Source organism: Pempheris klunzingeri, chromosome 10 (genome assembly GCF_042242105.1).
Source record: "Pempheris klunzingeri isolate RE-2024b chromosome 10, fPemKlu1.hap1, whole genome shotgun sequence".
In the NCBI taxonomy this organism is placed as follows: domain Eukaryota; kingdom Metazoa; phylum Chordata; class Actinopteri; order Acropomatiformes; family Pempheridae; genus Pempheris; species Pempheris klunzingeri.
In genome coordinates, this window is record NC_092021.1 from 8,492,586 (window position 1) to 8,564,674 (window position 72,089).

General features: G+C 41.4%; 1 protein-coding gene across 1 annotated transcript; it reads right to left on the reverse strand.

Moving 5' to 3' along the window:
- Positions 1-15,852: 15,852 nt before the first annotated feature.
- Positions 15,853-52,902, reverse strand: col18a1a (collagen type XVIII alpha 1 chain a). The gene is made up of 41 exons (XM_070838242.1): positions 52,478-52,902; positions 42,953-43,494; positions 40,461-40,544; positions 39,378-39,449; positions 34,864-34,942; positions 32,337-32,467; positions 31,288-31,314; positions 30,951-31,154; positions 30,640-30,666; positions 30,418-30,480; positions 30,235-30,312; positions 30,055-30,105; positions 29,690-29,812; positions 29,485-29,547; positions 28,674-28,718; positions 27,745-27,876; positions 27,557-27,628; positions 27,216-27,242; positions 26,361-26,459; positions 25,399-25,434; positions 25,155-25,244; positions 25,016-25,048; positions 24,218-24,253; positions 23,182-23,241; positions 22,996-23,073; positions 22,705-22,740; positions 22,536-22,589; positions 22,284-22,355; positions 21,929-21,997; positions 21,667-21,697; positions 21,243-21,296; positions 21,082-21,116; positions 20,855-20,986; positions 20,545-20,695; positions 20,235-20,299; positions 19,889-20,017; positions 19,067-19,099; positions 18,632-18,952; positions 17,930-18,127; positions 17,439-17,554; positions 15,853-17,250 (listed from the first exon to the last, which is right to left on the reverse strand). Exons 1-41 carry the CDS (start codon positions 52,815-52,817, stop codon positions 17,037-17,039), a joined length of 4,302 nt encoding a protein of 1,433 aa, XP_070694343.1. The 5' UTR covers positions 52,818-52,902; the 3' UTR covers positions 15,853-17,036.
- Positions 52,903-72,089: the final 19,187 nt, after the last annotated feature.

The following is a 72,089-nucleotide window of genomic DNA, read 5'->3' on the forward strand; positions in this document are numbered from 1 at the left end:
TCCCTGTAGTCCACAGTGTAGGGCAATACGCAGCCTGGCGACTGCTAGCCAGCTCCATACAAGAAGTTGCAAGCGAGGACCCTACGCTGGGTGGATTATGTCTAAATAAAGCCTCGGCAGTGTATGAATCACTGTGTCACTGATCCCCTCTGCTTCCCAGACAACAGGTTTGCCTTCTGCAAGCTGTCACTGGCTTTCCACTCTTTCAAATGAAGAATAAAAGAGAGAGAGGGAGAAACTGAGACTGTGTGAGGGAGGGAGGGGAGTTGACGTTCATCACTCGAGTGCCGTGGCTTAGCCTAAGAGGCTTGAATAATCAGTATGTTAAGCTGTCAGAGTGTGCGCTCGCACCTACCACGCGCTTACAAACTCCTGGGCGCTTTTTAATCAAGCAAAAACGCTGAGAGGCAGTGGCGAGTGCCAAGAGCCCAGGCTAAGAGATGAGCTTTAGAATATCTGTTACACTTTCTCCTGACATCACCAGACGTGCATTTTCACTGTAAGCTGCAGACACGTCTGTTTTTTTTTTTTTTTTCTTTTCTTTAAAGAGGACACAGTAAATTTTCGGCACACCTTTATTTGATGTGAATCATCATATTCGGTGTAACTGAAACATCGATTTCATATTCACTGTGAATAAAAGTGGAATCTGTATTGTTTTGGTAGCATCCAGGCTACTGTGCATTCGTGTTGTCATGACCCACTGCACTATATGTGACACCCTCCTGTCAGCAGCAGTAGCCGCATTGCTGATTATAAACATTGATTATGAAATCAAAGCCGTCAGCTTCTCGTCCTGCCTTGCCTTGGCATGAATAAAGAAATTTATCACCATTTGCCCTAAGCCAATACATTATCAAGTATCACTTATTCCATTCAAAACAAGCTTGAAAGTGCTGTCGAAAAGTTGATTGACAAGTTCCCCCAAACGGAGCTTTATGTGCTATTGGACAGTTTGAGAACACGATTCTTATAATCAGAAGCTAGCTTATAAATGCACTGCTGAGTTCCAGTTGATTCTCAGCAGTTAAATGTGTTTGAAGTGCAAAATAATTCTGGCTTGTATGTGTGATGGAAATCAGCTGCGAGAGAAACACACATTTTGGTGGTTTACTGTAGTCATGGAGCATCACAATGATCCACAACTAATGGATGCATTTCCTTGAAATTTTGCACGCTAGCATGCTAAACTAAGATGGTGAACACTGATTAGCTGCTCGTTATGTAGCATTATCATTGTGACCATGTGTTGATGTTAGCCTACACCCTCACGGGGATGCTAGCATGGCTTAAGGGGCCAGTACACTCACACTGCCCTCCCTGCTACACCTTTCTGATGTCGGATTGGGCTGGCTGTATCTGACCATGTGGTGACTGATCAGCTGTTTGAAATGAGTCTGTGTTTGAAGATCTCTGTTTTCAGTCGTAATACAACTATATCTTTCTTGTGTCGTGTGAACCACAGAGTACAACATTATGAAAGTGCACTGTTTTCTCCATATTTAAACAATATCACATCTTCGCAGTCTTTACGATGGCTGGCATCTCACTTTCAAAAAAAGAAAAGACAACATCTGGGGTACCCAGACAATCCCCGTCCTCTGGCCTAAAGGACAGGGACATTGAAGGCTACAGTAAGAGGAAGCCCATAGTACTCATAGGTATGCAAAGTACTCATACCATTCATCATTTAGTCCTGGTTATGAAGGTCATGCCAGAAGAACAATGGCAATAGATGGATAAATTAACAGTTCAATTACCTACATCACATATGCATGCATAGTATATACCAGCAGGATGCATATAAAGGTCAAACAAACCAATAACAAACATTGTCGCACACAGAATTGAGTCTCTGCACGGACGTGTTTGATCAGACATCCTGTGTGCGCAGGTGGGTACAGGATTTAAAAAAAAAACAAATCAGGTGCAGACTTTTAAATAATTAATTACATCACATGTTGCAGAAACAACTAAGCAGGCTCCTTCTCAGTCAAAACTGGATTACAGCGTAAAGCATCACTTGAATTCCATTGTTGAATGTTTGTCACATGAAAAGGTTTAAAGCTAAAATAAGAAAAACAATTCTGAAAAATTAAGCTTAACTGACAGTCGAATATTTAACTATTTAATACTGTACTATATTTAATACTTAACCCGTACCATCCGAGGTCAAGGCTAATTTTCCGCATCTGCTCGAGCACCACCTGAACTCTGTCAGATTTTCTCTCCATCGTGTCCTGATTCTGCCTGTGACACATCTTTCATTCAATCCTTCTCTTGTGAGAAAACTAATTTCACTTGGGCTCCATCAGCACATATTTCAAACATCATGCTGTTTTCACAGATCTCATGGGGCTGTCACCTCTTTCCTGTTGTTTTAATCAAGAAATAAACTGCTCTGCACAAAGTCGACTGTGCTCTCCAGTAGGAAAAATGATGCAGGCAGTAACGTGGACCTGAATTTGAACTTTTGACTTCAGATTTCACTGTAGCATCTTAAACCAAAACACTATCACAGTTTGGCAATGGACCCAAAAGACAAATGCTTCAACACATGTCAGATTGGATCCCAGCCAGAGTCATAAATGAGCACATTCAAGGTCTAATCTAATAAAGAAAAGACAACACAAGGCTAATTCTGCCTCAACACTCCTCTATGGTTATGCACATACTTCTTTGATCGCTACAGCTCTCAACTCCAAGCCAACACTAACATTTTCTTGTCGCTTCACCACTTGAGCTGGTTTTCCAAACCCCCCCTGTATTAGCGAGTATAAAAATAGCACTAACACAGGGGGCAGAGGGTCTATTTATGACCATAGTTCACCACCCGGAGTGATGCTTGGAAAGCAGCAGGGAAGGCTAAAGCTCTGTTCCTGTTCCACCTTTTCCCTTCTTAACCCCCAGCCTCTTCCATTTTCTGCCTCCCAGCTCGTCATCCTCTCTGATTGATCTCGCAACCCCTCGCTAGCTTAAATTACATCAGCCAGCGGCTTTGCACAGAGACAAAGAGGCCCTCAGGTTTCACAGATCATAATTCTCTCCAATGGCTCTAACTTTTAAGAAGATGCTATGTTCAATTTCAGCCTCCAGCAATGCCTCACACCCCCCCGACCCTCGTGTTCTGTTATGAATTATGACACAGGGTAGATTGTTTTTTAGGTTTACAGCCCAGCTCAGTGACAGTGAACTGCTTACCAATTAAGTGAGTGTGAAGAAGGGAGTGAGAGGTGAAAAACAGTCAACGGCCGCAGAAGTGCCCAATGGATTGTTTGTATAGTTTCTCATGTCAGCGTCTGATCAGCTGTGTGCTGATCCCATGTCTGATTTCTGTGCATAACTGTCATGTTGTCTGCTAAAGCACACTTCAAAACCTTCAACAGCCGCTGACTTAAACTACAAAAAATGACCTACTGTTTTCAGGTCCATGAAAAAGGAAATGCACATTAGTGAAGAAGAGTTCGATCATGGTGACTGAAAAACAACACAACATTTGCAGTTTCAACAAGTGCAGGCAGTGAGCTACAGTAGAATCCACACTAAAGTCAAAAAGAAAAAAAAACAGGTTGCACTAGTGGTAAATCTGCTCAAGGTGGATTTATGACATAGTTTAGAAATAGAAAAATGATAGGGAACAAACAACAGTACTTTCTAGTTTTTTTTCTTAGGTGACACAACCTACATTATGTGGACAGGTTTTAAAATGACCTTATTTGCTTTAATGCTTAACACTCATGTCACAATAAACTGCTGTGCTTGTTGAAGGTCGGTGGGCCTCTGAGCCTTTGACCTTAAACAGCCAGGGCTCCTTTTAGTTTCTTTTCTGTCACATAAGCTCAATGAGCCTTATATGCTGATCTCGGAATCAGCTGGCCTGTATAGGTAATGAGGTGATCACATTTCACATGTCAAAGGAATATGATATGACACATTATTTAGGAAGATCAGACCATGTCTGGATCTGTCTAAATTTACAAACCAAACACTGTATCTAAAACATAGGTGGAGATAAAGAGACACAAAATAATCACTTTCTTGGGGTGGCAAAATTTCCTGGAGCCCTTCTATTCACAAACCAAGGTCATGCATTACTTACTGCATGCTCCCAAGTAGTTTTTTGATGCCCCATAATCATAAATTCATAGATTCTTCAGATTCTGGCTTTAAGTACATGGTGTGTTAAACAATGTGAGTTGATGTACTTATAACTTATTATTCGTGTTCATACTAAAAGAACTGAGGGGGGATAAAACTAAATGTAGAGACAGACAGTAGCTCAAACCAGACCAGTGTTTTCAGTTATTAGGGGGTACATGACCAATTACATACAGAAAAACACGACTATGAAAATGCACAAAATATGATTGATATGAAATGTATTAAAGAAGTATTATAAATGTTAGCCAAAAAAGTCCAGCCTCTGATAGAGACTGATAATCAAGAAAGATCTTATAAAATGCAGAATTGGATGGTGGATCACACCCTGGAAAGGCAAACTGAACAAAGAAATTATCTTTAAAACAATTCAAAAGCTTAGAAAAATATAAGTACATTTTGTTGTATGTAATTGTTCACCAAATTTACACTTGACCCAGCACAATACTGCATGCTCTGCAGAAAAAGAGGCTTAGAATGACTCCTTTCCAGTCAAACAAGGCACACATGCACAAAGGCAGGCACACATAATGACACACGCAGGCTTGTGTTCACATTCACACACTCTCACTCTCACCCCCCACTTGATCAATTCTCAGATTGCTGTAAATATTTTATATAAAAATAATCGAACCTATTGGTGCACAAATAGTGTTATTCATACAGTTGTTCTCCAAAGTGCTTATATTCTAAAAGACATTGTATGCTACAGGTTATTTAATATCACTTCTGTTCACAGCGTGCTCGTAATATTTCTTTTATTCTCACTTTGCAGCATCATAGTCTTTGGATAGGTAAACAAATGTGACACTAATAGGTGTACACTAATAATATTACAAATTTGAATTCATAGACAGCATGAAGCTTTAATTTAGCCCATTTAGATGCTGTCCATGTAATTGTTATTGGAGAAGAAAGTAGATATCAGTGTTCAGCTAATTTTCTGTTATATTGCCTCTAAAGTCGGCACACAACCGACCAAAGCAGTGATTCCTGTACAGCCTTTATGCCTGCATCCCTTTGCCCTCTGTCATTCTGTGACAGCTACCAAGACGGCAGCCAGTCAGTGTCAGTGGCCTTTTTCACACTGAGCCAGTCCCTACCCCGGCAACTCCCGGCACATTCTGTGCCCCGAGCCAGGCCAGCGGGACATCCGGAAAGGCTCGAAAGGGCCAAGGCACAAAGGGGCAGCTGCTTGCAGAGCATTGGCTTTACATAGAGGAAAGCAGGGCTCAGTGAATATACTGCATACATGTGATCCATCTTTTCCTAGTGTGGTTGTTCCAAATTAGTGGTGGAAACAGGAACACACTGAAAATGAATTTGGAGGAAGAAGTTCATTGAGAATATATGTATTAATATATAATTACTCAGGATTAATTATGCACAAGTAGCCCGTGATCAACCAGTGAGTCGTGTGCCATCTTTCCTCAAAACAATTATTTGGAAAACAAAAGCTTGTCTTCCCACATTTCATACGCTGCCACTTCAACACTTGATTTGTGTGTTTTGCTCAAATCAATTCCCAAACCTTCACAACACCTAGTGCCCTAAACTGACATCTGTGGCATTGTGTGACGTGAAAGTGTAAAACTGCTCTGACATGGCGAGCTACACTCATTGTCTGCATTAACTGCATGCAGCTCGATTTTAAGCTTAAAGCGGTGGCTTATGAAGGCATGCAAGTGCACAAGCATGAGGAGTGAGCAAACACATCACCGGGGCTCATAAATATCTCATTCTACAAGGGATTTTACATAGGCATTCTTATGAGAGCTTACACAGAAAGAGTTGATGTGCGGTAAGTGCATTAAACATGGCTGCATAAGAGCTGCTGGGCTGATGTGGTGAGGAAATGACTAGTAGGTTTGGAAAGCAGGGCCAATTTATTTTCTCTCATCGTTCTTTAGCTCACACACTGTTATATCTAAGTTGTTAATTCTTGACTAAACTGGACTATGGTTACTTATGATGGTTTAGAAAATGTGTTACAAACGGAAATGAATAACTGATTAAGCATTAGTTTGAAGGAACCCCCCTCAAAATCTCTATTTTTCCTTTGAGGTTATGTGACATCTATACAGCTGAGTGCAACGTAGAAAAAAAGAGACAGAACTCAATCTGCCAAGTTAGCTATCATTGTTTTTTTTTCTTCCACTCCCATTTGTAGTTTTGTTCAATATACCTTATAATGTTGCATCCAGCCTGGATTACATTGAGGTTTAAAGGCCTCCTATCAACATGCTTTTTATTATGACACGTGAAAATCAGAGAGGGTTAAAATAGGAGGGATGAGCAGTTGTGACTTTGCTTTACCAACTGGCCTGGAGCCAGCTGAACAACTGAGGGGCAGTGCAGAAAAACACCAAACACTCTTCATGAAGTGAAGACAGCCCATTTGCATGTCCTAATAAAGTAACAATCCAACACCTGAGTGAATGAACGTGTGAATGCTGCCAACAACATCGTAAATATACTCTTCACTGACATATTTATGGTCAGAAACATCATAAATATGCAAAATCCGTTCGGAATAAAATTTTAAGTGTCAAGGATTTCAGTTTTTTTGTTTTTTTTTGTTTCACTCAGTTGCTCCACACAAACTATCACAATAAAAGCCTTCCAGTGAAAGCTGCTCTCCCTTGAGGCAGCCCTGATGGGAAAACCCTCATTCCCCAGAGGCTTTGCCACAGATGCTCTTTTTGGTCTAAATGAGAAAATGATCATTTCAGAAAGAAAGGTCAAACTGACTAATAGAGAAATCCAGTTTTTCTTTTTTCAGTCACAGGCAGGCTTACTGTGATTGCATAATGAAAATAGTATAAACATGTAGTATAAACATTATGACGTGTTTGTTTTTAAATTGGATCATTTGAGGACTTTGACAGAATAAAATGAACACTCGCAGCTTTGCTGATCATTTTTGGAATTCATGTGCTATTTACAAATGTAAATAATCAGATAAAATAATGTGCGATTAAAAACCAGATTTCCGTCCACATTTGCTCCTCGGTCATGTTTAAACACCCACCTCCTCACAAAAACTCTCCAAAGAAACAAAACGCCACATCAGGAGAAGCATTTCCTCAGCTGTTGACATTGTTGTAAAGTCCAATTTTCAGATATGATAGAGTGGCTTTAAAATCTCCGGGCTGCAGGTATTGATGTCTAAACCACTTTAGCAGTATCTCTGTCTCCCTCACAAACACACACATGCACACACACACTCTCTCCACTTCCCCTTCCTGGTAAAGTACAGGATGTGCGGATGGAGAACTAAGCAGTTTTTTTTTTCCCTCCTCTGCTGTTGCCAGGAATGCTTTATGGGCCATGTTAATATTGGAGTTCTCCTGCTGGATAGATTGCTTGATTCAATCAAGCAAGTCACTGCCTTGTAAAGTCATTACACTTTGTGCAATGTCATGCGTTCTGGAGCCAGTGGACAGTCCTGTGTTCTGTCCCGGCATTAGGGAAGTGGCCTAGCAGAAGCACGTGTGCCTGGCACGTCACCGCCTATAAATAGCCATCACCAACTAACACAAACACCTTTCAAAAATCAATTAGAGATGCATTTTCCATAACCAAAATACAGCACGCTATCTTCGTCAACTTGTGCTCCGGGCAGACTTAAAAATAAAAGACTTGACTCACTTTCCCACTGAATTTGCACACGCTGAGAGCCGGCGGGTGTGAGATTGCAAAAGACATGAGGAGAGAAGATGAAGAGATTGTGGGGAAGAGAGGGAGGGGGGGGGAAGTTGATATCAGGGCAGACTATCAGAGGAAGAAGAAAAAATACAGTGACCTCACTGATATCATCTCCTGCAACTGTGTCACTTTTCTGAGAGGGACAGAAGCGCTGCAGGGAAAACTTGAAACATCCATGCAGGAAAGCCAGAGAGGCCAGAGAGAGCAGAGACAAGTGAGTGTAAAGAAAACAAGAAGAGGAAGAGGGAGAGGAGAGGAGAGGAGAGGAGAGGAGAGGGGAGTACTTTTCAAAGCCTCAGTGCTGGCTGAAATAAGCAGAGTCTTACCTGCTCAGAGGTTATGGTTGGTGGGATGGAGAAGTGAGGAGAGTCAAAGGGTCCCGGGGTGGTCTGGGTGGTGGGGGGGTCTCGGTCTGGCTCGAAGCAGGGCTGGAGGGTGGTCCAGGAGAGGGGAGGAAGGATGGAGTGACAGGGAGCAGGGAGACGGGGAGGCTAAAGGGGGGAGAAGAAACGCTGCTTGCCTGTCCCTCCCTTACTCTCTCTCTCTTTATCTCTTTTCTCCCTCCAACATACACACACACACACACACACTCACGCTCGGAGGTAGACACCAAAACCCCGAGTCACTCAGATAATAGGCAGAGAAAGAGTCTTTACATTTACACGCTCTGCCACAGGGGGAGGGTGGGGTGAGCTCTCCTCCCTCTCTCCTGAAGGCAGCCAATGGGAGGCTGCACAGAGGTGTCCAGGCAGCCAATGAGAGTGGGAGCAGCCGGTGCCTTGCCCTAGCCAATAAGTGCAATAGCTCATATCCAGTTGAAATAATTACAATATGGAAGGAGTCATGAAAAGCTTCCCTTTTGAAGGACAGACCAAGCGCTGCGCTCCAGCCAGCGTGTGTGATTTAGGGCTGCCACAGACATTAGTGTGATTAGATTCTGGGCCAGTTAACCCAGCACAATATCACTGCTTACTCCTCTGCAGACCTGGCAACAAAAAAAAAAAATCCTCCTGCCAGACAGAAAGAGGCTTTGGTCAGCTGGAGTTTGGGAATTACTCATGTACAGTCAAACAAGTGACACATGCACAAAGGCAGGCACACATAATGACACACGCAGGCATGTGTTCACATTCACAGGCTCTCACACACACACACACACACACACACACACACCCCCACATGATCAATTCCCTTCTGCCACGCACCGTGCAGCATTCTCCCACAGCGCTCATCAACAACACAGAGCAGAGACTAAGAGCAAAGTGGGAAATTTTCAGCAGGCGTTGTTGCTTGTATGTTCACCGAGGAGCGCACTTCACTTTCACAAGTCTTATTTTAATTTCCCTGCGCTCAATCGATGGCTCTGGCAAGTGCCCAGCTTGATAAATGATCAATGGTGAACTGTCAGCTTACGAAATGAAAGGCACATCACCATTCCACTGCTCATTCTGCACGGGGAAGTGAAGGAAACACCGTGTATAATGTTACATCAAAAACAGAGCAAAGAAACGGTACTTTTCCGTTGTTCCTTTTGTCAGCAAGCACAGCTCGGCGACTTGCTGAAAGGTAGATTTTCTGAGGGATGGAGGGAATTCTCAGGGGCAGCCAGCTGTGGGGGGATGCAGCGTTTTTTTATATATTGCTGTGAAACTCTGGCTTTTCTGCATGATGTTCACACGCTTTAACAATAACTTGGTTTCAAGGGTCTCCAAGGAAAAGTATCCAACCATTTCTAAACTGCTGTTCATGGTGGTTTGGGGGGGGGGAGCTTTTCCCAGCATGCATTGGACAAGAGGCAGGAGTACACCCTGGCTTTCTGTCACAGGGCTAAGACACTTGGACAAATAAAAGGACACTCGCATTCGCGCCTAGCTGGGCACTTGAGTGTTTCATCCAACCTGCACACAAACAGACTAATGGCGACAGTAAGCCAGTGGGTCTCCAGGGATCACCAGTAGTTAGTGGTAGAGTGGGAAAGATCACTTCACAAGGTTTAATCTGAATTGGTCTGAGTGCCAGCGAAATCTGACCTTGAAGACGTGAACATATGTGACTTAACATTCATATGTCTGTCAAACGCAGGTCTCTATTACATAAATGTTTGATTTGTTGATGTTTATTTTTTTCCTTTATAAGAAATGAACAGCTACAGCTACTAATGACCTTCGTCTTTTATTTATATGCCAGTTATTTTCTTGATAGATTGTTTGGACTATTACGTATTGGATAAAAAATGTGGAAAAATATTCTTCATGATTTCCTAAACCAAGGTTAAATCAAACAACAGCTTGATTTGGCTCAATTTCCCTAAACAAATACTCTCAAGTGAGATGCTGGTACCAGGGTCTTTTGTTCAAAATATTAGCATTAATAATCAAAATAGCTTCCAATTATTTGTTTGTCTCCCAACTAACCAATCAATCCACAAATTGTTTCAGTTCTAATCAAATGACACATTTATCACAGTACTCCTAAAGCAGAGTAGTGCATTTTATCTGTACATATTCAACTTTGTGCTGCTGCAGCCTTTTAAGAAATAAATCTGATGCCATTTAATACAGTTTATCTTACATCACAGTGACTGAGGCACCTATTTTTGAGGCATTCCTTGCATGCAATAGTTTGTTCCCACAGCTTGGGCTTGAAAGGTGATCAGATAAAATGTGTCATTTCTCCATCACGGTAAAAGAGTTCATGTGTAGAGTGTACAGATTATCGCATTACTCCCTTTTGAATGTTCCTTTGCAAGGGCCCCTGAAAATCAATGAGGCTGTCAATACCCGAGTGCACAACGCAACATGGTCGGAGATGCACAGCACGGGTCTGGCATCAAACTGTCAGTTTAGTCGAGAGTAAAAATCCAGAAGTTTATCTTTTGTCTGAAATCAACATTGCCAGACAGAAATCTGTTGTCAGTTTTGACAATGGGCCATAATGGTGCTCTGCTGGTATAATGGCATCTAAGATGGGTATGATTCCTAATCAGCAAAATAATTTCACAGACATTTCTAACGTTTGACATTATTATTTTCCCCCTTCCTTGCACGCACGAGTGTATCCCGACCACACGGTCATTGTGCGCGATCACGTGAATGCGCCGACACCGCGCATTACTACATCTCTGGACAAATCCAATCAGTATGGAACCTACGTTAGAGCAATCTATAGCCATAACAGGACAGAGGGGTCACAGTCTGCACAGGCAACGTTGTCATTTACAGTGGCATAGATTTACAGAACAGGGCTGGTACGAGCCCTGTTCGCGTGTGAGTGGGAGAGGAAGGGACATAAAAAATTCATTAGAAGATGGAAAGAGATGTCACATTGAATATGTAGCCAGCTGCAGTGATGACCATGGGTAGTGAGCTGTGTGAGGTTGGTGAGGCAGCTGTGAACTGCCACTGCAGACCCGACCTGGGGGATTTTAAACCATCACTGAGGTCTTATCTGTTGATATCTATCAAGCTTCTGTTTTTGCACCTCCTTCTTGATATTTGTTTGGAGTGGTTATTGTGGCAGCTTATCATTAAAAAAAGTCTGATAAATACTGGCTTTATTCATTGATTAAACAATAGACACTAGCAATATCCAAGGACCTGATACTTTTTTGTCTGAGAGAGTTGACTAAATTTTTCCTCACTGACATTTTAATCCAGAAAAATGCATAAAATATGCATCAAACCAAATCTACAGGCACATTAAATAAATTGCATCAATTATGGGAAAGGCAATCACAGTACTAAATGTAATAGTAATAGTTGCCTTTTGGCCGGTGTGATAAATATCATGTCACTGAAAACTGATCGACAGGAATTGGCTTTCCTTTGACTTTAGAGTATACCTCCGATATACCTCTCACATGCAGAGGTAGTAAAAGGCGTTGCAGCGACTCTCTGTGCAAAGGAGAGAGCAGGTATGAAGAAGTGGTCAAAGCCTATCTTTACAATGCCAGGAATATCCACTCTAGATAACATCCTCCTCATCAAATATTTAAAGACGGGAGGAAAAAAAATAGACTTAAATGCCAGAAGTATCACAAGGGGATTTAAAGACTGGGAGATTGTTACTCATTATCCATCTAAATGTCAGTGAAATGTGAATACCTTGCAGTAGGCCTTAAGTACTTCCGACACTACACAAATGTTGCTTTAGGCCTCCTTATTACCCTTTAAGTTGATGGGGAAACATGTTGGTCTAGTTAGAGGCAGAATGTATTAAAATGGTGGAACGTGAAGACATTTACCAATGATTTACGGCAAGCAGTCTTTTGGCACACACGTTCTTTCCTGTTTATATGCAGAGGTTTGATTTAAACTGAAATAAGGTTGCTCTTCTCTTGGGTCTGTAACTATGCCTTGAAGCGCGGTTGTTAAGATATTGTTAGGTTTGGGTTAATGTGACAGCGAGTCACCAGCGTTGAATAAACACAGACCAGAGCTCTGACAACTGTGGCTTTTCGCCTCCGCCCCGAATGTAATTAAGTCGCCCAATATCTGGTTGTCACCTTGTTGTATCATTACCGTAGCTGGATCACTTCACTGTACTTAGTTATTACTTAGCACCCACTAAATATAGCTTTCCTCAGGCAGCCAGTGTGATAGCACAAGCAGAGCCAGCTGTGGGTTAATACATACCAACCTCCCCCCACCCACTCTAACCTCACTCAGTCAAGGAGAATTAAATGGATAACACGCCACTCAGTAAGTTGTGTTCTCTCCTGAAGATTTACTTAACCGTGGACATTGAGGAATTGGACTGGGGGTTATGATGCTAGTTTATTTTCCTTTCAACCAGGGACATTGAGCCCCCCCAGTCCATTAATATAAGCCATAGCTTTCGTCAGGCTGCTCAGAGGGTTGAGATGCTTAAGAGGCAGATTTGATTAAATCGAGTGGGAAATGACTGTATTTGCTGATTATTTTTAGGGAATGCTCACTTTTTTCAGTGTGTGGGGGGGGGGCGCATGGATAAATTCCGGCCTCTGTTGTGTCAGCTCCGCTTCACTCTCAAATGATATGCCGCTCAAGATGATGCCTTCAGGCTCCCAATACTTAATACCAACTTCGGCATGAGTTTATTGAAATGTGAAAGTTGAAGGGATACCCAGCAAAAGTTTTTACAACGATCGCTGTCCTCTACTTTGAAGTACAGACTTAAATAGTAAACAGAACCAGGAAATTATAGAGCACAACAAATTGAACTGTTTCAAAAGCGAGCTACTGCAGAATTACTGACACATTTAGAGGCTGTAAGCACATTGTCGGACTGAATAATGCGCTCTATGTTCGTGCTGGGTGCAGCACATAATGATCTGATAAATAGTGAATGATAATAACAGACTAAGCGAAGCACGTTAAAACCGTGGTTAAACATGTATAGGCATGCCTGCTCACGCTCTAGCAGGGTAAAGAAATGTGCATCTACTGTTTTCACTAAATAGGTGGTGAGTATCACACTCTAATTATATATTCTATATATATATATATATATATATATATATTCAGGACAGGATACACTGACTTTTCATCCAATTAGCACGTCAAAATTTTCACTTCTCTTGTTAGAGACTGACCTTGATCTCCTGACTTTTCCCCTACTGGTACTGAAATGTCTCACAACCATTAGATGGATTGTAGTCAATTTATGTGTGGTTCTGTGTTCACCATGCAGGCCAACATGCAAAAATGTGCTAAACGTCTGCATGTTATTATTGTTGTGTTTGATGAAACTCGGCGGTCTGATTAATTTTTCAAACTACTTTACATGTGATATGTGTGTTTAATTGTTTTAGGATTTTCGGTGAAAATGAAACCACTTGTATAGCAGTACGTTCTGGAGTCTGTGCAGAGCAAATTTTATTTTGTGTTTATTTTTATGTGTGTATCCCGTTACAGATAGACTCGCTAAAACTTCATAATTCGCACTGCTGCTCTCTGTATTTCCTTCTGTCTTCAGAACAACTTTTTTTTTTTGAGTTTGCAACCCCAAACTTACCTGTACCTGTTTTGGGTTTTTTTTGGATTTCATATTCAGTGTTTACCTTACTCTATTTTTGTCCTTTGGCTGTGTTAAAATAATAGAACAGGAAAACCATGCAGTGCAGTTGCTATAATTCATTCATGTCAAAATGCATATTTGACATATGAACAGTCCCATGGTGAATGTGCTATCAGGCAAAAGACTTAATTAATATAGAGGTTTGCTTTTCTTGCCAACTGCTTTCATATCTTCTACAGAAAATACAATATTAGCTTTAAAGCATACATTCATCATAAAACGAACGCAGCTTTTTACTGCTGATACAACTTTGTGCAAAAGTATAACTTATAAAACAAGCCAGTAACTAAATAGCCAAAGATTATATTTTATATCAACAACACACGTCCATATAAAATCTCTCAGACACATGTAGGATGGAGAGATTTCACTTTCAGCTTGAGCCACTCCAAACCTAGAAGATCCACTACTTTCTGATAGCTGTGATCTCCACGTGGCCAGCAGTTACCACACCGGCAGTCTCACAGAGTAACATGGAGGTGGAGCCCTCTGGAGCTCACTAATTGACACAGTATAGCTCGTTTGTTTGCCAGCCGGTCGTCTGGAAACCTCACTGTGAAAAGACTCCAGGAGGCATTGTAAACTACAAGACGTCAGTTTTTTTGTGTGACTTAAACAAATGAGATACAACATGTTACGTAGTGAGCTACAGAGGTGCTGGTAGGTAGATTTTGTTGCTCCTGAACTGAACCAAAATGTCAAACGGTTCCCTTAAAGATGCACAAAACATGAAAAAGCTTTAAATACCTGGGCCGAGGGGCCAGGACTGAGCCTCGGCCTATCAAGAAAAGGTGGCTCGGCAGGTCAGTGAGGTGCCAGTCCTGCCTCAGTGCCTCAGTTTCTGAGCCAGGAAATGCCCTGTAAGTGGACCATTACTTTACATTACAGCAATTTCAGACCTCTACTCAGACAGATCAGAGCCTTGCATGGCAATCTCCATTGCCATCAATTGTAAAGCACTTTGTCCTTGAGGGTTAAAAAGCGCTATATAAGTGCAGTCCATTTCCCACATGTGTTACTTAACTAGCTGTGGCATATTGACACCATTACTGTATCTGCAGGTACATGAATGTTTTGGGCTGCATATTGAGGGCTCAATGAGATACTGTCCACTATAACCACCTGCATGTGAGAAACTCTCTTATGGTGGGAAATGATTTTAAAGTAACTAGCAAATTAGGCCAACTCTGTATAATTCAAATTAATCTTCTTAATCAAATATCTTCTTGAAACGCCTCCTAACTTTAAAGAAGAGATTTAAGGGGATTTCATAAGCCACCGCCAATGACTGGTGACCTAATTCAGCTCTCTTTTAAAATCCACTTTACTTGTAGACCTACAGCAAATGTATTCATGATTGCCTGGTAATTTCGTTTATGAAAAAATGTCAATCTTGACATGTTCAGACAACTTAGGACTGTTGTATTTGCGTGCTAATTAGTTAACAATGCAGCCCATCTGCCTACAATGATTTTACATAACTCCTAAACAAGAGACATTGATAGTTATGCTTTTTTTTTTAAACATACTCATACACTTAGCCATTACCACTATTATGGTGGTACTATTGCATAAGGTCACCCAATCAACTCGATGAACAGTTCGATATTTATAACAAATACTCAATTCTGTTGTCATTTCATGGTGACATTGAGCTGAATTAACTTAAAGGTGCAGATTAAGTGTGAGGTAAATAGATGATGTATGACCAACATGTGTTGAGCCTCTCATTGCCACGGGAGACACTGATTTGTGGTGGAGTCAGCGCACCAGCGACATCTCATCGTGTTAGGACATAAAACTGCTGGTCAGGGCTGCTGAGTGAAACATGTCAAGGTCAGGGAGCCATCAGAGATGTTGACAAGAGTCTTCCATTTGGTTCAGCAAAGAAAGGAATTCAGCGCACAGCACGTCACATTATTGTTGTAGTTGAAAAAGACTTTTATTCAGTGCCAGGGAGAAACAGTACAGCACAATTTATTATAAAAATGAATGGATATCCACAGGTTCAGTCAAGACATTACGGCCAGGTTAGTTTCTGAAATTCAATGCGTGGCTACTGCAAAATCCATCTCCTTGACATACTGGCTTTCCTGTCCCTAACATCCGTGACAGCAATCACTCCAACGCAGATTAGCAGCAAACTAATCATTTCCAGCTTACTCACTGATAGGTTTTTATAAAGTGGGAAAATAATCATTCGAGATTCAAAAGGCTCAATTTCAACTGGAAGGAATCATGCCCTTTGGATGTGGGATTATTCATTACAGTAGTGTGTGAGTCCAACAAGGTCATTTAAATTTAGTGTGAAGTAAAAGCATCTGAATGCACTTGAGCAAAAACCACCGTAACATTTACATATTTATAGAATAACGCATACAAAAGATGTGGTTCACTATATGAGCTTATTTTATAAAGCAGTCCTGGTGGTGTGATAAGGCACAGTTACTCATCAGAACTTCTTTTGAAAAGAAACGTTCTGTGCTGTGTAGAACATAAATGAGGGTATTAAGCATTTTTTTATTTTTCCAAATCATTTTTTTTTTTTTTGTCCTTACATAACTTCATTTAAAAATAAATATCTATTATCTTCTTTAAATTTAAAATAGTCTTTGAAAGTTTGCCGTACCCAGTCATAACCCACAACTCTAAAATGAAACTGGAAAAAATGTGGAAATGATCAATACCTAAAATACAAAAAAAAAAAAAAAATAACAGGATGGATATAGCATTTTTATAAACAGTTCAAAAGGTAAAACATTGATAACGCCAAAAAATCACAAACAACAGACATGTAATATACAGAATTTAAAAAAAAAAAAGGATACAATTTGAGAACGCATTTAGCTTCCCCACTCTCCTTCCACCCCTTGGAGAAAATATGTGCCAATGCCCCCGAGAAAAAGGACCAACACCCCCTCTGTTCGACCCATCTCTTTGGCGTTTATGGAGGGGAGGAGCCGACGAGGCAAAGCGTCTCTGCCAGGAAACAGCCACAGGGCCAGTTCATTGGACGCCACATGTTCACAAGGCGTGTCATTGGGGAATCAAAACTGTGTTTAACTAGGCCCAGAACAAAAAAAAAAAAAAAAAAAAAGGAGGATGGACGGGATTTATTTTTTGGAGTGTGATGTGAAGGCGTTCTCAATGCAGAGGACGATGTAGGAACCGGAGCAGCCACTGGAGGTTTGCTGCAGGAGGTGGCCGCTCTGTAGCGATGATGCCAGACCAGACACAGCGCGGTCGCCCGCCCGCCATGTTTCGCAGTAGTGATCTGTTTGCCGGTGGCCTTTGTTGCTTGATCCATGCCAGACCATTTTCTCTGGCCTGGAGGAAAACAAAGACGACCACAAATGTAAGAAATGATGCTGTATGGAGCATGTGCCCACAACAAATATACAAAATGTAACTGGAAGTTATCAAAGGGAACAAAGGCTATTAATAACCGAACAGCTACATGTGTGCACAGGATGCTGTATATTATGCGAGATTATTTACAGTCAATGAAGACTCACCATGCACTGTCCCTGAGGATGTCTCTACCATCGAACGAGTAGATTGGTACATTCTCTCTCATTCTGCTCACATTGTCACTGAAGATAGACTCCCAACTGCTGAACAACACTTGGTCCTACAAGGAAGAGAATATGATGCCTTAAATTTAACTTCTCTTGCATAATGTGTTCTTCATAAAGCAGCGTGATACAGAAAACACTGTAGTAAAGCACAACCATTAAGGCAGAACTCAAATGAATGACATTGATGCAAACTGTTCCAAGAAACCTTTAAAAGCATTCAGAGCGACAGTTGAACTTGAGTGAGAATTGCACATAGCACATCCATACAGCCATAGGGTCTGCATGATGTCAAATTTGCAGTCTGTCCATGCCTGTGAAGCATGTTTATAATGCACCCAGTGTATTGTAAACAGAGCCGCGTCCGCTGTATGTTTTGGAGGCGATCCGGCTCTTTAGCAATATCGCCACGTCCCTGTTTGCAATCTCACCTTGAGGTTCAGGATGGGGAGGCTGTCCCTGTCCGACCTGCGGACGATGGTGTAGAGGTCTTGAAGCTTGGAGGACAGGAAGGCTCTGAAAGTCCCCTTGAGGCCTATAGCTCGGGCCTGCTGGAAGCACAGGAAGTCTGCCCCACGAATTCCGCGCATGTTACCAGTCTGAGGGGTGTTCAAGGCGATCAGGTGCAGCTGATGAGGAAGATACAGGATCGTGTTAGTGCTGCTGCCTTTGCTTGCTCTTGTTGCACATCGGTATAGGGTAAATTATTTTATTATTCATTTATTTTTAATATTTAAATATTCAGTTGGGACAAAACATGAATAATTAACATGAGACACAATTGAATAGTCTAAACAAAGCTGCCCTTCCAACCATCTCTTCATCTGTTTCTACAGTCTTTTATCCATTCTTCCCATGTTATTCCCAGAACCAGTCAACACATTTGTCTGTTTTTGCTAAAAGAAATTAATCTGAAAGAACAAAAGAAGCACTAACTGGATGTAACAGAAGTGGAAAACAAAGCAGGTGCTTCTTACACAACAATGACAACACAAGGGGGAACAGATAGGTGCATTATCTCACGAACATCACTCACTCACCGAATGATAAGTTTTTAGGGTCAGTGTTTAAACCACATTAACCTGCATTAATATAACATAGTACATGAGCTCTCCTGGTTCTGCTCTACTCACTCCTGATGCTGATGTGTCGCTGCGGCCTGCAGGCTGTGGTACAGGTTCGCTGGGTCGTCGCTGTGGAGTGACGGGGTATCTGATCTCAGTATGATGGGTGGCTAACCGTCCGTCTGTCTGACCTGTGTGTCTCGGGTCTGGGAATCTGGGATCATATTGTGGGGGGTATCTGGGGTCTACAGGTGGGTGTGGTGGAGGCTCAATGGGTCGTATGGCAGAGCCACTCTGGGAGTAATGGCCAGCTCCATTGTTGTGGGACTGGTCCTGGGACTGGGGGTACAGGATCACTGGTGGAGGCTGGACCTCTGCTACCTCGTTCTCCTTTTTAATGAAAATGAAAGAGGTTGAAAAATTATAAAATAGTCAGCCAGTGTCAAAAGGCAGAATGTGTTCAGTCTATTTTCTGTTTTTTTTTAACTATTTTCCGTAACTTACCAGATCTCTGAAGAAGGGATTGTACTCTCCAAGCTGAGAGGGAAAAAAAGCTGTTTAGTGACTGCTAACATTTCATAATAAGTAGTGCATATAGCCTATGTTAAAAGGTTCTCTATATCTCAGCAACACAGACCAAAACAAATGTGCAACTCCCCTACCCCCTCCCCATGCTGCCACTGCTGCGGCTCCCCAGCCAGGTCTCTCACTTGTCCCTGTTCGCTTTGGACACAACAGCTGACTGACAGCCTCTCATGGACAGGCTCTGACTGTTTTTTTTGGCTTGGTGTCATTGTGCTACGGGTTCGCTCACTGAACGATTCCTTATCGAAAACGATTTTAACTCACGCGGTGAGCATGACTTCATTCTCTGCTCAGGTGGCCATTACTACACTGTATCTACCTACCTGTATGAGATTTAGAGCTTTTACAAACCTTTTGATATCTGTAAAAGTATTTTTCAGTTGAACAATGAATTGTAATAACTAAATTTAAAGCAGTTACCATAATAAGTTATTTCAGATAATTGCATAACATTTATTGCTGCAGTTTACTGCTTTGTCTTTTTATAGTATTTCTGTGAAAATCCATTGTTTGCCTCTTGATGTATTGTTTGATAGCTACTAATTTTATGAACCAGGCATGTGGCAGTAGCTGTGCAAATGTCTTTTGATGTTTTTTGCCCTCTTGTTGCCGAAAATCGATGACAGTAGCAGCTTGAAAGCCCAATTTGTATAAAAGCTCTGTGGTATGATCTAAAGTTTAATTGCCTCTGATAAAAATTCAAGCAGTTCATTTTCATGGGTAAAAAGTAGAGTACTGTACCATGACTTGCCGTACTCCATCGCGTACTCTCAAATAGAGGTCTGCTTTGTCTATGACGTAGATGAGGCTGCCCTCTGGCTGGCGCCTGGCAGTAGCAATCATTGTATCATATGATCTCAAAACTGTAACCTGTGGAAAACAAATACAAATGGTGTTTAGCTTTTGCTGAACATGAATGAAATATTTGATGAAGTTAAAAAGTTCTGATCAGCCCATAAGATTTTATCAGGAAAATGTGTTTTAGACATAACATGATCATTTCTCAACAAATGTTCAAGTGCACAGGCGCAACTGGTGAGCATAACATAAACAGTGTCAGCTATTAAAGTGCAATGATGACACTCACCCCAGAGGAGACACCGGGTCTTCCAGGTGGACCAGCAGGACCAGGAGGTCCAGGGACACTGACGGCTTCAAATTAAAACAAAGGCTTGTTAATGATTTGGCTTATTTACAGCTCCAGTGGAGTTTGTCTCCAGTAACTGACAGATAAAGTACAGACAGTAGCTTGTTACCCTCCACACCAGTTGTAGGAGGAACAGTAATCTTCACTTACGAAGATTACAGCCTGTATTTATTCTACAAAGGCTCCAGAATGTCTTCAGGTTATAGTTTAGAAATATACAGAATATTTTAACATAGAAAAGGTCACTTACGGTGATTGGGTCTATATGCTCCAGGAAGTGATGGAGATCCTGGAGGTCCAGGTGGTCCTGGAGGACCTGGTCGGCCATCATAACCAACTCCAGGTGGACCTGGTGGTCCCTGGGGTCCAGAAGGGCCCACTATGGAATCTCCCTTTGGACCCTAGCATGAGAGAAAAATGTAAATTACTGAAGCATCACATTTTTAAATATCTAACATGCAATTATTACTGTACAAGAACAACCAGAAACCTGACAAAATAAGACCTGTGCTGTTAATGTCTGTAAATTTACACATAAAAACATTTAACTCTCATCTTACCGGTAGGCCTGGTTTGCCAGGAGCTCCTGGTTGGCCCTGTGCTCCTCCGAAACGTGGGTCATAATATCCACCACCAGGCTCTCCCTTTTCTCCCTTCACCCCTGGGTCTCCATGCTCTCCCTTCAGTTCATTCTGTTGGAAAGAGTTCAACATTATGAAGATTTTTCCTTTTACACTACATTCATACCAATGAAACCAACTTGTGGTATAGTGATAAGCTAGTTTACCTTGAATGCATAAATATCAAAATTGGAGGCTGTTCCTGGAGAAAAACAAAGGTGCTTTAGTGATTATGTCCAAATAATTCACTTCAAAACAGCCCTGAGGTGCAGTGGATATGTATGCAATAATTGTAAAGCATGTATATGTCATGCAAATTAGGATTTACCTGGAATTCCTGGAAGTCCTCTATCACCACGCTCTCCTTTCTCCCCTTTAGTTGCTACAGCAAAATATTAATATTTTAAGTCAGACACAGTATAACATAGGTGTATCTGACATTGGCACTGCAAAACTGTTGGCACCCTGTCATTGGTAGTGATGTCTTCTATGTTTTATCAATTCATTCTTCAAATCTAGTAGGACTTGACAGCTTAATCTCTTGACAATGGAGTGTATATCCTCTTCAGGCTGAGGCAGCTGGATCAAACTGAAATGAAGATAGAACTGTTTATCTCTGCAGACACTCTGAACCCTTTCTAAATCTCTCTTCCTTGACTGGTACCTTTACTTAACATCTCCATTTTGACCCCTCTCTATATTACTCTATAGTGCCAAAACCAAAACAAATTGGTGTGTGTTGGAAGTCATACCTGGGTAATTCCTTGAAGTTTCATCATAGCGCTATAAACAGAAAGGGAAAAAATGCTCAATGAAGCAATTACCTACAAGGGATATGCTAAATGTAGAAGTTTCATCAGCTACCAAGGTTGAAACAAGAGAACAAAAGCACCAGATAATGACTGGTTTAGCTCGCAGCCACCAGAGACATGAACTTTGTGTTCTTATCTACTGACTAACTGGTAGATATACACATCCAAAATTTAGCTCAAAGTACGAGGTTTGTGTACTCACACTGAAGCGATCTAAGGCCGGCCCGGGTGGTCCAGGTGGTCCTGGTGGGCCTGGTGGTCCTGGGACTCCCTGATGAAAACAAAGTATTTCACTGTTACTTACTGTGCGGTGTGTCGATATAGAATGATTCCCATTAGATGGTGGTGAGATTAATGATATACTAACAATCACTTAGTCAGCTGGTACTGCTGTAACACAATGATTGCCAGCATTGATGATGGCGTTGATGACAGGCACTGATTCATTGGGATGTTTCTGATGTTGGGGGCATTCTCCCAGCAAATATGATATCTGAAGATGATGTCTACCACTGTCAAATCAGCCTGTCTAATATATTGTGAATATTGACACTTACAGGGTAGCCATAGCCAGAACCAACTCCTGGCTCTCCTCTCTCACCCTTGTATCCATTCACTCCAGGGCGACCCTGGGGGGAGAAAGTCAGTGATTATTTTCCTGCATGTGGAAAAACACAAACAATGAGATAAAGATTTAACAACATCAACACACATTACATCAGCAAAATGAATCTGTGCTACTTAGCATGAACATGAAATAGTGTTACGTGTTTATGAAAGTATACCAACATAAGACACCAAGGACTTACAGGTCTTCCAGGCATTCCAATTTCACCCTTTAATCCAGGAGGCCCGTACTGACCCTACAATAATAAACCATGAAATAAAATACAATGTGAGCTGAAGGAAGGGGAAAAAATATTGTTGTTTACTTTAAGTTTGTTTTAGTACATCAGTGTAGATATCTGAGACACTTACAGGGGGTCCAACAGGCCCAGAAGGTCCTCTGTCTCCCTACAGACATGGTAAAGGAGGCAGATTAGTCTCAACAACAAATGTACAATTGTACAGATTTGTTAGTTAAACAGTGTCTATCAGTGTACTGGTGTGCACTGGAATATAGACTTTTTAGTTTACTGGCACCCAGGACAAGAAGCAGTGCTGTGCAAGGGGGACCTTCAGTCTTTTTTTATTTTTTTGGAAAATGTCCAACTGTATTTATATATATGCGTGTTTGCTTTGTTGTGTGACACAGAGAGCGAGACTCACCTTCAGACCTGTTAGCCCTTCCAGAGACAGAAGACTTCCATCAGGTCCGATTACTAAGCCTGGCTCACCTTTCTCACCCTGAACACAGAACAACAGCAATGAGACGACACAGACTCTTACGGCGGTGTCTTAATGATGATGAATGGCTTAATTAATAGTTGTGCAAATGAATATCCAAGACTTTACCTTCACGCCGTAGCCTGTGGGGCCGGGGTCTCCTCTCTCACCCTTTGGTCCAACAGGACCCTGCAGGACACAGACAGTAGACAGAAGATTTACAGGAAGTCAGAGTAACAGGCATTTGGCAGCAGGAAAGTCTTTGTTCTCCTGGATCAATTAAAGCCTACATGATCAGCCATTCCATTAGTCTCTGTCTATACAGTGCAGCTTGTGAACTGCTGAGTGGACCACTGTTTAGATATTGAGTGTAGAAATTAGTGGATGAGATGTTGTGGGGCCCCTTTGAGTAGATGCAGAGCCAATACGGCAGAACTGTGGGACAGTGAAGGATTGGATGCTTACTAAGTTTTGTGGATGCCAAACTTTATTGTTAAATTATCTGCTGTATGGGAATTTGAAAGGAATGGAGTTCAAAAAGAACAAGAGTGTGAAAAATAATTTCGCCTGTAAATTGCATCCCAGTCTTTCAGACCTGATTCAGACTCGCGGGTATGCCTCAAGTACAGCATTATGAAGTAACAAAACAAAAACACTGATAGATTTACATTGAATTAGAATTGAATGAAAAAAACAGAAAACAAAAACAACAATTAATCGTTCCTACTAACAATTATTGTCTGTGTTTCCAAATCCTGATATAGTTTATTGCTCTGCCATACAGACACGTTGTTTTGTGAAACACTACAGTGGACTGGCAACATGAGCACGCAGAAAATAGTTTCCCATCACTTATAGTGTCACTTTGTTAAGAATGACATGTTACATTTGTGACCCATTTTTAGAAATAGTATTTTTAGTAGGAGAAAAGGTCTTGAGGCTGAGGGCTCCAGACAGAGTAGGGAAGTTGGAAAGTACAGAGCAGGCAGATGAACACATTGTTGTTTTGAGGATTGGTTACGAACAGGTTCGTATGACAGCAGGAAACAGGCTCGCACAGAATGCTCATTTCTCATCTTTGAGACAAACTTTTCAATTATGAATGTAACATTTATGGTTATAATAAGACCAAGGTGAATAAATCATGTAACACAGGGAGACTTACAGGGAATCCAGCTTGGCCAGGTAAACCAGGTCCTCCCTGTACCAAATGACATCATGTATTTTTGCACGTTAATACTTTTATACATTAGTCTTTTGACTAACTTTACTAATAACAAGAATGTACAATCATACCACACAATTTATTCTGGCCCGACTGCTCAGACTCATTCTAAAATGTAGGTCATGACATACTGTAAGCGCTGCTTTCTCTCAGTGTGAGTGAATGGTACTTTGAATAATATATTAAAGTGAAAAACGATGTTTTGTTGTTTTGTGGTTGTATTTGATAGAGGCCAGACGGTGATGCCAACAATCATATGTTCTAATAAAGTTTGGAGGAAAAAATTACAAAGTGTCAAAGCAGTTCCATAATTGGCCTAACACAGAAAAGAACAAGTTAATTGCACATTTCGCACCATGTGGTGTAAAATCTTGACAGCCCACTCTACAGTTGTAATTAAAACTGGACAATCAACCTAATGTGTGGTGTCGTAAAAATGTACAGGGCCTTGTAAAGTAAAATGAATGTAGTTCTCGGTTTGATGGCAGAGAACTGCATCATCTGTGCAACTGACATGAATTTTTTAAAAAGATGGCAAAATGAGGAGAAAGCCTCATGTGAATAGCAACGCTGTGTGTGTGTGTGTGTGTATGTGTGTGTGTGTGTCTGCAGTCCCACATACATGTAAAATCACACACACATTATCAAACATAATCTCATAAACCAACTTGTATTTGTGCTACAGTTTCTTGTCAGTATATTTGGCATCAGAATTAGTGCGGAAACACGAATACAGACCTGAGGCCCGACACCGCCGAAGGCTCCGTCAGACTGTAGTGGCACAGAGAGAGTAAAGTTAACACGAACAGACACATTCAAATGGATGTTGTTGCCGGCTGTATCTGCATGTCTGCCAGTTTGTGCTTTTGTTACTCACATTGCCAGATGTCTGGTAGATGATTTGGCCCGGTGGTCCAGGAGGGCCTGGTGGACCTGCGAGTCCGGTTCCATCTCTACCTGGTTCACCCTAAAACAACACACACAACACACTCAGAAAAAAAGGTAATTAACTGTCCTACCTAGTAATACATCCAAATGCTTAAGATGACAGAGCATTTGTTTTTCATATTTACATTAAATAGAGAGAATACAAATATTTATGGCTTTAAAATGATATTCACCGTCTGTCCTTTGTCCCCTCTGTCACCCTTTGGTCCCTGTGAAATTAAAAAGAGTGAGACAAAAGATTCTTTAACAAAGGAAAGAGCCTTGTTCAAATACCTGCTTCATGAAGATCAGACAAAGGGCAAAAGGAACATCCTTCATATTCAGTGAAAATGTAAGATGATACAAGCAAAGCATTGCTACTGTAATTATATTATTACATGATTAGCCTGTTAGAAATACACTGATATAATTTATAATTTTCTTCAAATGTAAAATGTAATTAATGTACTTCAGTTGAAAACAAATGTTTTTTTCAAGATCAAATGGGGCAAATATGCCCCCTTCAGTTGTCTTAACACTTAGCACATGAATTATTAGATATTACCATTATCAATTGGCTGCAGATTAGACATCCACATTCGTTCTAACTTGTTATAGATCCCACTATGATTATTTCATATATTTTAAAGCAGTTACGGCCTTATATATTGTGTATTGTGGGTGTTTTAACTTCCTCTTCACTGCTGGAAACAGCAGCAGGGCGTGCAAAAGATGATGATTCTGTTTTTCCTACTGTGTCCTCAATCATCCATCTCCTCTAGTCTATTATAGCCACTGTTTTTCTCTACAAAACTGGTTGATACAGGTTTGTGAGGGGTTGGCATTTTTGCCTACTGTTACTGCATTGTGCCAACATTTGTATGACTTCAGGCTGCGTACTCAGCTCTTTTTCCTCAAAAAAACAGAATAATAATTTTTCTAACCCAGGACATAGTCAATACAAAGGACTTTATGAATTACCTATTGTGTCCATGGGAGTAAATGGTCCATCAACATTAACGCTTGAAAACTGAAACTATGACTCGTTAGGCTCTGACATTATTGTGAGGTCTGCTACATAACACAATACAAAAAGCAGACTAAATAGTGAGCAGTCACACGGAGTGCCAGATCTAGAGGGAAGTCCTTATCTTACCTGTGGTCCAGGAAAGCCGTCCAACCCCGGTTGCCCATCTCTTCCTGGAAGACCTTCAACGCCCTTCTGACCTGTTATACCAGGGAACCCAGGTTTACCCTGCAGAGGGACAAACAAGTTACACGGTGAAAAACGAAATTCAGCCAAACATGCAAAAATAAAGTTAATACTACATTACTGCACATACAAAGTTTATTCATACTTCTGTTGCCAGTGAAAATCTCTGCAGATCTAGAAGATCTATGCAGCTTTTAGCTCATTTCTGCTCATTACGTTGGTTTTGGTAGTCCATGTCCATGGACCAAATCAGAGCTGAAAAATGGATACATGATGTTGCCTTTTCTGCTGGATGTGCTCGCTAACTTGCATTTTAAGTTTGTCTTTCTGCCCCCTGTATTTTCATACATTGAACAGTAATCGTTATAAATCTGTCCTGAACAGCTTTTAGATGTTATTCCACTGCTTGTTTTGTTTAAGCATCTGTTTTATTTGTTTATTTTTCACTTTTGGCCCTTTTTTTTTATTGGAAAAAAGCTGCAGCTTATTTCTCTCAACCCTGATTGTTTATGAAACACACATAAAAGGGCAACAGGAGAGTAGCAAAGATAAGTCTATCACCAATAACCAAACCTGAATGTAAAACAAACTCATTAAGACATTTGGAGGGAGTGCGGGGGCTAAACACTCGCCTGTTCCAGGAAGCTGTACCTCAGGCTTGTTTGTGTGTTTCCACTAATGTCACAAAATTGACCATTTTTTAACCTAATTTGATTGAAAATGTGAAAATATGAGTTGGAGAAGCCAGCAAGAGGACCAGATCACGACAGATTACAGGAGACTTTCTTAGGTACTTACAGGAAGTCCAGGCAAGCCAGGAGGACCCTGAAAGTAAACACATTTGCCTTGGTTATTTGGAAGCTCATTTATTTTCCTTTTTTACTAAAAATTGTTGGACCAGCTCCAATTTTACAAAGTGACAATACGGCCTGACATCAATTTAACACTGCTGATCAGATCTGGGGTCAGAGCTTAACTCTGGCTTGTAATATAGGGACTAATAAACAACTTTTAAATAATGTCAACACAGATATGAACTATAACTTATTTGAACTGCTTTTAATAGCTGAATAACTTTGTCAAGTGAAGAATTTGAGATAGTGAATGTATTTAAGTATTGTTCATTAAGCAGAACTAACCTGTCTTCCTTCTGGTCCTCTGACACCAGGAAGTCCATTGGTGAAGCCTCCACCAGAGCCCTCCATGTCGTCCTACAAATGGCAACAAAATTACCAAATTGTATAGATAAATATCACCTTTTTACTTTACTTAGATTTTGTCAGCTCTAACCAAAAGGTGTCTTCACAAACACCAATGGAGAACTTACGAATCCAACACGATAGCTCGGTCCAGGAGGCCCAGGAGGCCCTGGTTGCCCAACTGGTCCTATGGGTCCAGGCAAACCAGCCAGTCCGGGCTCTCCTGCAGATCCCGGTAATCCAGGGTCTCCTTGAGCTCCCTGTGGGATGGAATAACAGGAGTAAAGTCAGTGTTCTAAATAATAAAGACAAACTTGAATAAAAGTACACACAAAGATTGGACCTTCAGTGAAGTGCATGTAACCATGGAGAGGTGGTGTGGGTTGTTTAAGTTCATTGTTATGCATCCTGCACTAAACTACTGGAACCTGTGTCATGCACCATTTAGTTATCAGTGCTAGCAGTGTGGTGTAAAAGTAGGTAGGATCATGTAACTGTCCAAACACCCATGCTCATTGATCTAGGACCAAATTCAGACGTCACCCAATGTTAAACCAAACCACAGCCAGCACTCTGGTTAAAATATAAATCAAGTCTGTAGCTGACATTATTTGACAAATATTTGCATATTGTTAGAAGACACAAATCCCCCTTGATGGCTGATGTGCTGGAGCCCAGTTACCTGCAGATGGGGAGGCTTAGGAAAGTAGGAGGAGGATAAAGAGTAAGGCAGCAGATTGGTGAGAAAAGAAAAGTAGGAGCTTGGCTGGAGAAATGAAAGGAATGAGAAAAGCTTTAGAAATAGTTGGTTGAAAGTTGATATGTCACTTCTAGTTGTTGAGTGGGCACCATTATACAGTTGAAGTATCCCCAAAGCACACCACCAGTTTACACTTCAATTTATGCAACTTCTCAGGAATATGACCGAAAAATTCCTCTCTAATACCAGTTACAAGAACGAGGGCAATTTGCATTTGGCTGTAGTTCTCACTGAAGAGCGTCAGCTACTTCAAGGTAGAACTGGGGAGAAAAAAAAGTTAGGGTCATGAATTTGTACCTTTTGTCCAACTGCTCCTGGAAGACCCAGCTCTCCTGAATCTCCCTGTTGATGAAAAAAGAGAAGGGGGGTGAAGCAGGCAGTGAAAGCAAATGACCAGGCTGTTAAAACTCACAGCACCAGTTAGTCCAGTGAGGTCAGCGCTTATGCTTATGTTATTGAAAACACATTTTAATCACTTTATGAGTAAGACACAATAAGTACTGGGTTTTCCACCTCACCAGTAACAATATGTGTCACATTTCTAGTCTTTAAAATACAAAGTAAGTGCATTTAGGCACAGTTAATGGGCACTAATCTGCAGAATCTTGACCGCAGAAACTGAAGTGAAACAATAGTCAGTTGAAATACAATCGAGCACCGTCGTGTGGCTTAAACATGCACTGCAGATAATCTTGGTCAAAAGAGTTTGGAAGAAACTGTATTTGGTGACCCACATGTGGGTCTGGATCCAGTCTCTGGCAATGACTGGTGTAGAAGTTGCTTAAACCATAGATGAAACTAAGAAACGGCTAATGTCGGTCACCAGCTGCTTGACTGGCACGTGTGGCCTTTTGGAATTGAAGTTGAATTGAATTATGGACTATGTAAGTTCTGCACCAATCATGAACCAATACAGTAAAAGAACCAATATTATTACCAAACCAAGTATAAATGCACTTACTATTTAGCAAAACTGAATGGTAATTTCTGTTTGACTTTAAACGGATGTGTCTCATGTTCACACTATGATCGCTATTGAGAAACTTTGTGACTAAAGTTCTAGGGTTAGTCTTTTCAGAAGAAACAATCATTTTCACAAGGCCATTACCTTTTCTCCCTTGGGACCAGGAGCTCCTAGGGAGCCGTCAGTACCCGGCAAACCAGGCAAGCCCTAGAGTCCAAAAGATTTCGTTCAGGTGTACGGTAGTTGGTGATTTGGTTAGACTGTACAGTGATTTTAATTATGATTCAGACAGTTTCAGACAGGGTTTAAAACGTATTTGGTGAGTGGAGACAAATAAACTAACACCTACAGGTTGACCGGCTGCTCCATCCTTTCCTGGTGGTCCAAATGCCCCAGAACTTGTTGCTGTGCCTGCTGTAGAGGGACCTGGAGAACCAGGGGGGCCAGGGGGACCTGGTGGGCCAGGCAGTCCCTATAACAGAAAACAATTCTATTTAGTGTAACTAATATACAGTTACTTATGTTTTTTTCAGAATCAAGATTTCTAGTAGCATATGAGACCATATGACTATATCCACAAACAGAAATGTCTTTCACCAACAATTTATCTTCTTTAATTGTCATTTACACATGCTGGTTGCATTCTGACAACAACAAAGATGATGTCCTCTACTACACAGTTAAGAAAAGTATTCAAAATTAAGTTGTTCTCACCCGAATAGACTCCAGATCAGGGAACCCTGAGCCTTCCATGTCCACAAAAGTCTGAAATACATGAACTGAAATCAGTAGAATTCAACCAATGCCTCATGAGGGCAGTTTGTACTGCTCTGTGCTGATATAAGTTGAGCCTAAACATTACGCTGGATGTGACTGAGGCCAGGATTAACTCACAGATCTGAGTCCTGGTCCAGGGGGTCCTGGAGGTCCTGGGGGTCCCCTGGAGCCAGGCTGACCCTCTCCACGGTCTCCCTGTATGCATGAGACCAATTAAAACAAGGTAGATTTTCTACATCACATGTATCAATTTAACTCAAATTATATTTTTGTGCTGTACACTTTCCATTGTACTCTAACCTTGTCTCCTTTAGCTCCAGGATCACCTGGGGTTCCAGGGAAGCCTGGGGGTCCATCACGGCCCTGCGTTGAGGAAACAATAATGTTAGGGCAGTAGAGGTCGTCATGGTTTAAATACAACGAAAAGCTAAGTGTGAAGTGTATCAAAGACTCCTCATGACATAACATTTTGACAACTGATGAGAGTTAAAGCGTATTGAGAAGGGAAAAAAAACAACTCACAGTTTTTCCATCCTCGCCAGGGTCGCCCTGTGAGATTGAAATAAAGAATGAAGTACAAGTCTGAGACTCACTTGTTATTTGAGCATATTGCAATAAAACTGACTTTTCCTGCTAAGTGTAAGTTTCCACTTTACAGTTAACCTTTTAAAATGCTAATATTTGAAACTTTGGAAAGAACAATTTAGCTTCTCTCAACGGCACAAGAGGTTCTTTACAGCATGACTAAAACAACCATATACCGTGTCAAAAACAGGAGCACATCTATTGTGTTTAGTGTTTACATGTCAAAAATTCTACTTTAGTCTACTAACTGGCTCTCCATCAGCTCCTGGTGGCCCCTTGGGGCCCGCGGCACCTTGTGGTCCAGCTGGTCCTCGGGGTCCGGGGATTCCGGCAACTGAGCTGTCCTTATTGACTGCATATTCAGTTGCCTGCCCTGGAGGGCCAGGGGGGCCGGGTTGTCCGGGGGGCCCTGGCTCTCCCTTCGTTCCTTGGTAGCCAAAGCCTGCGCTGCCCTGGAGATTCCCGGGTGATGTTGATCAGGAAGAGAAACAACTAACGCCAACTGCTAAGTAACTTATGCACTTGTGGGAGACTGAAATCAAAGAGCTAAAAGTCGGCCAAAACAGGAGATGATCTCGGACTTACCTTCGCTCCCTTTTCCCCTATTTCTCCCTGAAGAGTAAGAGAAGAGACGGTGCTGAGTCAGTGCCAACAGTCACCATTAGCAGTTTCATTTTAATTGTAAGACTAAAATGCGCTGCCATCCATCCACAGACACGTCCACTGTCGGAGAGTTTAACCTAAAGCACCTCACATACACTGTCATTAGGGTGGTGGCATCAGTGGACGTGAGCTACAGAGCCACACACTCAAAGGTCTTAAAACCTTTGCAAAATTCATTTAGAACCAGATCCTGTTTCAGTAGCATCAACCCCTAAAACTAACAGTGATCCCACTGACTGACCATCATTATAGTCCACCTCAGCCTAATTATAACAGAAAGGTAGCTTTTGCGTTAATGTTTTCAAGTGATTGTCTGGGTCATGCTTCTATGTTATCCAAGTTTGTTTTTAGCTTTTTTTTGTGTGTCTGTATCCTTTGCTGGATTGTGTGTGTGTGTGTGTGTGTGTGTGTGTGTGTGTTTTTTGGTTGTATTTTATTATGTGTGTTGTGTCTCTGTTGATTTACAACAGAGGAAAATCAAATCAATGTCAGGCCAACAAGTGTGTCCTCACTTTAGAGGTTTTCCCTAATTTTACCATTACTGTGATGACATTTAGCCTTCATAAACACAACAAGGAGACATTCACACACAGCAGATCCTTATATTTTCTCTCTGTAATAACTAAAAATACAAAAACCAAATACAAAACGTATAAGGAAGTACGAAAAAATTGTTTGACATTGACAGTATATTGCATATGCATGCACATACTGAGGACTTGCAGCTCCCTCTAGTGTTCCTTTGGGACACTTCACTTTTATAGCCCCCCGCTTTTATCCTTGCTCACAGTTTGACCAACTAACTCTCAGCCCGTTATAACCTTCAAAGGGACACACTAGGTTTAAAAAAAAAAAAAAAAGAGCTTTCTTGCATCAGTGCATCCCACCTCTCACACTGCATGACAGAGATTGCTTGTCCCATACAAGTATTCCATCTACTATCAGAGTAGAGTGTAAAAAAAGGCCCACACCTTCTCTCCACGGCCTCCACCCCATGAGCTGCTGCCAGAGCCAGATTCTCCCTTCGGCCCAGTTGGACCCCTGTCTCCTTTCTCCCCCCTATCCCCTCGGTCACCCCTTTCTCCTTTGGTCCCGACCGGCCCTGAAAACAACGACAGAGGACAGAGCCATTAATACCCTCGTGAAAAGACCTTTCAAAAATGAGTAATGATTGTATCCCACATCCCAAACAATAAACAGGACGTTTCCTGCACCCAAAAGAAGAGAAGAAAAGAGGGAAAGAAAATGAGTTTTTGCTTGATGGAGCGAGAATCCCTGTGTGCACGGTTGTAATTTAAAGGTGTGAAGGTTTTTAGATGGTAACTGAATATACCTCCCCACACCTGCATGCAATACCATACTCATATTATTTTCTGAGTTGACCGTAAACTCAATCAGCGGAGTTTGTATAAAATGCAACCCGCTTCTTCAGCTGTGAAGAAGTTTCCAGTCTCCACCATGGCTGACATGCACGGCTAAATACTGTTTGCTTCAAGCAGGCTTTTTCAACATGTCCGTTCAGGGGTTAGAGATTAGCAATGGAAGAATTGCCCCGTGCCTCTGAAAGGACACATTAGCATGGAATATGCACTGAAAAAATTGCCACATATCATAGCATTAGTAGTCCAAGGTAATATGCTATAACAGTCCTACTTGTCCAAGTAAAAAACCTATGAAGATTTACCAAAATTATTTTCTCTCTTTTTTTTCTTATCTATTTTGCTCTTTTCTAGGGTATTACAGCCTGATCAGCCCTATTGTCTATCCCCCATGGCTTCTATTCAAACATGTCCTCCACCCTGCATGAATTCAAAAGCATAAAGTAGACAGATTCATGCATTTTTGCGCTTGTGTGCTTTTGAAATCCATGTGAGGTTCTGCATGAGGTTTGCACATAAAGTAGGCAGAACATCAGACCACAGGATGGAAAGGAAGTAAAACACAGGAGATCTGGATGCTTCTCTCTGTCTTAGCTCCCCTCGACCCACCTGGTGACCCAGGAAGTCCGGGTCTGGACTCCACAGAAACCTGGTGGGAGTCGCTTGCTTGAACACAACGCAAAAGACAATGTTAAATGAAGTCTCCAGATTAATTTTCAAGTCAGTTACATGGATGCTCCGGGCTAGGTAAGCCTTTTTGTTATTCTGTCCACTCAGTCATGATACCGCAGTGTGTCTGCTGTTTTTCTGATTGACCAACAAGGGACTCGACTTCTTAAGCATTTTAAGTATTGTTTTTTTTTCTGTAATCACCACTGCAGTAACACTTCTCAATCTATACAACCATCCCATGTAAAACCTTGATGCAGTAGCAACAGAATACCGCAGCATTTGGGGGGCGAATTTCAACCTCTGTGTTTGCAAATATATATAGTGTAAATATCGCAGAATTAAAAATACAGATAAGTAATCATTACAGGTAATAATTTATCCCATTTGAAATGGACTAGGTCCTGGGCAATGTGAGGAAGAGTGCAACAAGAAGCGATGCAGGTGTGTTTGTAACGCACAGTGTAGTTAGTAGGTATTCAGAGGTCTTTGTACAATCCTCCTTTCTTTCTTTCAATAGGAGTTTTAGAAGATACAGTACTCAAGATTATTTTTTCTTCTTGTTTTTTTGCCATGAACTGACATTAGCATGTCATGGTGCTACTTATTTCTACAGTATCTACATCCTTCTATTTGGTGTTAGTGTTGATGACTTATTAAAGTCAGGGTCACAGAAAATGTAATACTGTCTCCTACAGTATGTCTGTGTACTATACACTCCAGATAATGCAACCATCAGGTTCCTAACAAAAGTATTGTGCCTCAGTAGATGAGACATACTTATTTACTATACTTATTTTTTATATGAGCTCCGGTGCTCTCTGTGTCATGCTTGCCACTACCACTAGGTAGAGCCAAACTTAGACATTTGTAAATCTCACATAAAGGCTTCGGGGGGATTTAAATGACACAGTTTGACTTTTCTCCACTGGAATGTCTTGTACAATTTAGAAATGACTGTATGCAGCAGCAGACTGTTTCACATTCTCTATTACACTTCACTTATTAAGATTGGGATGCATTTTTATGTCATCTTTACCCCTGGATGGTAGCAGTGATCCATATGTCCACTAGATGGAGACAGTGTCAGTGTCAGTGAACATGATTACAGCAGGTTCTGACTGGCTCAGCCACGCTTGTTCATGGAAAATGAACTCTGAAACACCACATGGTGTCATAAACATTCCCCTCCATACCCAACGGGTGACTTGTGTCCCGTGCCAGCATGTGGATGCACAACATCTATTTTCCATCTCCGAAAGTGAAATTCTAAATTTATGAAAGAGTGATATTTGCAAAACAGCAAGGGGGCTGATCCAAAGGCATCTGTGAAAACACTCCGAAGAGCGCTTGCATGAAAAAGGACACAAATATTTCTGACTGACAAAGCTCTGCCGTCTGATCAGTGCAGAAGTAATACAGAAACGTGCAGGACGTGTTGACAGCTCACCTGTTTCTCTTTGAACGGATGCCTCCTCTTTCTTGATCAATGGTGGCTGCTGAATGGGCCGGGAAGACGGAGGAGTTGTCTTCAGGAAAATAATCATGCGACAGACAGAGAGAGAGAGAGAGAGAGAGAGAGATACTTTACTTTACTTTTTTGTAACATTTACTGGAGGCTGCTCTTGAGGCCTCTCTAGATGTTATGGCTCCATTTCCAGTGGTATTCCCCCTGCACCGAAACAGCCGTGACAACAATGTGAGAACCATGTCACTGCATGGGAAAAAGTAAGACTTGATAACATCAATCCCAAACAACCCCAAAAAACAGCTCATGTTTTACCATTGGGTTGTACTGGTGTTTATAGTTTGTGCAGCCAAAGCCAAAGCTTCCTCCTAACTAACACGACTGTTTCCCAGCTCTGCGCGGAGCTTTTCGTAAACACGATTGAGTCAACATGTGCATACAAAACAAGATGGAACAAGACATTTCTTTCTTTTTTTGGCAAATTGCATCTGTTTTCAGTAATTACAGTGTATGTGTTAATCGCTGTCAGACATCTGGTCGCTATTACAAAACTCCTCTTTATGTGAACATTATAAAGGCTGACAGAGAACGTAGCCCCCACTCTATCACACCGATCAGGCCTGCAGTTGCAAGCTGTCATTACCTAGAATTATAGTGACACCCCCTGTGGACAACAATAGAGTTTGTTTGCAATAAAAATGGTATACACCAACCTTCATTGGTATTTAATTCTGTGTATTGGTTTGGTACCCTCATTACTGGCACTCCAAACTTTTTTAACCCCCCCTCCTGTACGACTAAACTAGTAAACCCTCACGATCAAATGAAAGGGTTGGACTTAGGTAAGGATGTGGCGTGAGTGTTTGTATGTACCCCCACAACTTTTCTTTTGTCCTTGACATTTGGCCTGTTGTTTTATTGCTGCAAAGTAGCTTCATAGATCCAGAAGCTGCACTTTGGATGTTTTAGTTTACCCTGTAGTAAAGTGGGTTTGTGGACAAAGGAAAGACGGATCAGTGCTCTGTCACTAACAACACAGCAGGACTGACAGAAGCAACAGTAGTAATTGACGGTTGTGGGGGCGGGGGGCGGGGGGATTGAGGGGTTGGGGTCACTTCTGCTCCTAAGCTGCCTCTGGGTAGAAACGGGAGAGGGGGAGGGTGTAATGCAAATAACCCGCGCCTGTAGCTCATTCTTCACCGGTGACACACTTCGAATTGTCACCTGTGGAATTCAAGCGAGGAGTGGCATAAAGAATGTAGGGGAGGGGGCAGCTGAAGGGGCAAGTGAAGCCAGCGTTGATCATTAACCGGTTTCCTCTCTGGGAAGCCGCTCTCCCCTCTGTGTTGCACGGCACTGACTATGCTAAGAATTTGGCCAGACCATTATTGACTGTTCTAAGCTGACATATGTATTAATGTGATAAAGAATACCCTGCTTGTTCACTCCTTCACCTATCCATCATAGCCGGGGATGACGGGTGGGAGGCTCCCGTCTTAGAACATAGTGTTGATGGATTTGAACCACACAACCCCCTGAATCTAAGAGCAGGTATGCAGCTCCCTCGGCAATGAACATATTCCTTCTCTGTGGCAGGTCTTTTTTCAGTGCATGCCCTGTGAAGTTTCACTGAGGGAACGTACTGGAATTTGCCAGTGTTTTGTGTTTGGCCTAAGAATGAAAAAAAAAAAAAACAAAGTTTGATTCTTAATGGCTTTTGAATTATAAGGTGGAATCAGGTTTGGGGAAAAAGCAAATTCAATGAGTCATCACGTATTACAGCAACACCTTTTTCCAATGAGATTAACAGCCTCTGTTATGACACATAATGGAGCTACAGCAGCATTTCCCCGAGGCCCATACTAAGATTTATATAGTAGAGTATTAGGTAATCCTACAAGCCTGACCCGCGCATATCTGCTGCCCTGGTAAAGCCTTTAGAAATAGTCACAGCTGTTTTTGGGCCAAGTCCAAGTCAAGTCTCAAGTTCTCAACTTTAGAAGGGATGTCCAGGTCAGGCCTCTAGTCTTTCACACCGGACTTCCAAGTCAAAAAGCTTTTTCCCAATCTATCAATGCTTAAAAACAAAATTCCAAACGATCAGACATGTTGTGCTTTATTCAATTTAATTAGGCCCGACTTGTTTTCATTAGATTGTGCTCTGAAGATTATGATGCGTAGTGTTCCGGTCGAGGTTAAGATCATTAAACTGTTTTATTTGATATTTGTATCACAAAATCCTCACATAGGTAGTGGCCCCTCCATCTTGCTTAGAACTACTAAAGTTCAAATTATTAGTGAGTGTGTCCGCAACCGCAAAAAGCTCTTTACTAAAAGCAGGACCCAGTACATCAGCATTATTTACAACACTACCGGGAGGAAAATAGGCAAGCGGAGTGGACATAATTAATTGTATTATCATTTTTCAAATGTGAATTTACAGCTTTCTCTGTTTCATTCTGAAAGTGTGCACTAGATTACAGCCATGTTGCTCATATACAGGTTATGTTATTCATTTTTCATGACATGGCAGAGCTCCAAAGTACAAAATTAACAGTCAAGTCTTCACACATTCAAGTCTCTCAAGTAAGCGGAGTCTTATAACAGACACGTCCTAGTCTCCTGTTCCAAGAAGAGTCTTACTGTTTGTTCACATTAAGAATTTACTACAGCTTTTATTTTTTCAAGAATCTGAGAAGCTGTAGATGTGATTTGCAGGTCTTCCTTGACATGACAAGAAATTACAGACCGTTGCTGGTAACAACTCAGTAGCTGTGCTCTGAAACATTTCCTCTTTGGGCTTCATGCTGAAGGGGACACTTGGATTCCAGCGGTGACACTGTTAAGGATGACTGACTGGCTCTGCCATCTATCACCATGAATTCCAGGATGACAAAATGGAAAGTTTCACTTATACAACTCTCCCTCTCTAACTTGTTTCTGTCCAGACTTGCCTTAATTGCACCGGTTGGACAATTGTGCAGAGTGTAGGTTCGACTTTCTGTGAACAGACATCAGATGGAAAGACACCGGCAGGTAGGAATTAGATGCCAGCTGTTGTCTTTTACGTTGCGTATTACATGATGCTAATAAAAACCCACTGAACAGATGGAAAAGCCCCTTGTAAAAAGCTGCAGGGCATCAAGGCAGAGTATAAGGCAGCACTGATGAAGACTTCCGACTTGAGGTACCTGACCCTGCCCTTCCTGTCTCCCTCTCCGACTTTCTTTCCACCTCTGTCAGTTCCTGTACACAGTTGATTGAGAAACCAGTCAGAATAACAAAGCCTCGGGGTGAGGGGTGGGTGAAGGGGTGGCTCTGACTTGGAATCAGATCGAGTCCAAATTGACATCTGGTTTTTCTTACTCTCCTGTATAATTGTGAGTGGGAGTGCACGCATGCACGCGCCGAGGTGGCGGTGCAGGGTGGAGGTTGTGCTGCATTTCAGCCTGCGTGGCTATCTGTGAGGGTGGGAAGATGTGAGTGGGTGTTTGTGGAATCTGATTGTGCGCGAGTGTGTGAGAGACAGAAAGCAGAGAAGAGGAAGGCAGGATGACAAAGGAGGGAGATAGAGAGAGTGTCAAAAAAAAGGGAGAGAGAGGGAGGAAGACACCGAATGATATGAGTACATGCAATGACTTTGAGAAGTGCCGTGGGGGGGGGAACGGTGCATGTGCCCATAGCGAGTAAGAGACTGCTCTCTGTCAGCCTTCTTGTGATATCTGTTAGGTTAGGCTGTCATCCAGGTGATACATCTACATCTGTCTGCAGCACACACTTCACCCAACACCAGGCACATCCTCTGCTCTTTAAGCTCTTTATGCTAAAGAAGAAGAAGAAAAAAAATCATTCACAGCTCAGAACTGCTCTTGCTGGCCGTGCTTCTTGTTTGGATATTTATGAGCAAATAAAAAAGAAGTACAGTTTCAGAGGGATTTTTATTATTAAGTCCTAAACTGTAGAAAGGCCAGGTTTTAACTCTTCAAGGTCATTTCCTCTCCAGTCTGACGAGAGGAAACTCTCTATGTAAAAAGTCTTTGTCCCCAAATGTATAAGACAGAAGCGGCTCGATTTCCAGACATCCACTCAGCAGTTTTTAATCTCTCTTGAGGGATGAGTGTTCACTCACTTATACCGAGTAACTGGAGACATCAGGTGTATCTAACACTGGGATGACTCAGTTTGCAGAAGCGCTGTTAATCATCTTGGTTGGCCAGGTATTCACGTCTGGCTCGATCAGCTGTTCGAATCTTCCTTAAGGAACAAAGCATTCCTCGTTCATTCTTCTCACTCTCTTACGCACTCTTGACTTGCAATTTTACAAACACATTTAGTTCCAAAAAAAAACCCTGTATTGTTTCAATAAGAAGGAAAATAAGCACAGGAACAAGAGCTGATATTAATGAAATGAATCGTTTAGTCTGATGATGAGGACAAAGAACAAGCCATCACAAGAAGTAAAAAGAGCTCAATAAGAAACACAACTTGTTCCGTACCGTCCATCTATGTTTGTCCACTGCTGGCTGTAGGGGTCTGGTTTCCTCATAGCCGCTTCCTTCACCTGAAGCCTGAGGAGACCAATCATACATTTTTATTATGATGTTCACAAGATGCTCTTTTAGTTTTATTCACTGCGTTGACATTTACAGACCTGCAATATCTGAAATTGTTCTGTTAACTGTGAGTGTTGTCATTTCATGAACTATACTTGAATTCATGGTCAAATCCAAGTCTGCTATAAGGGAATTTATGGATTCAGGTCAATTTTGAATTTGTGTACATTTAGCGACACAACCTCTGTGCTGTTTGGGCTCTGTGTGACAGTGTAATTGGCCTGTTTTAGTGGATGTCAGTGTGTTTTTCTACCACCCTCTTGGTAAGGTCCCTTTAGGAAACATTGTTTTAATTTCCGTGAACCGTTTACATAGTAAAATCAAGGTGTAATTTAATCTCTCTCTGATTTGTCAGCCTTCTACACCTTTACACAATGTCACTAAGTCAAATGCTGGTACATTTGTTGTTCTGGTTGCTGTATCAGACACTTTATACACTAAGTAGGTTTCATATGCTCCTAGATCCAAAGCTTCTTGGTAATTCAATACCTTCAATGTGTCCTTTATACAGGAAAACAGCTGTGTGTGAGGTTATTATTTGAGATAAAAGACACATCCTGAAATTGGAAACCTGTCATTTCCACTCGGAATGTGATGTCCCGTCTGATCCGAACAACGTCTGAAGATCTGATGTCAACAAGCGGTAAAGTCTTGAACCTTTACTCTGTCAGTAAGGACGAGGTTCTGCTGCTCTCAGAGAGCAGAGCAGCTGCAAAGGCAATGTTTTACTAAATAACAGTAAGGGCTGCTGGTGGGCTGCAGCAACACACCTGTGTTTGTGTGTGGGTGGTCAGGGTCAGCGGTGGAGAGGCTGCTGTCAGACTCTTAACTGTTACGGATTTACTATTGGTAATGCGTGATGTAATATACTGGAATAAGTCAACAATGTCCAGCAAAGTCACTTCCTATGTATGGAAATGCTCTTCCCTGACAGTTTACTTCAAAATGTGACGAGCTGGCACTCACCATATCTGAGTCGTCTTCATCTTCTTCACAGTGTCGCTCAGCAGCACGGGGGTCTCCCACCACCCTCAGCTCACCGATCACCCCCTGGTGCAAAACAAGGACATGGTGTTTTGATGTTCAATGACACATGTTCGATACTGTCAGAACAGCACACGCGCACACACACACACACACACACACACACAGAAGATCTCTTACTTTCATCATACATTTTTGGATTCTTATCTCTGAACTTGCTGCTTGAGTTTTGGCGACATTTTTCAGGGAATTCCCCTTGTTCCACAATCTCAGAGGGGCTATTGATGTCTCCAGTTTTAGCCTGCGCCTGTGAAGTGCCACTATCTCTGCGGCGCACACTCAATCTGATACATGTTCCCACACAGGATACTCACACAGATAACAGGAACGCTATCTGACTGCCTATCAAAGGGCCATTAGCTCTGCATGAAGAGGTGGTTTCTCTGCTGTGGAGTTATTTGAAGTCGACTCTTCAGGACACATTTATGTCCTGAGAAAAAAGTCAAATGGATTTTTTAAGGGAGCTTTGAAGATAAATAGAAAGGCTCTTTGACATTTAAACCCTGTCTCTAAACAAGCCTTTAATGTTTGCACTGGTTTGTATTTTTTTTAAAACTCATACATTGTTTAGTCGACATGTCATCTTTTTTCTAACAAACCTCCTTAGATCTTCACAATAAATCGTAGCTGCAGTGCATGAGAAGGACTAAACTGTCATTGCAGCATGTTTCTGCTGGTGATGGATAATAAGAAAAATAAGAAAGAAGACATCCACTAAACAAATCCTGTTTCAGAGTGGAATCTCCATTTTATGAATGCATAATGTAAATATTTAGATGCAAAAGAAGCGCGCAGAGGCTTGATTTGATTAGAGAAATTAAATTCACAAGACCTCTCTGTCTTAGGGCCATGCTAGGGTCAACAAATAGCACATGGCCACCAAGTCCTGAGAGAAGAAACAAGGGTAGGTTCCTTTTTTTTTTTTTAGATAAGCTGTTTATAAAATACCTTAGATGGTCTTTTAAATAAATGAAAATGAAAAACTGTGTGGCAGAATTCCAAAGTGGTTTACAACTAAATAAGCAGCTGTCTTCAAACATGGCAATAAAAGAGACTCAGCCGTTATTTAAAGGGCTTGGAGGCTGAAGTATTCATTTGGAATCTGGACATGTCTTGCACTGTAACTATGTCTTTACTTTTACGCTATTGTATAACAGCATAATCGGTGGTATTAAAAGCAGTGGACGTAGGGAATGTGCAAAATTAAGTTAAGGGAGGTCATTTCTGTCCATATGAGCAGCAAGGGGCTCCTTACTTGGCAACACAAAGTATTACCATGATGTTAAAGCGTAATTCTAACTGTGACAGACAACAAAGTACTTCTACTGAAATGATCCAATGAATGCCGATAACAGACAGCCATCTATAAAAAAAAAATGACTGAATAGCTTCCATTTAAGATATTGTAAAGTAAGACTCTTAAATGTCATATTTAGATAAATAAGGGGGATTTGAATGAATTAAAGATATCTTCTTATCCCGAGGGCTCTATTTTCAGTTGCCACTTCAAAAGAAATGAAGTAATGATTTGTCTTTTATATCTGGGATTATAATGGTCAATTTATTCCAAAAAGTAATTTTTTTTTTCCCAGATTCAGAGTGAATTGTAAGAGCATATAACAAGCTCTGTAAAATGTCCCAAGTATGTAAATCACTGAAGCAGAAAGTCCTGGGTATTGCTGTATATAAATGTCATTTTCCCTCTATACTTAAATTGTTTAAGATTTACACAATCTTGTGGTTTTGTCCTTTTTTATTTTGATTTGCAAAAAAAAAAAAATAGTGTAGCTACTGCCCATGATTGATCTTGTCATCTAGTTGCGTGGCATAATGAGAATTAGTACGCCTACAGTTGCATGTTTTCTCCAAACAGGTAGCCCTGGGTGAACTCCTATACCCCTTTAACAGCAAAGGTCAACAGTTGTTGAGGTCAGCTGCTGAGATTTACAGCAGTCAAATGACTGAAGTTAATTACATCCCAGCTGTGAGGTCTTCCAATTATTTGCAGTCTGCTCTCAACAAGATGGTGAGCTGATGTAGACATTTATGTTATGGTTTAGAGGAGGCCAATTTGAGCGATCAAATCATATGAGAGTTATTCAGCCAAGATGTTTCACATGACTAACTGTAGAAAGTCAAAACACCATACTGCACTTTCCCAAAACTTCACACAACAGGAATCTGTCTCAATGCAGTTTGCGTTGGTTCTAGAAAGTAGTAGTTTGGGAATGTGAGATGTTCAATCTTCTGACTCCAACACGAGAATTAGTCTGACTTATTTATCTACTGTGAAAGCTTTTAAAAATGAATATGGTAAATCTTTCTATGTCATACAGCCTTTAAATGATTTAATTTGCTGATTACACTGGCCTGAATATTGTTTTGTTCACAACAGACGAAGCCTGCGCACACACCAGAAACTTCTCAGGATCACCTCCTCCAGCTTGCCCGACAAAGACCCCAGCACCGGCCTCCAGCTCCATCTCATCCGGGGACCTCTCGATGCGCATCACCTGAGGGTCTGTGTCACAGTTGAGGTAGAACATCACCTTGTCATCCCTCACAGCGATGGCAAAACGAGTCCAGGTATCCCTCAAGGAGGGCACAAGGAACCTGGCCGCCTCATATGACTGCTGTGAGTCGGGCTCTGTGTAGTACAGGATGACGTTCTGGTTGCCGCCCTGCACGGCTGACAGCTTAACACCCACATACATGATCCGCTGAGAGGCATCTGTGATGGAGAAGATGACGCCGCCCTTGTTAGAGGTGGGTTTCAGGTTGAAGATGAGGGCGAAGTCTCGGTAGAATGGGCTCGGCAGGTGGGCGCGGGCCAGCTGACCCGTGTTGGCATCGGGGCCGAAGACATAGGCAGGGCTGTTGTCCTGCCCGTAGACTTGGGTGATCTCACTTGGAGGGGGATCCCCAATCAGCTGTAGTAGGGAGACTCCACTGTCTTCTAGAGGGGGAGAGAAAAAGGATGTGAGGCCACAACAGGTACGCACTATAATGGAGGTTAGAAGGGAGGGCTGCATGGCAGGGTACAATGTTAGACCAGGCTCTGTTAGGCTGTTGGGGGTTGACTGGAAGTGAGTGTGCTTAATGGACGCAGGAACACTGCTGTTGCATTGGTCTCAGTTGTGTTGGGGAACAAAATCTACAGAGTAATTGATCAACAATTTTTTTCTCCATTATAAAGACATGTAAAGAGCATCAAGGAAGTTACCAGAACTGACTCCAACACCGATGCATTGACAAATCATTTTATAACTTATAGACTGAAAAATGCAAAGAGTTGACATCCCCAAAAACGTTACCCCACTTTAGCAGACACTGCAAGGCCTGTATTCCAAAGACAAACACCAAACTTCTACTTCCTAAACTCAAGGGAGGATACAGTACACGAGGATGTGACGTGAGAGCTGACTGATTCAGCTTTTACAGTATCTGAGTCAGAACAACTTCACACTTAAATGTGAGCCCGTATGTGTTCTATCATTATGTTGATGTACTCACCAAACAAAGTTTTAAGCCTTATTATTTCATGTAGTGATAAAAAGCACAAACTCACATCAACAGACCACAGAGTTATGCACTGCATTCCTGAAGACACAGAAAGGAAACTGCAAAATGTGTGACATCTGCTAAAATCTGCTAAATGTCACAGCTCCAGGGCACACAGGGACCAACAGCTGGGCCTCCTGCATATCTTTGCTCACTCGTCCATCACCCTGGGTGACTCTGGCGAGGTCAGTGCATAATAATTGGAGGCGTTTAGGAAATACAAGGAACACAAAGATGTGTATTCATTCACATGCATGGCAGAGACAGCTGTTGTTATACTACCACCAAACTTGAGACTAAACCTTTCTACTCTGGTCAAGAATAATGTTTCCTCACGTTAAAAGAAAAATCACTGTTTTGGGAGGACCCTTGACATAACTTCTGGAGCTTTGAAGAAATGCTTTGGTTTACCGCCTGGTGACTAATGTGCGAGCACTATTGCTCAGTTCAAAGCCTCCCCACTGCCCTGAGTGCTAGAAATCAAGCCGGGGTCTGCAGTTGGCTTTGTGGAGAGCTTAAACACACGGAGCGTTTAGATGAACCAAAGGTCCTGCTGTCTGCCACACAACCATAAACACAAATCTTAATTATTCTGCGTGCAGTCTGAGATCTAAAGATGCTCTCATTCGAATCAGAGCTAACAGAGAACCCAGTCAAGCTGTAACAGGACAGCAATAAAAATACTTTCCAGAATTACTTATGCAGTCACCCTCTGCACCAAACAGACACACATCTCTGAAGAAGACACATCACTGACTGTACGTTCTAACATGTATTTATTTGATCATATACATGTCACTAGAATATATATATAAATCAAGAATAAAAAGTGTGCCAAAAGTACCAACTAAATCTAGAAAAGCACAATTAGATGAGTAGATGAGCAAATGTTCTGACATGTGATTTCATACGTTCTCAATTTTAAAATCCTGAGACAAAGAAGACTTTAGCATAAAACAGACGTCTTCTATCTAAATGAGAAAATGTTAACCATAAAATGACAGATGTCTCAGGTTCAGACCAGCTTAGGTAGACTGTGGGACCTTGACTGCTGCATGGATGGCAGCTAACAATAAACTTTTTTGCACCAGGCCAACCAGATGTTTACTCTGATGAAATCAGAATGAGAAACCTCGAGGGTCTCTTCGGTGGGCCTGTGCTCACATGTCTCCTTCTTGTGTGTGTTATCTCTGCCAGAGGAGGGTTGAAAAAGGCAAAACTTAGTAGTAATTTAGTGGTGAAATCTATCATGTGGGAAAGCACACCGTTTAAATTTGTAATCATCCAGCTACAGCTGCTCAAGCTGACATGTGAGCTCTCTTTGAAGAGGAGACACTTAATAACTGAGCATGTATCAGAGCGTTCTTGCAAAGACGAGTAATGAGAATGACAATATTTGTTCTGCAAAATGTCTGCTGTGATTCCCCTTCTTCTAATTTGCCAGAAACATGCAATTTGTGAAGCCTAATTAGCAGATGGTCATGAAAAATACTTGATTTGTGTGCAGGTTAAACTTCAAGGTCTGTAATAAGTTGGAATGTGAGGCGCATCTCTCAGACAGAGCCTGGTTGTCCCTCAGCATGCGGCATGTATAACCATCTTTTTCTTCTGTAATTCAAACATCTGATTTTCTAATGCAGTTGCCAAATGAACAGCAGACATCCTCACTCGTGCGCTTGCGTTCCAAGCTTCCCAAAACCCCTCATTAGTGTAACATCTCACCTATTAGTCATCACTCACATCGACCAGATGTGCACTCTTCTGGACTATGTTTAGACTTTACCAAAAAAGAAAATGAAAAAAGAAATGTCCATGTTAACCAAATGATGACCAAACCCTAAATGCCAAAATGATTACTGTTTACTACAAATCTAAAAAAAAAAAGTGTCCTGATGTTATTGTTCCAGCTGCCACCAAAAAAAAAAGGAAGCTTGGAAATGTAAATAAAGACCATTTCATTACCAGATCTAAAGCCGATGAAAAGCTTTGACCTGCTCAAGGCTAGTAAAGGAATGCTTTTGCTGAGGCCGGTTCAGTGTGTCTGCATTATCAGCAAAGGGCCAACCAGTCTTCCCCTCTCAGACATCAAAAATTGTAGGGGGGTACAAAAGGTTCCCCATTAGCATTTTAAGTGCAATCTCAATTCAGGTTTTCCCAAATAGCTTTTGTTAACCAGTGACAGCTTCAAGGCCAACCAGGCATAGAAAAGGGCTGTGGATGAATGGATCTCTGCTGGGTTTATGGTGCTAGTTTGTCTTGTCAAGAGAGCCGCTTACTGACCAGGAACGTGCTTCTTTTTCACTTCCTAACATTCTTGGATGGGGTACCCTAGTTTGTGATACCCTGTTGATATACACAGACTCACACTGTATATACAGCTTTGGGAAGTACAGGATGCTGTATAATCCATGGGAAAACATTTGAACATCTGGACAGTCCCATAAAGCTTGGTTTCACTGTCCACGCTCCATCACCATTTTAAACAACCCTTGAGGCCTGGTGACGAAGGCTCTCACCTCACTCTGCAAAGAAGCTGGTCAGTGGGCTGATCAGTGTTTGGAGTGTTTACCCCATCTGAAGTCAGGAAAATTACTATCCCAGCATGAACTATGTTTGTCATGCTTGTCAGCCAAATAATAATTACTTTTAATACTGTTATGTTGGTGGCATATACATGTGTTACTACTCTCTATCTGCTCTATAACCAAACAAGGTGTCTGATATTATGTGTCTCTAATGTGAAAGAGCACAGGATGTTTGGAGTATCAAGGTACATATCACCACCACAAATAACTGGTCCTGTCTTCCTGCAAACAATATTCTGTGAACCTCTGGCCAAACTTTGCAGTGTCTTCAACTGGCGATGCAGAGTGCTTGGAAGCAGATATCAAACCAAAACCCACATCATAGTCCAGGAAGGAGATTTTATGTTGGCTCGCCCTGAAGACTGAGCTGTAACTCTCAAACCACAAAAAGGAAGATGGGTCTACCACAAGCTGTGCACTTCATTCTTTTGGGAAGGAGTAATATGACACAGACCAAGTTCTCTACCTGTAAGTGACGAACCTTTGAGGCAACATGCAGGGTGTAAACAAACCTCTTGCCAAATACTGCTAGCTTCATAAATATTTTTTTTGTCTTTTTGGAGCTCTTGAAGAAAATAATGTATGATATTCACAGTGAAAATGCTTTGAAATAGGTTTAGAGCTCATTCAAAATTCTTACACAGCACCGCTCTCCTTTAGAAACGCTTAAAAACTTTAACGGTAACTTTAACAGTAAACTTTAACTGTAACAATTGGGCTATTATCCAGCTCAAGACATCCCTCTGCTTCAGTACTGTGTTTTGCAACACTGCCTAATCAGTTCGCATTTTGTACTAGTGCAACATAAACTGGAGGGGGCAATGAGTCTCTGGCAGCTATGAAGTCGGACTACACTGTGCCCATAATTGGAACCCTCCTGAGAGCCAACTCAAAATGATTCCCTGGCAAGCAGCACGCCGTAGAACTGGAGCCAGCATCGGGCCTTCCTGTCATGAGATACAATATCAATCTCGGCTCAATGGAACCATGGTGCTACAAATCAGTGTCAGACCACCAAAAGGGTGTACAAGCCACAAAACAGGCTGTAGGTACACAGACATTCAGATACCACCAAAAAAGTGGTGTATATCTCGAGAGGAAACATCCTTTTCATATTTTCAGACCACCACAGAGATGGCAAGGGGCAGGATTTCATTTAATTTCAACAGAGAAGTGACAGAGAGTAATGGAGTTTCTCATACAGGATATAGTTTTACCGTTGAGACCTAACCATAATAAATTGTAGTTGACCTCTAGACCCTGATATGAATGACTGCTCATCTTTCAGGCAGGAGACTGGTTACCATGGAAAAACATCATTAAAGGGGCTATTGTGCCCTAACAATCCTGTCTTACTGCAGGGGTAGCCCCCCCACGGTAAAAGGATCACATCTGACAGATTTCTTACAAAGTTTCCATGCACACACTGATATCTCTGCAATCTTCCCACAGTAATCCACCACATACCCACATCTAGAGGTTACGTACAAACGTTTTAGTGTATAAAATGTTCCATTGCGCTTCTTGCCCCAAGCTGATGGCCCTTAACTTTAATTTCAACTACAAAATATGTAAGTATATCATGAGACATTCTTGCATGACAGGTCATAGTTAAATGGTGTAGGAGTGGGGTAGTATTAAGGCCCAAAACAAAAAGGAGAGCACGAGCGCCCTGCTCCCACACATCAAGCAAACACAGCTGCAGATAGTGAAAAGCGACTGAAACTTCCCAGACACTGAATAGTGGGGGTTCTGATCGGTGAATCTGAGAGGTCAAAGGACTCATAAGGGGGTAGATTCTGTATAAAACAACCCAAGATAAAGTTGGGCTAATAAAATGGGAAATTAGGCAATTTGGGGTTTAGGGCACACATTTACAGAGCTTTGTAACTCATTATCTCAGCTATTTATGTTTGACTTCATTCAGCTGTGCACCAAAGCCCACCAGACACTTTTAAAAATGTACCAGTGTGAACACTGGCTGCTGCAGTAAAATATTGGCAGAGGCACATAAGGCATTTTGTTAAAAGAATCCACATGGGGTTAGAATGCTCATACACAACATCAAATGGACACAAAGCTTATCAGTTATCATCAGCATTTGGAGGTAAATAGACCTCACAGGGACAGTGGGAACTCAGTAGCAAAATAATTAGTCTATTCAGCCTCAGGTTCTATTTCAACCATCCCTCTTTTCAAGCTCGCTGTGTTTGAATGAGTAATTCCAGGTGGTCTTCATTGGAGTGGCTTTCTGTCTGTGTAAGAATGACTCTGAGCGACTGAAAGCACTCCAGTGATGGCTCGAGGCTACCCCAACCAGCAATACCCAACATGCAGGTCTTGTTGGTGAACCTGCTTCTGGAGACCCTATAAAATCTGTCCTCGGGGTATAAAGAGTCATACTTTTTAAATTTTTAATGTCAGGACTGCTGTGTCTAGAAGCAGCTGCATATATCTTGATCTTTTTTGAGGTTTCCAAGACACATATGGGGAGCAGTTAAATACTCCTTACACCTTGTGACAAACAACAGAAATGTAAAGCTATGCAGTAAGGGCCACAAAAGCTAACATTTCTGTCACTTTACAACAGGACAACATCTAAACTCTAACTAGAGCGCCCCTTTTGGTAGAAAACCGCACCACCTCGCTGAAAGTTAAAACAATTCAATCAAATGCAAATCTATTTGGGCACTGATGTGTCCAGTAGTCCTGGAACCAGAGACATCTTGTCCACTTAAGCCTGTCAGTGGAACAAGCTGTCAGAAAGATATCAAGGCTGTAAAAAGACAGTGTTGAACTCACATTGATGTGAACTGTGTGGAGGGCAGGACAGTAGACCAGAAAAAGGGATTAGTCTTTAAAGCAGTTCATAATTTGATGCGCAGCTTGTTCACAGAAACAGATTTTCTCACATTAGCTTGTTTGATTCAGAACTGAATACAGGATGTTCTCACATGAATCAGTACTCACTAGTAGCAGTAAACATGTGAACCATTTTCTCCATCAGTTTTTGTTTTAGTCACTGGGGGTACACATTTTACTTGTTAAATGCACTCTGGTCTTATTCATTTTAGGATTATATCATCACCCAATTTAACCATATTTAACTTTTAGTTTACTGGATATAACCTTACTGAAATGTATCTAACCCTTCACCCCTAACACTGCTGTCTGAGAGAGACATTTCAAAAAGCACATGAACTATTCTGGTATCTGATGTGCCAAGCTTTAATGAATGTAAATACATTTTGATACTGTAATTCTAAGCACGAGTTCTAAGATTTCATCAGGTGTTTAACAGGCTTAAACTCCATCAACATAGATTATCACACCAGATCTGATGGAAACAAGTGCCTTGAGTTCGTTTCTTTTACCTTTTGAATTTTCATCAGTTAAAATGCATAAGTAACTAAGTACAGTAACTTTCCAGCTGTCATATACATTTCCCAAAATAATACATATTGACATTTCAGTGAAAATCATTGCTGCAAACATGACCGCTTCCCATGCAGGACAACCTAATTTGTCCATTCCTGCACATCACACTGCCTGCAAGCTACTCGCTGTTAAGAGACATGCAATTCTACATGCCACAGTATCTACAGTATTTCATGCACAGCTTCTGTACACAAGACAGGTCTTGTCTGATGCACATTCAGATGCATTAAGGCTAACTACAGTTTCCTCAAGCATAAAAATACCATCAAATTAGTACTTTATTGCTTATAAATAACTAGTAGAACTAGAAACAAGTTTTCTTTACATGGTGTGTGTTGATATTACCACAATCCACATTCATAACTCTGTAGTTAAATTGGAAGACAGTGGTTCTTTCAGTTCTCATTTTTGTTTTTTTGTAGAATGTCATGCTTGTTTGTCCGTTGATGCTATATCACATTGCAGGATAGGATATGCAGACTGCACAAAACTCATGTCCATTTGAGCTAAATATTACCCTTTGAATGAATAACTTATGAGCTGTATGGTAATGAACAACAAACCCACTGTACTGTGTGTGTGTGTGTGTGTGTGTGTGTGTGTGTGTGTGTGTGTGTGTGTGTGTGTGTGTGTGTGTGTGTGTGTGTGTGTGTGTGTGTGTGTGTGTGTGTGTGTGTGTGTGTGTGTGTGCGCATGTCTGCGTGTTATAACCTTCAAGTAGTAAGTAACATGCGATCGGAAGGACGAGGGAAACACATACATGCAACGGTGATAGGAGTGCTGGCACCATGCTTGTTAGCCAGAACTCCCTTTTGACAACAGGAACCAACTGGAAGCATGCTTACTTTATTCTAAATTACTTTGAACCAAGATGTTGTTAATCTCTTCGACTGTGCTGGCAGGAGTGAATGTCATTTTTTGGGTGGGTATTGGGTAGTGGGTGGAAACGCCAGACAAATTGGGGAGTAGGGATATTGAAAACTGGTTCAAAATTAATCCCCAAACTGGGATTTTTTTTGAACCAGTGATTACCTTTCTGGTTACTAACTGACAAGCACTGATACCCATCATCCTCCTCGTCTGGTAGAATGTGGCACTCCACAGGGAGGCGTCCCTCATCGAGGAGTGTCCAGCAACTGTCCCGCAAGACTTCGCAGAAACTCCGGCAAGGCAACACCAGCCGCGGTACCAGAGAGCCACATTTAGGTACCAAGAGAAGGCAGAAAAACCACTCCAGACTATGGTGGCAGTGCGACTTCAATAGCCATGCCCATTTGGTCAGGAGCCCCTGGACTTCCTCCACACTGCTCTGGTTGAGGTAATTGGGCACAACAAACCTTTCCCCAATCATGGATGAGCAGAAAGGAAGAGCAGTATCTATCAACAAGCATTGTGGGGACTCTACAACCTGTGTTGATTTGGCTACTTCTGTGTGGCTTTCAGCTGGTGACCTGCTACCTACAGCTGTCTGGCTAATGAAGGTTGTTTGGCTCGGCTCTTGCTCACTAAATGGTGTTTGAGTAGTATCTAATTTTCCAGTTTGGCTGGTCACCACTCTCTGGCTAGTTGCCGATGCTTGGCTGGGCACTTGGGGTTGGACAGCTATTTGTATTAAGGTAGTGTCTGGTCTCTTGCCAGCTGTTTCTGTTTGGGTAGTTAACATTTTTTGGGTATTAGTTGGTGTTTGCATTGTAGAAAATGTCTGGCTAGCAAATTGAGCTTGTGTAGTCTGTAACACTTGGTTAGGAAAAGCTTCCTGGTTAGCTGTTGATTCACCATCTGGTAACTGAGTAACTTTTACTAGCTGGATGTCCTTAGTTATCTGGACCGCGTCTACATAGATGGTCCCTTCAACCTGTGTTAGTAAGTCTTGTGGGGTAGAGTTTTCATAAGAATACTTTGTCAAATTAAGATCATTAGAGTTCCAACTAGAGTTACTGTTAAGTTTTCTATGCTCTCCAGTGCTATTGGGGGTTTCAACAGAAAAATCAAGATTTTGCTCTAAATTTGGGCTGCCAAGATTATGGCCCTCATCTGTTCTGTCATGACTGATGTCATTTTTTTGGATTACTACACTGCGTACACTATCTAACCCTGTAAGATCAGTAGGCTTTACTGCTCCTTGTTGATGTTCCACAGAAAACGACTGTGTTTCAAAGTCAGATCTCCTGCTGGTTTCAGCTCCTGATGTAAATCCAGATTCAGACCCGAACTCAGAACCAGACCAAAGACCTGAACCTGTGTCTGATGCCAATTCAGACCCAAGCCTAGATCCAAGTGTAGATTCTTTTCCTGTAAACCTTAAAAAATCAGTGCCACCAGAACCCAAACCCTTTAGTGATGTTGTGCCATTACCAGGTTCACTTATGCGTGATGAAATCCCTGCAGTTTCCTTTTCTGATGACTGTTGAGTCTCTGGTTTTGTTGTCGTTATTTGAGTGGTCAATCGAGGAGCCTCAGTGGTTTCAACCCATGTCTGTACAACCTTTTCAATTCCATGGCCCTCATCAATGATCTCCGGTCCAACTGTGGTAACACTCTCTGATGGTGGTTCTCCACTACCTGGTGGACTGCCAGACCCCTCGTGGTCCACTGTTGGTGCCAACGTAGTAGTGCCAGTCCAGGTCCAAAACCAAGCATCAGAGCGAACAAACCAGAGGGCCAACAAAAACAAAACTCCAAACTGGGTCCTCATCTTAGGGATAATGTCTTGCCCACGTCCACCCGCTTGATCAGACTCCCAGAGTCAATTGTGACATGTCCACACAACCACTACACTCCTCACACACACTTTCCAGCTCTGTCTCCACACACACACTCCACTACACAGAGAGGAAAAGTGAAGAGGAGTGCCCCATTCAAAAGAGTAAAGGGGGAGAGCAGGAGGAGGTGTGCTCTGTATTGGCTGGCAATATTTCCTCTCCTAACTCCTCCTTCCTCCTCCTTCTCCTTTTGTCACAGCAGTGAAAAGCGATCTCTCCTGCTGACTGATACTTTAGAATTACGGCAGCCTTGCCTTTCAGTGTACAATACTGATGCTTTCAGTGTTTTACGGAGAAGGCCAATTTGTTCCCCTTGACTTGTTCTCTTTGTTAAAACATGATAGTAAGAAAACTACAGAGTTTAGATTAAAAAAAAAAAACCTGCAAACTTACTGTGAAACAACAACTGAGAACAAAAGTTGTAGTCATGTGATTTTTCAACATAAAGAACGGGATACTAATTTGTGGTGGCAGGCTGAAATATAAGGGGCTATGCTGAATTCCCTCTAATGGATTAAATTAGTCTCATTTGATTGCAATAATGCAACCAATTACTGAGCAAAGATGCTGCTGTGAAATATTAATGTGTTTAAATATAATCTAACAACAGTATCTATTATAGTAATTGTATTATTTGATGGGATCATGGTAAAGTATATCTAAACAGCACAATTCAAAAACACTTAATGTAAATGCAATCCACTGCAGCCAGATACATTTTTAACAGTTTGTCTAAGCATTCAGATCAAGGCAGCGTCAAATTCAAGGCATTGCTTCATGCACATCTGTCAGCTTATTTTCTTCATTTAGTTTGAATGTACCCTAGCCTGTGTTTTGCAACACAATGCTGGGACATATAATGTCTCTGCTCTACATTGTGCTCCTGTTTTCAGGGTTCTGTGGTTACACAGTAAGCCAGGTCTCACTTTCTTGTCCAGACTGGTTTCTAATACAGCCTATGTGATCAGTTGACAGAGACCCTCGACGTCTGCTAATGGGAGCTTAGTGATAAAAGGCACAGGAGGTTTGTGCAAGTGTCTCTCTAATAGTGTCAAGGTTTAAAATAAAGCCGGGTATTTTCTGCATGTAACCTCAGTTGCTGATTGAAAGGAACTCGGGTCATTTGTGCACAGCATGCCACCAACCATATAAAAGGTTCCAGACGCTTATGTTGAGATGCATAAATGTCTTGACACAAGCTTGACAACTTTATCCTGTAGCTCTCTGTTGTGGCCTGGGGTCACTGATGAGCCAACTGACCCCTGTCTGCAAGATTATGCTTGTTTGGTCTAACAAAGGGGGAGGGGAGCACCAATGAAACTGAAAAGTAAGATGGAATATTGTGACAACTTGCAAAAACACCTGACAAAGCAGGCAATGAATGAAATGCAGCCTTCATCAACATTTCATACAGCTAATAAAAACTGCAAACTGTGTATAACACGCTAACTGTGACCTCACCTGGTTATCACAAGGCCAAGCTATTTCTGCCCTGATGAAATTTTCAATGAAAGAAAAATATTGTGTGCAGTCATATGAAAAGCAGCTTCCCTTTAGGCAGATATGACTAAGGGACTTGTGATTGTCTTTAGCTGGTGTCTGTCTGACTTAAAAGAACATTTGTTGCTTCAAGGAACATCAAAGAAAAAAAAACGCTATTGTTGGTAAAATTATTTATAGATAATGCTAATTCAAGACTGGAATACCTGAAGCTTTCTATTGTAAGTATAGTGACAATATTCCAAGATGCTGGCTGTAGCATGGTTACAATAAATCAGTTGAACCTCTAAAATAGATCTAAAAATAGATAATTTAACTAAAGTAGTAAAAATGAATTGCTTTCTGTAGGTGAATTTCAAGCAATGTAAGAAAGTCACCATCATGAAATGTGTCTGGGAAAAAGTGGACTGCTGATATATTATTAGCCTCAGGGCAACTTTTCTGTGCTCAGACTTACTCAGTGGTCAAAGTAGCCTCAGGCAGTCTGTTAACCAATATAAACAATGTTTATAGTACTTGGTTAATAAATCTGCCTTGTGAAAGTTAATGATAAGCCTTAACTATCAGCTCCACCCCCTAATGCACTCTTATGGTTCATTGCACTGTTGCGTAAATTAGGATTTGAGATTATAATCAAAGTAAATTAAATTTATTTAAGAGAAAACAATGTAAACAATGAAGGATCATTCAAACTAGATCACTGTAACTTAATGAGGAATTGTTAACCAAGTAGTGATCCTTTCTATACTTTCCATGTCCTATGGGGGAGTCCCACCAGTGTGATTCGTCCTTAACACCAGGTGTCTCATTCTTCAAGACTTCAATCAGAGGGTCATTATTCCAAATATGACTATAAATTGGGTGGTTTTGTGTGACAGTGAAAGATAAGAGATGTCACAGAGTTTGGAAATTTTCACACAGGCTTGAAAGATGGGAGGCTTGCCAAAAGACTTGGGTGGCCAAACGTACAACCTGTCACGTTAGAGCTAGGAGGCTAGGAAATGGTCTAAAAGACATGACAAGGAAAATAGAAAATTGCAGTTAATGAAGGCAGTGCATTTGTGCTTTTGGAGTGACAGTTTTTCAGCACAGGTAATCTCCACTCATCATATTATCAACAAACCTTGAACTTTGTCAGAAGTCTGTGTCTGTGCCTTTTCAGCATCCCTTTGATGTCTATTACTGCCTGCATAGAGTACAGGCTGCGAGAGGCATAATAACAACACGGCCAGAGGATTTCCTGTTTTCATGAGTGGCATTTGTAATTGGAACAGGTAATTACAGTCAGAAAGGTGGAAAAGTTTATACTGTACTGTACGTCGTATACAGAAGGGACACAGAACAAAAGAATGCATCCCGTCTACTTTGCTGATGTTACATCTTTTACTGGGGAAATCAAACTCAGAGAGGTCAGACAAATTGTCCCTGTAATATGTATTTTTTCAGAAAGAAAAAAGAAATGTTTCTAATTTTGACAGAGGAAATCTCATATGACAATTAATTCAACATCATCTTCCTTGACAACAATACAAATCCCTGCATTTTTCTTTAACTTGGCTTAACTTAGCTAATGAAGTGGTTCCTATTGTAGAGACTGGTGTGAAGCATGTCTTTTATGAGGGTTTAGGAACTTCCCATTAACCGGGTTTACATGCTGGTCAGCTGCTGTCAAACTGTTTCCTGCTGATACAGGACCGTAATCTCAGCAGGGATCCCAAGTAATCTAAAGGGTCATTTCACCCAAATCACAAAAGAATTGAATCCTGCCATGCTCTTGAGCCCACTAATAGAATTCCTCTCACCTCCATTGTGTTTGGGTGGTGAAATCATAGCAGCAGATAAAACCAATTATGAAACCAAAACTATCTCAATTGCTCAAAACCATGAGGTGTTTCTAATGATAATATCATTAATCTTTGGCCATGGAGTCCATGGAGTTAATGACTATACAGACACTGACTTCAGGGATTTACTATTTTATTTGTGAGTCCGTTTTGACTGCTTTGGTTTTGGCATGAATGCTATATATCCCTCCTCCTAGCAGAAAAGCCTTTATTACATGACTGTGTAGATACTGCAAAATTGTATTTCTTATACGTTTCTGTAATGTCCACAACCTGTGAAATCCTGAGATGTTTGAGCAGGGGATGAACTGACATTCCAGGCCTCCCCAGTGTCTGTCCTCACAATACACAGACAAAAGCGTGAAACCTGAGTCTGAGGGCTGACACCATCAATGGGAGGATGAATGATCGACTAATTACAACACCAACAAAACCTGCTGAACATAATCCATGAGGGGCAAAAGGCGTCCAATTATCTCTCACTGCACTGTGGTATTTTATGCCAAACTGACTCATTCAGATATCAAATTTCATATACAGAGTGCCAATTTCATCAGTGCTAAATATAGCTTTTGTGAATAATTTAAGAATATGAGTGCATATGGATGCAACGCAATCCCCTGCACAACCGGCACTGGAAAGAGGTTAAGTTAACATTTCAGTTACAATTTACAGGCAAACCTTCCCTACAAACCTTAATGTTAACGCTTGAACTGTCACTTAACTTAAAACATCTCCTGCATGCGCTGAGAGTTTTGTAATGTTGTCACTCAAAGGCTTTACAGGTAATAAGGGTTCTGCTGTAACTGCTGTACAAACAGAGAGGAATGAAACTAGACGAGCGTCACAACATGGTTGACAATACCAAAACGTGAGGGTCTATTCCCTGTTGATCACAGAGCAGCCAGAGGGCCTTTTGGCAGCACCTTCACTGTTATTTCAGCAACGGCGGTCGTTGACCTCTCCCTGTGAGTCGTAGCGCAGTCAGTGGCCCAGCGGTTATACAAGCGTTAAGCTCCGAGCCGCTCAGAGCTGGGACTTTTAAATGACACACAAATTAGGATGTCAACAGACACTCACGAACGACCCCACAAATGGCTGAAATACATCTCCAGACATACACACACACACACACACACACACACAGACTTGGGCTACAGTCACACAGCATGTCACAGCTGAGCAGCAGTGTAAACAGTAAGACACAGACAGATCCGACTCTAGTGACCACATGGCTGAAACACACACAAGACTCTGCTGCCTCAGCTGCAGCCATACAACATTTCACAGTTGAGCAGCAGTGTAAACATATCTCCATTTGAATCAACCGCAGGAATAAAAACACAGGCGGAAATGCCTTTTATACCATCATCTGATAATCTGCAGTTCTGTTTGTCCACTCTCCGAACATGCTGCGTGTTCCTTTCAGCTAGAAAGACCCTTTTTCTCAGCTGACCGTGTATCCCTAAGCAACAGGTTGACACAGTGAGGTGAATCACTGTACAGTTAAGGGACCATTCAATGGCTTTCCAGTTAAATTTAAAGCTTGTTGTGAATCTTAAGTGCATTTACTTATCTCATCCCCTCTTTGAAAAGCACTGTCAGCAATTTGTGGTACCCTTGCTGTCTGAGCCTCATGGGAATTAGTGTAATATACTGTATGTTCCAGAAGGTCAACATTACTTTCTTTTGAGTAGGGATTAGCCTTGCTAGATGGCAAGCATGGTGGCACCGTATAGTAAGACAGTGTTGATCCAGCGTTAAGCATGGATGGTAAGCTGCATTTGTGTCGGACTTGGTAAACAGCTTTTGAGCCTTACACGTGAACGGTGTGCATGTATGTTCTAAACTTAAACTTGATTTGACTTGGCAGCAGCAGGTCATGAAATATATAGTAATATATAGTAACTATATAAAGCCACTCTACACAGGACAAATTCAATGTCTGAATGAAAGACTCTAATTCAAATGGCATCTCCTATCACATCTCTAAGATCTCCGACCAGTGAATGTGTGTCACGGACTGTGTCAGACAGCCAGAGAATGAGAAGTGGGGGGTTTGCTAACAGAATAGAGGTCAGAGGGTCACAGCAATCTGATAAGGGAGGAAAGGAGGTCCTGTTTCCCACAAATAGAGATTTATCACAGTCCTGGAGTGGCCTGCAGGAGCAGGTTGTGAGTGAGTAACCTTGCCGGCGGTGTAAATGCCTCTCATTAGGACATGATCGCTACTGTAAGGCAAGGCAGGACAAGTTTGTTTATATAGCAAAATTCATACATATCTGCAATTCAACATGTTCAGAAATTAGTAGATACGAGAACACAGAAAAATTAGTGAAACTTTTAAACAGTTAAACTAATAAAATATTAATGATAATATTAATAATAAAGAAAAAATATTAAAAAGTATGAATGCATTAAATCAGAAATTAGTGTATTCCAGTTTACAAAAAGCATCTGAGAACAGTTGGCTTTTAAATCTAGATTTAAAGCCTAAACAGGTTTAGTTCTGACAGTACAACCAACAGATTTCTCTCCACTGATCTGGGAGGTCTGGCAGGTGTATATTGCTGACACATACACTTAATTGCCACCTAGTTAAAACTAATGCAATCCAATCCAACAGCCCTACAATGAATCCCCCTTCATGGAAGTTACAATATTCAGTTTTTGTTGAAACTGTTTTGGGGAGGTGTTGATTCAACTGTATGCTCATTTTGGAGGATGTAGTTTGTGGTGCTGTTGAACTGCATTTTATTATACAAAATAATCATGTGGAAACACCTCTCTGCACCGCATACTACATCCTCCAAAATGAGCATATGGTTGAATTTACAAGTCTCTAAAACCTACATGAAGGGGGGATTTATTGCAGGCCTGTTGCACTAGACTGCATTAGTTTTAGCAAGGTGGACCTAATAAACTGGCAGCTGAGTTTATCTATCTGAGAGGACCTCATTTAGTAATTTCTAAACAAGCAGCAGTTAATTTTGTAGTTTACCAGAAGCCAGTGAAGGGACTTCAGTATTAGAGTAACGTGGACAGCTGTTTTGCTTTTTTGACATAAGGCCTGTAGGTTTGCTGTTGTTTTGGAGATGGTAAAAAGCTTATTTAGTTAGTTTAAAACATATATCACAATCAGTTAAAATACCAATGTTTTTGACAGTGTCCTTTGCTTCAAATCCTTTTTAAATCAAGATTAGCTAGTAATAATTCTTCGTTTCACCAGATTTTTCCCAAATAGTAAAAAAACAGCAACTTTGAGATCCAGCTGTTAATTTGGACAATGCATTGAAAAAGATATTCTAGGAGACCAAAGTCATTGGTTGAGAGGACTACGTAAGTTTTGGTGATGTCAGCATAGCTATGAGAAGTACTCTCTTCTTGTTCAAGTGGGAGCATATGAGCATTGAATATTAAAGACCCTAAAATCGAGCCCTGGGGTACACCACAGCTCAAGTATGTCCCAGACAGCAGAGACACATTTACAATTTTAAGCACATGCTGCTATGGGATGAAAACAGATATAAAAAAGTTGGTGGGCAAATTATCTTTTTCCAGTTCCATTGTCTATCAAACTAAATTCTGTCATCAAATTGAGTTCCCCTCCCTTTGATGCTAGTAATTCCAAAATTTAAGTTGTTAGTAAATTGAGAGGATATATTTTGTCTGATCTGAAAAATAATGGAAACTTGTTAACATAACGACTTAACAAAGAGAAGGTCAGGCACCAACTGTGAAGGGGGGTTAATTGACTTGACAACAGTTGGAAATGGCAAACGAGTATTGTTTACATTTTTACTGATATTAGAGAAAAAAGACTGTCGCTTTGCATATTTCAGCATTATATGTGCAAAGAATCCCCATAGAGGATCTGGAGTTTGGATTTGTGCAGTTTTCCTTCTGTCTTCCTCCCACAAGAGTTTAGCAGTGGGATTTTGTTTCCATGGTGCTTCTGTTTGTTGGTGACGGTCTTAAACCCCACACTGTTTAAGTTTCTGAAAATCATTGTCTATGGAAGAGCTGCAGGTTAGCTAAAAACTTTAGGAGAGTGCTAGAGTGCTGACTGACTACAACACTAAGGCAAACAACACAAAAGGCTGCATTGGTGTGGGCATGGAAAAAGACTTGTGAGTCAGGCAGTCAGAAAACCAAAAGAACATGAAGGTTTTTCTCTCTTTGATGCAGGAATATAGAATTCTGAAAAACACTGAAATAACACAATGCAGTGAGTATATGCAACAAGTTCTTCCACATGCAGGATGAAGTCAGTCTACCCTGCTGTAGCCCAATGCTACCCTGTGGGCACACTTTTTATTCACAGTTTGAACAACCATTCATACATAGATCTGTTTGTAACAGATCTGTAGCCATCTGTTTGTACTCAAATTTCTCAGTAGATAAGTAGGCTACTACAGACCAAGTCCTGTGCTCCAGAAGTGCACAGTCAGGCTGAGCCATTGGTCTGCCCTGTTGCCCCACTGGTAAATTAGGTAGTTGTTGTAGAGGTAAGGCTGTATACAAATAACTTTCTGTAACATTAACATTGTCACAGAGCAGCAGAGGCACCATCAATGAATGGAACAATGAACAAGTGAGTTTAAAAACACAGAAGCCTCATCACATGAAAAATTAAGTTCTTAGTTATCACTACAGTCCAATCAATCCTCAGCTGATATTGTATTTAAGGGCAGCTTTTTGTTGAAAAGCAGTAAAAGCTACTGATTGATTTAGAGACTGCTAGGTTGCATCTTACAAGCGTTTCCATGGAACAATCCAGTATCCTGTAGGAAGAGGCAGACAGACAGAGCCCTGCAGGGTTCCTCGCAGTCCTGCTCAGGCAAGCAGAAACAGCTTGGCTGTCACTCTGAATAAGACACATTCCATAACAACAGGAGAATATGTAGCCTGTGGTGCCTAAACAACAGTTACAGTATAGAAAGAGGTGTACTGTCTATGGGATAGAAGGGAGGCACCCAGGTTTTACTATGTTTAAAGTGTAATTTTCTCATTAAACAATCACTTTTCTAGCAGGACAGCTGAAAGCTAGACTGTTCTATATAAACTGCACCCTGAGAATATGTCAACTGGATGTTCCACTTGGTTCCCAGGTCACTACTGAGTCATTGGCTCATTTGTTGATTTAATCAAACCCCATATGAAACATGTATATTTTGGAAACTGCAACCCGCGCACCAGCAAATCGGTCAAATTCTTTACATCTATTTATGTAAATAAAATTCTGCTAAAATAACTCACAGTCATGAAGCTATCAAGATTGATACTTTCTTAAAATTGTATTAAGGCGGTTGTCAGAAAATGTCAGTATCACTCTCACACGGCCATCTGAATATCATACTAAAGGAATCGTTTTATTAAGTGTTGGAAACCAACTGGCTTGCAGTCATCCTTAAAAAATCCCCACTCTAGAAGGACCACTTAAGAGTTTTTGTTCCTGTAATGACTCCACTAATTAGTGCACTGTCAAGTCAGAGCATCCGGAAATGTCTGAACTGTAATTGGCCCACAATGCCTGGGAGGTGTTATCTCAACTAATGACAGACACAGTATTGATTCTTCTGCCTTGAAACAAAACTTCACTGACTGCAGCACATGGCGAGACAAGTCGAAACGGCAGAGCACAGAACTCTAATGGATGTTTACCACGTAAATGTGCGTTGCCTCGGAAAGATTACATTTCTTATTTCGTGTGGCTGATTTATAGCTGTTTTGTGACAGTTTACATACAATCATGAGACAACCGCCGCTATATATTTCCACTGCTGTGCTGAGCCCTTGGGATACACAGTGGTTACCACAGACTTACACTTACTGTACTAAGCAGAGGAGCACAGCTGCATAACAAATAACAAGTGGCAGTTTAGGAAAATCTGATTGTGCTTGTAATTCTGCCTGGAGTATCAATTCATAACCCAGATTAGTGAGGTAGAGCTATGGGGAAATAGCTCCCTCTACTGCCCACAAGGAGCAACAACTAGTTGCAGTAACCTATGCAATCATACAACCCTGCCTCAGTGTTACCGATTAAACTAAAATGCAACAACAATAGAATAAAATAACTTGTTTAAACAAGTTACTTTTAGTATAGATGGCTGTATTTGACATGCTGTCCCACATGCTTGCTATTGCAGACTGCACCAAATGACAAAAAGCAAACTTTACCAGGCAGGTGGTGCTGCCCTAACAAAAACCCACCTGTGGAAAATCAAACACTACGTCCATAAGGCCTGTCAACAGCAAACAGCACCTCGTGGCAGATAAGTAACGTGAGCGAGTTGATAAGGAAAGTTTTTTTGTTTTGTTTTGTTTTTTTCTTTTTAAATCTGTGTGTGTGTAGTTGGGAAGAGGCAGTGACTGTATAACACTGAGATAATAATCTCATTACAAGGTGTTTATTTCATCAGCTGCGACGATGTGGTGGCCAAGCCTCTGGCAAAACTCAACACACCTGCACTGTTGATGTCACAGCACAAAGAAAAACCACAAACCTGTAACCACAGTTATTATGTTTCCTGAATGACGGGAGTTGACGATTATGTCCTTAAGGTTGTCATCTCTCTGACATTTAAGAGCTCATAAGATGATTTGCCAGAAGATGTATGGATAGATTATAGAATTATCACTGCCAGAGTAAACCTCTTTTTTCACTCAAGCAAATAACTCAAAACACATTTTAATCTTTGTATCTACCTGATCTCCACGTACTTATCAAAGCCCGGAGATGCGATTGTTAACACAACCAGCTCCGCCTGTTCACGTGTGCTGTTCACTGTTTTCATCAGCAGAGGGAGACTAAGTCACTGTGAGGTCTATGGTGGGGTTCAATGGGACACTGACCTCATTATGGTTCAGAGCACTTAGGTCACACACACACACACACACACACACACACACACATATCATATGAGACAGGGGTGGGGCAGACAAACAGAGTCCATCCAGGTCGTCACAGGAAACAGAGCTGGAATATTTAGTTACACCAACCTGCAGCAAAGTGCCATGATGCAGACACAAGTTTTAGTTGAATACCTCTTTTCAACAGCACCTTCCCCTTCGGTCACTCTGTATGGTGCTTTATGTTTCATTTTTACATTTAACTCAGTTCATAATGCTCTTTTCCTTTTATCTTTTCAAAAGAGTTAACTAATAGATAATAAAATAATCAGAATCAGAAATACTTTATTTATCCCTGGGGGGAAATTTGGGATAATAAATATCTCCCACTGAATACTTGCACTGTGCTTCAGTAGCTGACTGAATTAAAATATGAATACATACATGTTAAATGTGAAATCATATGCCAAGAGTGAGGATTAAATTAATGCAGTGCTTCCTTGCAAACCTGAAAAACGACAAGTTTAAACTGTGCAAAAAGTCACACCCACTGACTGGTGCTGTGATTAATTAAAAAAAATCTGATGGATAGTTCAGTCAGGTCTTTGCTGACTTGAGGACAAATCAAGTTTTGATTGTTTAGAACAGTGGTACAGATACTTGAAGTGAATGAAGTAATGCCTGTCTCAATCCTTATCAACACATTATCTTGTGTTGTGCTCAACACAGTAAAGGAGGAGAATATGATGCAGAGAAAAGTATGTGCAAATACACTAAAATCTATCAAAAATAGACAAAGAGCCCAGCATTGCAAACAGTCCAGCTCTGCCAAGATGTCGTATCAACCACTTTTTTTCATTGTTGTGTTCAAAGGGGTCTTTGGGTGAACTTGAAGCGGAGGTCATCCCACTCTGACAAATCATTTACCTGCTTTCTAGACCAGAAAATAATGGAGAGGGACTCTCCCACACCTGGAATCCAGACACTCTGCTTGTCTAGCATAGGCAGGGTTAGAGGGTCACACAGTCACTCAGGTTAGCTACATATTTACTACACAATATCTGGCTCTGATGACTTGTATGAAAAACACAAAAGTAATGCCATTCTAACTATGAACATCCGAGATGGGAGAGAGTACATTCAATGTGGAATTATTAGTGATTGGTGTGTAAAAAAAAAAAAAAAAAAGTACATATTCAATATGGTTTTTCTCTCTTTGTTCTGGAGAACAGTGTCATTAGCCGAGACCAGGTGGCTACAGGTCAGAGAATTTGGCTTTTGGCTGGAGGGTTCCGAGTTTGACTCCCAAGACCAGCTGGTAAAATCTGGATTGGGAGAATAAGTGAGTGACAGTGTCCTCTCCTTTGACGAATTGGCAAGAAGATGTCCTTAAGCAAGGTATTTTATCTCCAATCGGAGCTGCTCACCAGTTCACTGGTTGTCACCAGGTGGTGAGTTATTCAGCTTGGCTTTAGTTTAGTTGGTTTTGAACATTCATGACATTTAACGTTTTGACATTTCTCTTTCTGGGAACCACCACAGTGAGAATAGTTCACATCGAAATGGTCCATTTTTCAGTTGGGGAACACCAGCTGAGGTGAGCCTGGAGGTGGAGAGGTTAGTAGAGGAATTGCACATACCAGCTGTTTCCCTGCGACTTCCTCACAGGACAGTGCACGACAAGTCTGAACTGTTCCCTCTTAAGACATCTGACACACATGAAGGGGGCCAAGGGGTCCAATTTGAGGCCAAATGTTGGGCCATATTTTGACACCTCATAAAAAATGTCAGATTCCAAGCAAAGACATATTTAGGGACATGAACTCGACAAAAATGCTGCAAAACTGAACAGCAGATGCGTTGCTGCCATTACTTCTAAACCACTAGCTGGGAATCAGAAGGTAAATAATTTCAGGATACCAGCTCATCACCAATCAAAGAGAAATCCCGATGGTTGCTGCAGTGTTTTGTTTGGGGAGGGGTTGGCCAGCTGGTGATGACAGCGCTGTCATTTTCACTTCCCACAAAGATGAAACAACGTGGAGATCGGAAGTCCGCAGTAGGAGTGTTGACTTTGGGGATTAGGATCCATAACCGGATGGGCAGAAAGAGAACAAATTATCCAGATACTTCTTTGAGAGGCATCTATAAGTGACTGCAGGGACATAGAAAACAGAACTGACATCCTTTAAATAATCCTTTGACCTTTCTGCTTTCTCTCAAAAAGATGGAGTCTGTCACTATGTGACATGTTTGTGCTGATATTCCCAGTGAACTGTATTTGTCCCCCGAGGATTTGTTCATGCACATATTTGTTTTTGCATGAGTGATTGTTGATTTTATTGTTATTCTTTCCCAGATGAGAACAGGCGCAACAAATGTGGGTTGTGAGAATTTTTATGTATGCTGTGATCTTAGGGAAATGGTGTGCTGAAAGAAGCTCCTGATCCTGAAGCAACGGCACCCTTAAAAAAAACGAGTATGTTAGGTGTAGAGTGTTGGTGGAAAATGGGGTAACGCCTGCAAGCTTGCTCCATGCCACAACATGGTATAGTGTTATGTCAACTTTCCCTCTTGGCCTAAGTAACTGCCTCTGATCAGCACTGTAGCAGGTAATTAGATCTCTGCAGCGTGGTGAAAAGGGCTGTTGAAAGTGCCAGATTCTTTAAAGGTAAATTAAGTAAGATGCATGACTAAAAGCGCTCTCCATGTTAAAAAAACAAACCTTTTAGTGAATAGGAGAAAGATCGCTGTTTGTTAGGGCTCGCTTTGTTCAGTACAGCCTGAAAGGCACCATTAACATGATAACAAAAAAATCTCATACTGTGGCCACAATCTCTTGTATGTGGGCTTTGACTTCATATTTAACTTTTATAAGCATCATTCTCCAAATGGGTAATTGTGCTCTTTGTCTGCAGATATTATTTGGGAATTTCCTGTCATTGAAAGCCTTTGGCTGGCTTTTAATGGCAACCTCTTTAATGTTTCTCACCCATGTAATAAAATGCATTGGCAGAAATGGCAGACAGGCTGGTAGACTTGGCTTCAGCACAAACCAACCATCATCGCTTTGCCAGGAATGGATTGAGACAGTGATACGCTAAGACATGAATTTACAGGAGTGTTTCTTTTTTTCTTTTTCACTCCTGACAGAGATCCGAAGCATCATGTGTGGCTATTTATATTCATCTCATACTTTGTGCACGCCACGCAGCTCTTTTGTCTCATTTATCAAAACTGCCTTGTGTATAAATGCATCTCAGCTTCATCTGTAAAACTCATGATAAAGTTAAAAGTCAATTCATGTGTCACCGATACCACAGAACAATCAAAACAAAGCACTTTGGATTCATTACAGATGATATCTCAGACTCAAAGTCTCAGACAGTGTTTATTTCCGCTCACTGACTCATACCAAAATGAGTAAAACTTTGCTCTGCTGTCAAAGAGCATGAGTCAGGATAAACCCTACTTGCTAACAGATGGAGGGGAAATCCAGACGTCTCTTTTACCAGACAGTCAGTACCACCGGGGACTGGCCCCTCATGCGAGGCGGATGGATTTGCAAACATTTACACCCTTGCAAACATTTACTCTGCCACACAGCGCATCATCTGTTCAATCTGTTCGGCTTTAAGGATGGAGAAGATGTGAAGACACGAGACAATGATTTATCCCGAAGAATCTCTAAATCTAATGACCTTTTATCTGTAGATAGCTGCACAGCTGATGTGCTGTGATGTGGGAACCACCCAGGTCTTAATTTTAGCTAACAATGAATATAAGCAGAGAAGAGAGTGTCTGCTTTCAGGTACAGTACGTGCAGGTGTGTGTTAAGGTGTGACCGTGTGTTTGTGCACCTACACAGGCCAAGGAGTCCAGTTGATGCTAAAGGAATTAAGGCCTGGACTTCACAAATCATTGGGCAATTCCAACCAGGCCATTTCCTCAGCCTCTTAATCCCAAAATGAGTGAAGCATGTGTTTAAACATCAAAAGGTCCTGGGACTGTGGCTGTTAGAGGGGCATTCTGCTGTGACCATGCCAATGAAAGGGCGTCATTTCCAGAGGCTTTACTCAGCCGGCCGAGCATTAAGTGCCCTCAATTGCTCCATTAGAAAAAAAAAATGAACATACAATGAAACCTTTTTGGTTTTGTGCACAAGTGTAAAGCAGCGTCATCACCATCTCATACTGAATTTACTACCTTTTATCAGGTGTAACTGCTTATTCAACATGCTCCCAGCCACCATTACACTGTGTTGTTGTAGGATAAAAGCATAGAATTTTCTAATATAATTGTTAATTGCTGTTATAGTTAAGTGTCCACTTTTCAGTCAGTCAACAAAAACTGCTGGGTAGAATAATAAATAAATTATTATAATAAATGATGAACGGAACATGTAGCTGCCTTATATTTACAGTGGCACATCACAAAGTAGCCAGTAAACCACACAACTGTAGGACAAATTAGCTGGTGTTCATCTAAAATAGGGGTCTTTAACCTTTACCAATCATGAAATAGAGTAGCTTAAATATAAGATTTCTGAATGTATGCAAACCAACACACACACACACTCCTAAATGATGAATGATAGTAGTTATACATTTAAACCACAATGAATTCAAGGTGGTCATTCATATTTTATAGCCACCTTTAAGTTATACAGGGGGTGAGTGTTTGACAGCATGGAATATTACTCACAAGTAGTCTGACTCATATATTAGCATTACATTTGACTCCCAGTGGTGAACCTTCTGCTTCTCTTAGAGATAAATATTCATCACTTTTTGAAAAACAAAGACTTCCTTTAAATGTAACGCTGCATGAGAGTCACACACTGTGGCTGTACTCACTGTCTTTAGGTAGAATATTCAAGGAACACATAGCGGTTCAACACCAAGCCCTGAGGTGCACAAAGCTTTCACCATACATATTCACAAGCACAGCCAACGCACAGAACACACATTTTCCAAAAAAAAAGGGATATCAAAGGGAATTGTTCTCTTAGTTCAGCAGATCTGCTCTAAAGAGTGAGAAGTGGAGGAAGAACTGGGATAAAAAAGAGGAAATTCTGTGGCTTTGCATGCTCAGTGGAAGTTCATCTCCATAATCTACTGTAAGCAGAGAAACGGTTTGCAGATGAAAGCCCTCATGCAAGACAAGACAACACAAGCATGGGAAGGCAGTGGTAATAAAAGCCCCGAATATACTGCTGACTCATTATCAGAATACAGCAGACCATCCCAACACAAAGACCCACCAGACAACAGCTAATTGTGCTCCTAGAATTCTGTGTTAAAGATGCAGAGAGCCACCAAAGCTGTGTTAAAGAAACATAGTTGTGATTTGTGTTTTCACAATTGCAATTATTATATTAACAGCTGTTGTAAGAGTGTGGTGCAATTAAATATAGTTTCAAATGATGTTTTCCTCACATTCCCTCAAGTAATATTAAGGATAATCTTCTCTTAATCACTGCCCAGTTAAGCTGCCAGACAAAACAAAGCCAATACAAGACACTATTGTGAGCTTTAGGCTTCCTAACAGAAAAACAATATCATATTATGAACAGCTGAGGTTGTCCATTTACACCGTCTACTTCAGAGCAACTTGTTAAATTTGACAAAGACCAGAGAAAATGGTAGTGAAACATTTTAAGTGCTGTTTAAAGGGGTCCTCCAGCAAATTAGTATTGTACCTCTGTAAAGTGCAGAGTATCCCGACTTTCAGCCCCTGGTGTGGGTGAAGCTTCAAAAACGCTGGTTTCTACATTTCCCATAATGCAATTTATTAGCGACTTTTTGTTTTAGAAGTCCACAGCTTGTCATAAAGGGTTTCTGTAATACATTTGCTGTTTCGTGTTAAACATTTGAACATCATCAGGGTTATTTTCTCAAATTGCGGTGATGTTTTCACAGGCTAACGAGTACTAATGATGACTAATAAACTGACCTTTATGGGTAAAAATGCCGGAGTGTTCCTTTAAAAGTAAGTGGCCATAAACTCAAGTCCCACTGAAAGATTTGATACCAAGTAAGGGCAGTGTTGTTTAGATGCTGTGTCAAAGCTGTGTTAACATTCAACATTCACTCAAGGCCTAATTCTGTGGTTTTACAGGCAGAAACAAAGCAAAACGGGCCTGGACTGAACCAAACAGCTAACTAAGAGAATCCAACCATCACTGACCAACAAAGGCCTTTCTGCAGTGTCCATCTTTTCAATCTTCACTCACGGCCTCAAACAGCCCCCCACCCCCAGCTCCAAGCCCCAAAGTGAAAACATTCCTACTTAAATTATCCCATTAGAACAAAAGAGCCTCTCTACAAAAAGGGAGACAAAAGAGGGGAAAAAAGCATTCCAATCATGTTGGTTCAGGCTTTGCAATACCAAAATACTGCATGTGAAAGAGGAACGGCAGGCAGGCGCATCAAAAGTATGGCCCCTGGGCTGTGGTTTTGTGTGGTCAGTGAGACAGGGTGGAGTTCTCTACCACCTACAGCCTCCTGGAAACAGACTGTCTGACTCACTCCAATTGTCAGTCAGTAAATGTGTTTGCCCTTACAACAAACAAGTGTACTTTATTTCTTTGACATAAATGGCAATTTAGAAAACAGTGGCAACACTGTTACAGTCAAAGCTACAGCCTTTTGTACCACATCACATCCCTCAGGCCTCTTCTACATTTTCAGAAACTACGGCTCTGAGCCGTAAGATGAGAATATCAGAACGCATTAGTCATTGCAGATGCCTCCTTTTTCCCTTTAGGAAGGAAAAACTGCCGCAAATAATGAATCTTTATTCTGCAGCACAAACTTACAAGCGGGGGAGTCGCAGAATCAAGTGTCAGTAATTGGTAAAGCATGTCTAAATGATTTCTGAGGGATTTGGGAGAGGGAAAAGATGGAGGTGTTTTCAAACCCCATGTGATGTACTTCACATCCGCACCACTTTCACAAAGCATTAGGAAAAATACAGCTGACAGCGTAGGAGGAGAGCGAGACAGACAGAGAGAGTTTGTGGCAGAATTTGTCGTCCTCCAGACATATAGCTCAGCAACTGGATTTCTATGGGCCTCAATCATTTCAACAGACAGGGGGATTTCCTTCATCGCTGCTTTGCATTCATCATGTCGTTGAATGGCTGCGACACCTGAAACAATGTTTTTTCACTGCAAGGACTTAAGGAAGACTTTTTCTGTAGTCTCGATTCAAAAGTAACTCCTGTGATTACTAAAATGTCCTTTTAAGGGACATTTAGAACATAACTATGAGCTGTGTAAAGACACAGTGGAGTGCTGGCGACCAGTGAACCAAAAAACTAGACACATAGCTGTGTTATTCCAGAACTGACAAGAGACTCTGCAGAGGAGTCTGTAGCATTTGTTTGGTCTGAGATGTTCAAATAAGGCACAGAATTAACACTACATAGTATAATACACTATAAGGTTAGGTGTTATTTACAGTGCAGTTATAAAGTGATACAGCTGATGCTTTTTATTATCATTTTGGTTTAAGTGCTGATATTGACCTGTATGGATGCTTCAGGGTGTTCACATTCATACTGGGTGAACTGTGTGGGACACCTGGCCTTTGGACAGTCCTCAGCTGACCTCAACTGGCCAGGGTCAATCACATGACCTCAATCCAGCTGAGCATGTGTTTTATTTACTGAAGGCCAGACGGAAAGCAAAAAGCTTCCCGAAACATCACAAGAAGTGCCGCGGCTGCAGTTTCGGCCTGGCAGAGTACCAAGCGTTAAACACAGTTTCCTGCATCTTCCCCAGATGTTTTTAAATCAGCAAATAAGTATAGTATGTATAATAAGTATATAAACAAGACAAGAAGCTGAGCGAGCGTTTGATGTAACTTTCAACTGATAGTTTTTAATACTTAATGCGAGAGACATGTTTCATTCTGTACCAAACAAGTATTAATAAGGACAACTAAACATACAGTAAAAGTAAACAAAGCCAGACATCACCAAGAACTTACAAGGCAGCAGTGAAAAAACAGGAAGAGTCCTAAAGGATTGTGTGATCTACCTCTTAAAGTCTGGGTGGGGCGTACGAGTCTGGCCATCTGAATACCTGCTCTCTTTACTTGTCCCACTCTCTGCCGCTTGCAAGTTAACTTTTATGACCTGGTCCTAGGAGAAATGCAAAGGGGTGGGGAGGACACTTAAGTGCGCGGAGGCTGTCCTTGTAGACGAAAGACAAGATGGGAAGGCTCCCCCCTTTCATCCCAGGACATCAAAGATTTGACAGAGCTGAGTGGGTTAACCCAGACCCACAAGTATAGCGCTGAACAACTAACACATTCCACCGCTCTCACACACGTCAGCGTATCATTCAGCAGCAGTGGGCCACCACAGCAGGACAACCGCCACCACTGCTGCAGGAAAAGAAAAATGCTTGTTTTTTTGGTTTTTTTTACGAGACGCCCCTTGCCTGTGCTGTCCCTTTACACAGCACATGGTGGCCTGCTGTCTTTGCACCGTGGTTGACAGCAGAGATATCCACGGCGCCCAGAGGATGAATCGTAATAACTTCGGTGAATCACTGACTCCTTCTCTAGCGTTGTCATCAGGCCAAAAATTTCAGTTTACCTTGGTTTATGATAAATCACCTGTAAAACTAACATTACCATCATCCTCAGTTGTATAGTGTTAAGTGTTGCAAAGCAAATGTTTTTCTTAATTAAGAAGGTGAACATGGTGCACATTACCTACCAAACCACTGTCATTTTCAGCACGTTAGCTGGCTGATTATACCGTTTAGCTCAAAGGACCTCTGCGCCTAAGAACAGCCTCTCAGTGGTGCTAACACGGCTGTAGATTCTTAGTCTTGTTTCAGATATCTGATACCAATCTGAGCTAAAAACAGCTTCTTGTTCAGGTTTTCTTATTTTGGTTTCATTGTGTTCCAACTACCCTTGCTGCTAAAATGAAGACAGGTGAATTCTGATTACCATAACTGTGACTTGTACGGCATATTTTTAGGTTTCT

Excerpts from the sequence above, each read along its gene's own strand:
- col18a1a (XM_070838242.1), bottom strand. The coding sequence starts at position 52,817 with ATGAGGACCCAGTTTGGAGTTTTGTTTTTGTTGGCCCTCTGGTTTGTT. Across the intron at positions 28,719-29,484 it reads CTGGTCCCAAGGGAGAAAAG|GGAGATTCAGGAGAGCTGGG; the intron begins GTAATGGCCTTG and ends TTTCATCAACAG. Across the intron at positions 23,242-24,217 it reads CTGGCCAAGCTGGATTCCCT|GGTCCTGTTGGACCAAAGGG; the intron begins GTAAGTCTCCCT and ends TGTGTCCTGCAG.